The sequence below is a fragment of the Rhamphochromis longiceps genome, linkage group LG10 (assembly GCF_057381845.1).
Source record: "Rhamphochromis longiceps isolate RC_006_pf linkage group LG10, R_longiceps_female_GT1.1, whole genome shotgun sequence".
NCBI classification, from domain to species: Eukaryota; Metazoa; Chordata; class Actinopteri; order Cichliformes; family Cichlidae; genus Rhamphochromis; species Rhamphochromis longiceps.
Window position 1 is genome coordinate 24043201 of NC_140566.1, and position 67512 is coordinate 24110712.

Genomic DNA, 67512 nt, shown 5'->3' on the forward strand with positions numbered 1-67512 from the left:
CTCTATTCAGTGTGTGTCAGTTTGGCACTTTATAAGATGTAGTCACTCCATTACACTTCTTTAAACAAACACTGATGAGGACCAGTTTACATTGCTACTGACACACTTGGAAACCCTAAAGATGTGAGAAATAGCATATGTATACACTGAAGACAGATTCAGACTACTGGGTGGTAGCTTTGTAACACAACAGGACAACCATTTAATACAAAAGGGAAAGAACTGTAAGAAATATGACATTATCTGGTAAATACATATATTTGTATAACCAGAGATGCTTTATTTATTTCAGATGTCAAGACCAAAGCAAACCAATGAGATGGCTGGAAAAGTGAACGCAATTAATAGTCATTTAGACAAGCAAATGTTCTTCTTCTGGTGGCTTGGGAACTGTTTTTGTATATTTATATATATATTTTTCATTAAATAAAGTCTACTACTCAGAAGATGCACAACAGGTAATGCTGCAAGCCACTAATTTAACAAATATAACAGATTGACAGGCTTTTGTGAGAGTAGTGTACACTGATCACAACAAAACACAAGATAAATAAGCTCAAGCTCCATTGACACACTAAACAAAAATGTATCTTTGATATAAATGACAGCACTCTGCGTTTCTTTTCAGGGGCTATATGAGCATAAAATGCATTTTCTTTCAAGAAATAAATAAATGCCAGCAATGGATAAATAAATAAATACCCCAATTCCCCCAAATATTCTACATGGTTGGTAAAACCATAATATAATAGGTGTGATATACTTTACGTTGATATAATAGCAATGCTGAAATGACAAAATATATACCCTTTACAAAATATCCCAAGGGCTTGACCAGTTTTTTATTCATAATTTATGTACACAATCAGTGAGCTCTCCATTAGTTGCATACTGGTGCCTGCTGTAAGGGATCTGTAAAGTGGATTGTACTGTATCATACATAGCATTTACAGTTCAGAAATGTTTCATTTATTTTCTGCTCTCTATACATTCAGACATTTGATTAATGGAAGAAAAAAAATAAATACTGAAACAATACCAGACTTCTTCTCAGCCTTTTGAATATCTCTTCCCACTACGAATGAGATACATTCTCAATGTGATTCTTCTCAAAGACACAGGAAATGAAATGCTTGATAAAAAAAAAAAGGTTACATCTGTTCTTACGCTTGAATAAAAGCCTCGTTTTCTTCTTGTAATCTTAGCAGAATAACAAAGAGAATGAACCTTTAACTGCAAAGATTGCACAATGCCCTACAGCTGTCTGTAGATTAGTTGAAGTATCCTCAAAAGTAAAACTCAGGCTCTGAATATCCTGCTGCAGTTACCACTCTGACAAACTTCCATAACTAAAAACACAATAGCATGGTGTCATGTTGCAAATATGCACTTTTACAGCAACCGGAGAAAGGGATGAAGTGTAAGCTAGTGGCTGCAAGGTAATTGACTAAACCAGTTTTCTGCCCTGGGATGATCCTCCCACCTGTAATCGTGAGGGATTCCTCAACTTAACATTTTCACTGTGTCACTTTCTGAATTTTCATAAAAAAAGAAGAGTATCCTGAATGATTATTAGTGCTTGTTTTCTTATTTTCCATAGCCAACAGTAGAAGACCATAAAATAAGTTGCTTTTTGGCCCGAAAGGTGCATGCAATAAATGTAAACCACTATGCAATAGTAAAATATATACAGTGTCTGTACAGTAGAAGTCCATAAACAGCATCACCACACTTTGACCACACTAAACAAATAAATTTGAAAAAAAAAAAAGTAATATTCTCATGTCAGTGTCTAACAGCTCTGTTAAAGTGCTTTGGATTTTGTTTTTTAGTAAGTGAACAAAGAAGTATGAACATAATTAAAAGTACAGTCAATGCAAAAGATGTTATGTATTATTACTCACCATAAACTGGTCACACTCTTTTTGTTTTGATTTAGTAATAATCATTTATAAAAACACATCGATATCACTTTGATTTCTGCAAAGCACTCTGATCTTCTTTTTAATTGTCCTCTGAAACCTATTGACTTTTTCTGATGAATACTTGATCTGACATGATCCAAACTGCTGTTATTGAATTACTAATTGGTTCTTGCGAAATGATCTTTTATCTAATAAAACAACTGGTAAACCCCCCATTGAGACGTATCTTTCAAATTTCTAATTCAAAAATAAAGTGGTGAAAATGAAACAAAACTTTGTTTGATCTCTTACACAATCCATAGTTCCTCAACACATCTATAAACCTTTTCACACCAGTTAAATGTAATGCTACAACATTTGCAATGTCTGTCAGAGTTCTTTGATAAAATAAACGAGATTTAATTGGATTAAAACAAAAGAAATAGAAGAAATGCTATAATCAAATCTCTGGGTATTTCAGTGGGTCCCCTCCTCCATAAAGTCACTCGTTGGCGCAGAGCATATGTAGAATGTAATGGACTGTATGATAAGGCTGGATACACACCTGCGCCTAGAGATAGAGATAGGAGACCCAGTAGACCAGGTTGAAGAGAGCAAATGCAGTGGGGAAAAAGATGCGTGCATAAGAGTCTATCTTGGCGATGCGAATGTGCAACCTGCCGTGCCGCCAGGCTCCGGAGCGACAGTCCTCGAAACAACAGAAGAAGCTAGTGCAGTCCTTTCCATCCAGACATTCATAGCCGTACTCCTCGTCTCGCTCCTGCATGTGCGTGGCGTTATTCATCTGAATGGCAGTGGCCGAGCGCGGACGGATGTCCACCGTGGGTGTCTGCATTTAACAGGACAAAATGACGCAATTAGCCACCAGAACCTGAGAAAGCTCTAATGAAGACTTCACTGACATAACAAGGGACCTCATTTGAGCTACCATTTTTTGTCTTCTTCTTCATTTTCAGTCATTAGTCAGCAGAATGTAATTTGCACCTTTAACTTGCCAATGGACCCTTTTAGCGTCAAGAAATACAAATAGACCTATAACTACCACCTGTAGTTGTAATTAGTGAGGCTTAAAATGACAAAGGGTCTATCCCCATGGAACCCATGATGCAAATTACACCTTTGGGCTAGGGTGTAATAGGCAGCTGAAGCAATCAGTTAAATTTTAGTACAGTGGTCCATACTGCTTTACTTGCCAGCTATACAAAGCTAGTGCTGGGCAATGGGCCCTCCATTTCTTATTGTGATGCTCTGCATTCAAAACATTACATTAAATAATCCTACAAAATGTCAACGAAAGCAGATGATTATTCATATTTTGTTCTGTGACATTTTAAAGATCTTTTTAACACTCAGTGATTTTGGAACAGAATGGATGTTTTTCTGAAAATTCATTTAAGAGATATGTTGTAACTGGCTTATGATGCATCATGTAGCTAAGAGAAAGCATGTGCTGGCAATTATGCAGCACAAAGCTCAGTATTTTTCCAACCTACTCTTTCTGTAACTAGATGGGTTAAAATAAACCCTCTTTTCAATCTGTGCTCACCACTGCAGGGCACACGGCTTTCATTTGTTAAGGTTTCTAAAATAGGACAGTGACATCAGTCACTTGTTGGTCCTGTCATTCTAAAGAGAGACAATTAGTATTCAAATAGACCATTTTCATTAGCCTTTATCTTCAAATGCCATGTCACCTTTGCACAAATTGGAAGTCTTGCTGCTTGGCAGATTAAATGCTTTTCTTCCCTTTGACAAAAGTTTCCTTGACCTTGCTGATAAACTAGGGTGTCAGCCTCATGCTTTAAAAGGAGTCTGTTAGTTAAGTGTACTCCAAGAATTTCGTATGCTCTCCCACTGTAAAAACTAAAGATTTAGATTATTTCTCAGATATTGTCTCCATTATGGAGAGACTATAGATAGCTAACAGGGACGATAATCTATAATTTTGCACTCCATATTTGGAGTGCCAGTGTAGTCTATAAGTGACTGCACTTACACTCCAATTATAGTTTACAACACAAATTCATATTCTGTTTTGTGAGAATATAAACACTTTTAATGAGTTAACAACCATCTCAAAACGGCGAATGCTTTTTGTTTTCATCTGCCTCATTATTACTTTTGTTCCTTTTCAATATAGTATATAGAAAAGGCATGTTTACTGCAAAAGAAAAAAGAATAATATAAATGCAGTTTTAGTTTAATACACCTCATTATCTGCTGTAAGCATGCAACCATAAACAAGCTTAAAATACAGCTCAAAATAATGTTCATTCCCTGAAACTGAAATTGCCCAGCACTAGTGCAAAAATCTGCTGACCCTTTGAAAAGGATACATAACCACAACAAAATGACGCACAGGTTAGTTTCAGCATTTTGTCCTCTTAACGGACCATATGTGAAGTTAATGACGGGATTAGCAGAGCAGGTTATGCCTCCATTCTCAAAGGGGGATTGGTTGCACTGAAGAAAGCGCAGTGGAAGCTCAAGCAGAAGGAGCATTAACAGCATCCCGCCGCATGGCCTGGTCAAGCTGGGCAATGCTGAGTCGGTGTTAGCAAAAGATATAAAGAAATAAAAACAAAGAACCAACACAGTGGCATTTGCAGCTTTAACCGACTGAAAGGAGACAACCGCTCTGAGAAGACAAAAGATTCAGAAACACTCAGGATTAATACTGCTTATCTAGCTTAAGCTGATAATTTGTAGTAGTGTTTCCACATTGCAAGTGGTGATTTTTAACAACACATTTAGATTCCTGGAAATCTAACTAATCTTACTTTAAATTATTTAGTCTAGAAAAGTATCAGCAGTTTGTGGTTTAAGCTAAATTTAAATCTTTGCTTGCTTTCGCCTACCCTGGACGCTTGTTAGGTGTTTGTCTCACTGTGTGTTAATCCTTTAAATGGTTTCCAATTTAATTTAGACCTAGCACACTGCATGGGTTGTCTATTTCAGTCTGTTAAGGCTCTGCTGACTCTATAGGAAGCGTCAGGTTGAGAAGCCCAACAAACACACAGGTATAGATTAACTGGCAGAAGAAGGGAAAGAAGAGGAAGCTATTGTAGCAGCTGCTAGTTCGCTGTGGTAACAACAACAACAAAGAGTGAAACAGGACAGAGGGAGCCAGAATTAAGTCCACACTGAGCCTGGAATATTACATTCTTCCTGACATGGGATGTGTGGGATGCTTATTTGAATTTTAAACACTGCAAGTATGTCTGGCTGGCTGCCTCCGCACTGTGCACTGCAGAGCGCCCTTTTTAATGCTATCTGTGATACCTATTTAGTAAATGAGGAAGAGTACAGTAAGAATGCAGGTAGATAAAGAGGGAATATAGAGAGGTGTATCAGCTTTAGAACAGACAGAAAAAAGCAGTGAGGTACTGGGGGCTCAGAGAGCCAAAATGCAGCAGACACATGCAGTCAGACACAGGCAATATACCTTTGAGGAAAAGAGCCGGAGGAGCTTTTGTCCCAACAGGAGAAAAAGAATATGTGGAATTGAAAGAGAGTAACACAACAGGACAAAACAAAACAGAACAAAAACACAGAATACATGTAAACAGAGAATTAAGAAAATAACCATAAAAAATAAAGAGAAACACAAAGAAAATGTGTGATAATTACACATACTGCACTATTTAACTCAAAATGGAAAGAGAGGATATATATTGCAAGGAGACATACATATTATGAACGGACACAGGGGGAGATGTATGGTAGGATACATGTATTTTACATGCTTCTTAGGCCAGCACTGCCTTAGGAAAACATTACATTCACTTTAATTCAAGCTTTACAAACTCCTTGCGACTGTGACTTCATCGTATCTTCAAGTTTTTAATTACACAGTACTTCACTAGCTTTGTAGTCGGTGTCACTATACGTAGTTTATTTAATTGTAATTCCTGAGAATATTTCAAATTCTTCAAAGGGTCATATCACATGTAGCTGAAACAGCAAATAGTAATGAAATACTAAAATGGAAGAAAAAAAGAAAGCCTCTCTTTGCTTGACTTGGTCTTCCCCTCTGAAATAGCAAACTAGCACTACACCTTCCACTTCATTATTCCTTTATTCACCCGCAAGACATTCTGACTATATGCAAAACCTTAGTTACAGAGCCTACAGCTAGATCAGCTCAATTTTCACCACTTTTCATTTGAATGGTTCTCATCAACACATGGTGGTGTACTTGATTTAAGCTCTAATATCTTTCACTGAAAAGCCTTGTTAAAACAATTATTATCCTTCCCCCCCAAAAAATGGCTGGAACTTTGTCTTGCCATAAAGTAAATACCACCAGAGGTATATTTAAACATTTTTTTAATTAAAAATTGTTCCTCTTACACAAATCAACTTTAAATGATTAGAGAAAAATTGCTAGTTTTGCTATATACCATAAACATCCTCCAAAATATTAGGTCAGAGATCATGGTCCTTAAACTGAGCTGGCATGATCTCTTGGGAGCTTAAGACTTGTAAAGTATGAGGCAACTCAACTGTCATGTGACCTGGATCTAAATTACAACTGTAGCAGATGTGTAGAGGATTATGAAAGATTTGACCTGCTTGCATTACTCATTGAGTAATTTGGGGTGGCGGCCATTGGGAAAATACTGTCTTAGGAATTCTAAGCACTGTAGAGCTTTTTTGCACCTTATTCCAGTACTGTAACAGAGTGGGGGAGGGGAAAAAACATGTGAAGTGATAATCTGACCATTTATCTAACTAATAATTTAAAATACACATCTCAGAAATAGTAAACACTTAATTTTAAAACGTTATTTGTGGTCTCATTGTTAATTCGAAGATCCATAGTTGAGAAACTCCTAATGATTAAAAATGAAAAAAAAAAGTTCAGTTTAGTTTTGGAAAGACACCCACCGGATTCTTCTTCTTCTTGTCCTTTTTGGCACTCGGCTTTCTGTTGCTGACAAAGTAGTGCAGTGTGCCGTACTCTATAAGTGCGGCGAAGACGAAAATGAAGCAGACAGACACAAAGAGGTCCATGGCTGTCACATAGGAAACTTTTGGAAGAGATTTCCTGGCAATAGTACTCAATGTGGTCATGGTCAGCACTGTGGTAATGCCTGGTAATAAAATAACAGGAAAAAGGAAAACAATCAGACCAGTTTTAAATAATGACAGATTACAAGTTCGATTATTCTTGCTATGTATAATTTACACATCCCAAGTTCCTATTATATGTTTAAAAATGCTCTCTTCATATGCATGATGTCTATGCACTGTATATTGTATCAGTATAAAAGGCTAAAAAAAAGTGTCTTTTGATTTGTTAGCTCTTAACACTGGAATAGCCATGTGGGAATAGCGAGCAGCTGTTTTACTGTTGCCTTGATCCACATAGCTACTTACTGGATGACATTTCAACTGCAATTGACCACAACAGTGACATACTGCATTGCTATATCCACCATCTGCTAACCCTTTTACTCACTCTGTTGGGCTCTAATGATGATGTAGATGGAGGCAGAGTGATGGCACATGACGAGGAAATGTGTTTGTAAGTACACATACACAGCAGATTACCAACAACACCATCACAATCCCCAAACACCAACAAAAAAGCAACTAACAAGCCCGCCTTCTTCCTCCCTTTTAAATAGACCATACGTGTTAGGGGACTCGCTTCGTATATAAAGAAGATGATTTATGTCTAAATTTAATGTGGCCTGAAGGATATCAGTCTGCGCCAAGATTAACACTGTAGTACTGTGAGTGAATTGATATATTTCTGGATGGCATTGAAGGATTATGAATTATGTCATCTGAATTAATCTGCTTCCTAGCCACCAGGCTCCACGCACCTTCTGCATCATGTTTTAAAAAGGAAATTAAGACATTTCCCTCTTGGTATAATTTTAGCAGGGAATTAACTGTGTTATTACTACAACTGCAAATCACGTCTGGACTCCAGAGGCTGAAAAACAAGAAAACAACCTATTTTTAGAAAGATTAATGACAGACAAAGCAGTGATGGTAGGAAGGTGGAAAGGGGATTTTTGGCCAGAAGGGATTATTTTACATAAAGTTACTCCTTCTAATACTAATAATCACACCACATGGACTTCAGGCCAGGTTTTGGAGCCTCGAGGGTCTAAAAAAAGCTGACAAAAGAATATTTTTTCTTACTCCATCACAAGAAAACCTTTGAGAATGTCCATTAGGGCAAGTTCAAAACCTGAAAAATTCTCTTGAAATTCTCCTTTTTCCCCCTCCCCTTGGTACATGCAGGGTGCCTCTTTGCATTCTGTGAGAAAGCCACCTGCATTATTATTGTGCTGACGAGGCATCTCTGCATCTTCCTTTCTGCATTGCATAATTAATGCCTCATTAAGGCATGCGTGCAAACATATGTGCTAGGACAGGCTCTTCTAATCAAGATGCACTAGATTCCTAAGCAGATGTGTTGCCCCTGACTGGAAACAGCGTATGTGAAAAGAGAAGACAAAATGAAAAGAACAACAAGAAATGGGAAGCTTGAGCAGACTGTTTTACAATATGAGTGTGCTGCCTAATCACCACAGAAGTCAGATGTGTTTTACCAGGGGGAGTAATTAAAGCAAAGATTGTGTCAGGGTTAAGTGGACTGATTGAAAAAAAAAGAATTAAAGCAATTCTGATAAAGCCTTGTGATTTTTACACAAAGGAGACATATCTATAAAAGAACAAAAAAAGCAAAAACATTTAATTCATATTCATTTTTCTTTGCTGATGAACTTGCATACTTTTGCTTTAAACAGTCAGAGGCAGCAATGACATCATGTTTTTTTTCCTTACCTAATGATGTCCTGGCAGGCACTGCATCCTTGTTGATCCAAAATGAGACCCAGGAGAGGACAACAATAAGTGTGCATGGGATGTACGTTTGGATTGTAAAGTAACCCATTCTCCTGCTCAGATCAAAGTACACAGTCAGCACCACATAGTCTCCTGGACAGACATACAATACAAGAAGAGGGTAAAAAGAGTGAGAGCATGGAAATGTATAACAAGGCATCAGGAAGATAACACACGAAGCATACAGTTTACTGTGTGCGTTATTTATGTTATCATGTAGTGTAAAATATGCAGAACTGAGAAGAGTGATTAGTATCAAGAACTGATTCACAGTCCATACAGAAGTACTGTAGGACCAGTGCGAGTTAAGCAATTTCACACTGTCTGCTTATGAAGAAGGCAGCTCAAAGAATGCTGTCAAGACAGAAACACCAAGCATAGATTAGACAAACTGTTAGGTCTTCAATACTTAATGTTGTGTAACCACAGTCTTGACTGCATGTCTGCCCAAGGCAACCTGAGATCTAAAATGGAACAGAGCGATTCAGAGAGCTGAAGCTGGACTTGCTTGGATGCACAAACACAAACGCTTGTCTCCTGCCAGTATTTAGCCGGAACATGAACACCACCGTCCAGCTGATGATGAGCCATCCCTGGGCTGGCTAGCTGACTCAAGCAGATGTTGGGTGTTAAAAGGTTGAGGTTAGCTGAGCCCAGAAAGACCTGACCCCGACAATATGGATGATCTAGCCTGCCTGTTTAAAATGCATGCTAAGCATGCGTGCCAAACATGCGAGGACTCGCAAATGCACAAATGTTCACACACACACTTTTCAAATGTGAATCTAACATCCTGTAATGAGGTTGAATTGATCATGATCATCTAAATAGAAAGACAGTCATGTTGGAACACGCACAAACACACACGTTGCCTCAGCTTTACAACACAGCTTTACTTGCCAATAGCTACTGTCCATTTTTTTTTTTTGCTGTCTACCAATGCACCTGTCTGTTTCTGGGAGTCTAATGACAGTTCGCTGCTGGCCTCCAGCTCAGTCAGATGTCTGCTAATTGATTAACATCACACAATTAACTGTGTCAAGAACCTCCCCTGGCCTCTCGCTATGGCTTGTAACCTGTGGGGCAGGAATATACTCTCTGATATATCTCCGTGCGCGTGTGTGTGTGTTTAAGCACCCATGGCACACCATAGCCTATGCAGCTGGGGAATGAACAGCTGGCTAATAATTTCTCTCATGAGAAAGGGCACACAACACATACTGCAGTGGAAAACAGCCAACATCTGTGTATTTTTCCATTAATGAGAGACAGAGAGAGAAAGCGAGGAGGCTGTCAGTGTTTATTATGTCTGCGGCCATGCGCAGGCTGTATATCGCCACAGACCTCATAGCAACTGCACAAGGGCCAAATCTTCGTGATGTATTCCAGCACACACCCCTTTCATTCACCTGGCCATCGATGGCGTCATCAAATAAGCACTGTGTAATAACCCCAGCAGCACAACTATAACTGTTCATATCGCCATGTGTGTTTTCTATCGATGCAGGCAGGTGCACGAGATATTACAGTGCACTGACTGGATTTGTAAGATTACAGGAGAGACACAAAGGCTGCTCTCAGGGGTCAGGCGGCTCAGTGTTTTGTTTTTATTAATATTACATTAGCAGGGGCCCAAAACCGAGACCCTTGACAGCTGAGAAGCCTCCAGTTTATACGCTTATTTCAGCTTTGTCAGCAGCACAAAGCCTCCTTCAGATTTTCCCAGACTCATAACAATAATGGAGTTTCCACCACAGGGGTGAGGTCGGTTGGTGTAAGACCCTTCTGCTCCATGCTTCTCTTCATCTGTTTGCTGGTTTCATTACAGGCCGCAGCACTTGCCAAAAAGACACTCTGAGGAGGTGTTATCGACCGATGCCCTTTATTCTGGCAGCGCGATGTGTTAGTATCAGAACGTCTGCCATTACAGCCCTGTAGTATTGCAGCAGTTTGTTAATCATGTCTCTAGTCCACTCAAAACAAAATGGCTTCCAGCTCCCTGGCTAGTTTAAGTTCATCACGCCACAACGTACTTTAACTGTAAGTAAATTTAGTCCCTCAGATTTAAAGTCACAACACTCAGGTATATTGTTGTGCAGCGCTTTGTAAGCCTTGTCCCGAACATTGCAAACACAGAGGTGATGCTTGTATTAAATATATGCAAAATCAGTGTTACAGAAATATTTTCAACCCATTGTGACAGAGAATCAAAGTGGGAATAATAGTGTGAGAATTTTAAACTTGATCCCCCATAAAGTGTCATTCAGTGGTGTGAAGAATTATCTGTGGTATGAATCCACACGCTCATTGGCTAACGGCTAATCACACATCAGCAGCCAATGAGTGTGCGGTGTCACATGTTGCATTCCTAAATGTTCACCTCAATGCTTAAATACCAGAAATCCGTGGGTGACATTACAACAGCTAAGACCATCTTTTACACTGTCTATGTTGTTTACGTTTGTAATTACAAATGAGCATCTAATCCAACAGTAATTGAATTAGTATCACAGCATGGAGATTTTTGAAAATCTTGTAGGAGCATTTAAAAAAATCAACAAAGGAGAACCAGACTAATGCTTTAAGTTCAATTATTTCTGATATTTGTACCTTTTTACATTTGTTGCTGTTGGAAGAACAAAAGTTTGGTTTTGCCAGCATTCCTGCATATCTCAGTTTTTGTATACTTGTCCACTTGTGTACTCTCTGATATAGCTCAGTGTTTGTGTGTGTGTGTGTGTGTACATGAGGTTATATTCTACTGCGCTGGAGCTGGAATGTCAATCATCTAAACATCTATGTCCACTCTCCCTCTAACTGAGGTGCTCAAACTAATTTTAACTCAAACACATGAGGTTTTTTCTATCTTCACAGTGTCTCTAGAAAGCGTTCCCTTTCTAACGCTGCTAATGCTACCGATAATAATACAGGTGTGATACTATTTATTAGATCTCACAACTTTCCATGTGCATCTAATAATATCCACATGTTCAGTGATACACTAAGTCTTTGATTCATCTTCATCATTGCGTTCAACGTCATGTTCTAACTTCTCCAGTAACACACAAATCTCACTTTCTCCTTTCTTTGCCACTCTTTCACTGACATTCGTGCCAACCCTTCCAGTCTTATTGCATAATTGCACCACTATCAATTCAGCCCAACCTTTTCTGTTTATAATTTAGGAATGATGAATGGTGATGACAGCTGCGTGGGGAAAAAAAAAAATCAACCACGCAGCAAAAAGCTCAAAACTATTGTTTACATTAAGATATGTTTTCACCTATTTTTATTAGGATCACACGTTTTCTTGGCAAAAGTGAGTTACTTCGAGCTGATGCAATCTACAAAAAGCAATAAAAACTCGGCAGGCACGATCATTCATTAGAAAAGAGTGTTGCTTTATTGTTAAAAGCCGCAGAGACAACACACTAGATACAATTAGACGCACACAAGAAACAAAAAGAGGATCAGTCTTCCAGTATGAACCTTCTACTGTGGTGTAACAGTAGATACATTTTATTATAAACACACATTTGCTCTATCGTTATGTGTTTGATACACGAGTATACACAATCAGTGTGACCATACAATATTATAAAATAGCCCCAGTAGGTCAAAAGAATGAAACATTTTAATTCTGGATTGCTGACCTTAGGGGAAAAAGAATGTCATATGAGAATATCATTCTGCTGGCAGCCAGGCTTTAAATTGGTGTAGATATGGATGGGCAGGGAGGACCTGAGGCACATGCTGGCCATCCAGTGAAAGCAGACAAACCAGACACACTGCAGAGCTGCTGACAGGCTGTCTTACTGAGCTCTTCTCCTGTCAAGGGTCATGTATATCGGAGGTGACAGCAGATGCTATTGTCCGTTTGTGAGAAAGAAAGGAGTTTTGTTAATGACCAGCGTAAAGCCACGGCTGGTTGCCAGGGTCAACAAGACGAACAGGCAATGTTAACGCAGCACTTTCGCTGACATGACTACAGGTTATGTAGAAGTGATTAACTAGTTGCAATCCCTTTGCATTTTGCCTCCATAGCCTACAGAAGCTATTCTTCCCCGACAGTGGGCGGCAAGATGATGTCACAGGAAAAGAAAAGAAAAAAAGAAGAAAAAAAAAAGGATTAAAAAAAGCACCGCATTGTCATGGTGAGTAACTGCGGCAACACAGCAGCATGATTAAACACCAGGCAGGAGTCTACACAGTTTGATTGCCTTGTTGTTAACATTGTGTTTACTGTGACAGGGACAGATGATTATCCCTCTCCCAGACACACTAATAGCTCTCAAATTATTGAGAGCAAGACTGTTTGTAGGATTTATGACAGGTAGTCAGAAGCTGGCGAACCTATTTTCCATATAATTATTTGGCCAGTTTAGCAAAAAAAAAGAAAAAGAAAAGGGAAAGGTAACACAAATTAATAAAACTTAAAACACTAAGCAAGGATTTTCAAGGTATTTACCCAAGGGCCCTATTTAAAATGAGGCCTTAAGCTGAAAATGTAGAGGCTACATTATCGCAGTTTTAATTTTACATTTTCATTTATGCTTCAGTGGCTCGTACGAAACACATTTATAATTAATCAAATCGCCACAGCAGGTCAAGGGACAGCTGCCTATCATGCCAATTTGGTATTCCAGTGTGGGCTGCACATTTTTGTGTAGAAAGTATTTCATCTGAGGCTATGAAGAACATCTTGTTCATGTTTCATCCTTTTTCAAACCCCGTAAAATATTGTATTTCTCTAAAGAATCTTTAAGGCATCTAAAACGTGTGAGTTTATTTCTGTCATATCACATAATTAAAAACAAGGACAAGACATTCCTCACTTATTTCTTGGTCTCCCCTCATTTTATCAGTTTCCCAGCTTACCTTGTCTAAAAATGGCTTCATTATTTCTTATTCACACACTGAGTAGAGATGCGATTCACACTCATTACATAAGCTTGAAGTTCAAACTCTCACTCGTTTTATTCCAGTGTTTAATGCATCGCTTCCCCCCCCACCACCACCACCCCGAGTCTCATTTTCTGTTTTAATCACTTTTGGCTGGGTGACAGGACTTATTCGCACTCAACAGTCACGACACTAGTGGAAAGACTTATTTGTGTTTCTTAAAAAAAAAAACAGTTTGACTACAATTCAAAATAAACAAGTCGTCTGGTAAAAGGTGACAAGAACAGAGACAGCACGGCTAATAATCACAGAGGACTTTTTCAGAAGCCGTAAGTAAGGGGAGCTAATCAGTTTAGCTTCATATTTGTATTTTAAAAAGGAAAGTAAAGTCTAAAAACACACACGAATGAACTGTTGACTTGATACTTCTAGACATGTAGTCAGAAAGAAAAAAAAGCGGAGAATATTTGCAACTGTTCTCAGTAATATAGTAAAGCGCATATTTATGATTTAGCTTTTATGTTTTGCTTTGGTACACACACACACACATACACATATACACACACAGCAAAAATAACAAGTTGTTCAATTTAAATAATTAACAGCAGCTAAACTATTTTTATGTCTGAGTGTCTGAAAGCTTTCCGGCTAAATCTAAAATTCAAGGACATGGTGGCAGAGCATATATTTGCATAAGTAAGAAACAATCAAGTGTAAAAACATCAGAGCATTAAGATTTTGTCATCAAATATTCAACTGAAGAGAAATCTATAGGTACCTCCCGATCCCTTTTAGAAATGCCAGCAATAATGGCACAATATACTGGTCCACAGTATATGGATGTTTAAATGTATATTGGATGGATAAGCTCAGAGAAATACTCTGTGAGACAAGACAATCAGTGCTCATTGTACTGCCAATAGCTTTGGGCTATTACAGATAAGAGCTTTAGATAACTGGTTTTAAGCTTTCAGTATTATTAATTATATCTGGCTTATGAACTTTATTGCCCAAAACTATAACACTAATTTATGCTTATGTATACTCAGTCTAAGTGGTGCTGTCTTAAATACCTTAACAATCTAAAAATCTTGCATGAAAAAACTTTCTTAAAAACAGCATTTTTATTGGAATATATCTATTTGGCAAATGTGCTCCGGGTGCTTAGATTTGCACATTATTCCAGTTATCTTGCATGTACATTGCGCCTCTTGGATAGTTTCACTGAAGCTAAAATATTCATGTAAAGGAAGGTTAATCCTCTTTGTAAACAGAGTCCAAGCTGGGGTGACTTGAGATTTAATTTCACTGCAACCTATGTTAACCTTACCAGTAATAGGTCTGCTTGTGTGTATTAGCCTTATTAGCATAACATGCTCCTTCCAAGGATGTGTATTGTAATATCTTATGCCACATATGACATATTGATACTAAAGAGTTTTGATACAGTAACAGAAAAAAAAAACTGTTAAGTGGGTGCTTAGAGTTTGGGTGAGGTGCCATGCGGTGTCACTATGATTATTATTCATGGGAGTCTGCTTACTCTGTTTAATGGCAACTGTAAGTTTTATCCTCTTATGGTGTATATTAACTGGCCAGACACTGAGTATTTCACAAAAAATCTAGCCTTGTGGCTAATTACTTTGAAACACTAAGTTGCAGATTATTACCCAAGGCTAATAAGCTGACTGGGAAGAATAACTAGGGCTCTGGCACGAAACTTTATAACAGTTTATTGAGCAATGAGGGGCTTGCCCTAGGAACAATTGCTCCACAGAGCAGAACTGCTTTGAGCTGCTTTTAGCCTCCAGACCATCTGCATCCATCTAAACCGGGTCACAAGAAGAGATCCCAGAAGTTCATTTGCATTTTTACATTTAGGATTTAGTAATAGCTGCAAAATAGCTAAAAATCCCTCCTTCTCCACAATTCTTTGTGATGACCCAGGACATGAAATTTAAAGCAAGTTTCTGGCCATCCATACCACTACATTACACATAACGATCGATTAAAAATATCACTTTGTATTGCCCTGGCCTTAAAACTGTAGAAGGTAGAAATATATAGCCCTTTTTCCCATAAAAGCACTCTCTGAGAGACAAACTGGAAGGGTGCCTGCATGCACATCCATTTGTGTGTGCACACGCACATGTACACATGCATGTGCATTCTACCCCCCAGTCTCTCCATCCACCACATAAGAAAAATGAGCACAATAACGGTGCATGAATGTTGAGATTAATGCTCCAAAGGTGAAAGTATTGTGTTTAATGCTTAATCCATTATCTATGCTACATCTTCTCTTACAATGGACTTTTTTTTATAATTTATACTAATAGTTTTCTTTTGGTATTGGCTCAATCTTTTAAATAGAAAAAATAATAATGAATAACACTAGTGTTGTAGCATCGTTTGGCATCACTAGACGCAGTTAAAAATGTGAGAGGGCAGTGACACTCAAGTATTAATGTTAAGATGTTAAGACTTTGTCAGGCTGCATAGACGAAGCAATGTGCTGCCTTTGATAACATTATTCTGTCTGCCAGCTACTATCACTCACTGTCTTCAGTTCTTCTCCCTGTGTTCTGTATGGTCTGTCCACCACAAAATAACAAATATCTAACACAGATTGGACTGACAATATAAAATCTCAGACAGATTTAAAAACAGAAAAATCTATTTTTCTAAATCTGCGTTCCTTTCATGTCCCCACAGGCAGCCTTTTACATGCAGGTGATCAATGAGGAGGGAAACAAGAGTCTTATTTTCTCAACGCAATCTCTTCTCCTATGGCCTATCCCCATTCCCTGTTTTTTCATCTTTTTTTCCAGGTGTTAATTACTGGCTTATTAGACTGTTGACTGAGAAAGGCAGAAAGAAAGAGAGCGATAAACAGAGGGGGAGGGGAGGATGCATACAAAGTAGGACACAGGAATACGCCAGGTCCAAAATAAAAATCATCTCTTTGTATGAGTGCACAAGGGAGAAGGGCTGGAGGCGGAGGGACTCTATAGAGCCAACACTCGTAAATATGAATACTGTTAGTGTATGGGGCAGGTGTATGGAATGTGTATATGGAGCATGGGGGAGGGGATGGGGGGAGTCTGAACTCGTATTTGACTTCACAAAAGGAGAATTCTGGCTGAGTCAGAGCATTTTCACTCCCACTCCTGCCCATCACACCCATCAACCAGAAGCAAGAGGGAGAACTCACAGTGAGAGGGGGTGGGGTAGGAGAGGATTAGGGAGAGTCGTTAGTACTGCAACAGAGTCACAGCATGGATAATAGATTGTTTCAGTGCTTCTTAACCCTTTAGAAACTATAAACCTCTAAGCCTTCAGTCACACACGCTCTAGACTGGCCAGTGACCACATGTTATCAGGTTCTGGTTTGTGTTGTATTTTTGCAAGTTCAAAGCTGCTCAATGAGGAGTTGGCAAATGTTTGCAGACAAGTAGGTATCTTGCATGCGAACTGTGGGTGACTGCTGCTATCTGGTAGTGACCAAAGCAATCACAATGAGATTATCGGAGCAGCACTCTACACTTCTTTCCAATCAATTTCACCTACAAACCAGCAACTACTTGCCAACCTGTCGAGGAACACACATCTTTCCTAGCAAACTGTTGTCACTTCACTGACTTATGTGACTGTTGCTTTGGCAACCCATTTTCACACCAACTGCCACCATCCTCCAGCAGCCACTTGCTGACTGAGGCCATATATATATATATATATATATATATATATATATATATATGATGCTGATTTGCTTTTCATCACCAACTTATCCACTAGAAAGTAAAATAAAGTGAAATAATTTCATACAGCATTCTGGATCATATTGTGTGTTATTTGATCAGGGATTCAAAGTCCCAATTTAGTTAGTTTTATTGCCTTTTGTCTCATTCCATGTTTTCTTTAATTAACCCTGGCAGGCAGTGACAGGCATTCTTGTCTCAACTGTACAAGCTTCTATGAAACTTGGTCATTTTTCATCTTTACATTGCCTTGAATTTCTGCAGTTGAACCTATATGTGACATAAGAATAACCTTGCCTGATCTGGAATAGCAAGACATCAATGCAACATCTTCACATCTTTGTCATGTTTCTTTAAAATATATTTAAAAAATAATTTTATCTATATTTAAAAATAAAACCCTGTTGAATGTGATTTACCCCTGACACAGAACTAAAATATTAATAACTTCTAAAAAAAAAAAACCTTTTGGGGGTTCTGTATGTAAGATGACTCAAATGTAATATGGAGAGAAGGGTGGAGAAAAAAGTCCAGATGACGTGGGAAAACAACAAATTTAGCATAAAATATTTTACAGTTCGGATCTGTTTCGGTGAACCTGTATTTTCGAGTTGTCAAGTTGTGGGTGCCTGAGGAATCGATGTTGAATGCCTTTTACAGAGCTACAGGGCTAAAGATGCAAGACTGATTTTCTTTGTCATGCTATTAGCGGAAACCCTTATCACTTTAAAGCAACTGTCTGTATATGAATGTATATATGTGTTCTTGTGCATGTGTGTTTTCATGCATTTTCATTGCTGACTGCTTCCTCTTTCTAAGTCACTTCCTCTCGACCACAATGCCTCCAGATTTGCCCCATCAAAGAATCATCTTCAAACTGAGGAGCTCTGTAAGCTGGAGAAGGCCACTGATGTGTCCCTGGGCTTTCTCCACTCAACCTAAATCACACAGGCGGACGCACACAGACAACAGCACTGCACTGCACGGCATGGCTTTTGGAAGGTCACTCTAAGAATAGCTTCCAATACATAAAAAAAAGGCTCATATCCAGTTGGGAGCACATGCTGAAATGTGCATGCAAGCAAATGGACACAAAAAAACATGCAATAATTCATGGACAAAGGCACGGACCAAAGCACTCATACTGTCAAACACACACAGATATGTTCCACTGGCTGATGCACAAAGGATATATTTGTGCTCAGCTAAAAGGACAGGAAATTAACCACCTCATGTCCGGCCCAGAACGTCTCACATTCACTACTAAGGAAAGTAAAGTTAGCTGCAAAAAGGAAAGACGGCTAATGGCATTGATTTCCTTTATGCTTGGAAGGAAAAACACCTTGCCCATCTAAGAGACTTTATATGCTCATTTCTCTGACTATGGTTATAAATATTATTGTGGTGATATTTCACAGTTAAAGTAAATGCAACACACAGGTGATGTGATTTAGCAGAACTGGAATAAAAATCATTTCTTGATTAAAAGAAAAAAATCTTTACTCATAACGCAACATTTATCTCTGTTCTCTCGCTCTCTTCTCACACACTTGCTTCCCTAATGTATCAACACTGCCACACCCCTCTTGTTTAGCCACTCCCTGCACGCGCACTGCATATAACAATTAATCACGATACGACAATATATCTTTATCTTGTTATGTTTTAAATAAGACACAAGCTTCCAAACTACAGTAAAGCCTCGCATCCCTGTGCACCTGATCTTTGCAAATGTGCGAATCATTGATTCTTTGCAATAATGTTTTACTGCAGACAGATAAATGCTACAACCACCACTCCGTTCCACCCTTCACTGCTCTCTATTTTGTTGTCTTCTCCTTCCCCCATTCAACAACCTTCAGCATCCTTACTTGCTGTTTTTATCTGCGCTTCTGATTATCACTGAACTCCAGCATGGCAGATGGGTGAATAGAGCTTCTGGAACCATGCTTAACCAGGTCACTGAGGGGTTAACTGTAAGGTTAGCTTTGCCCGTAGTGCCTCGGCTGTCTGACATTCAAATCCTCTGCATCTATCTTTTCCCTATCCTGCCCACTGGTCTACTTTTAAGCCTTCATGCTTGTCACAATAAAATATTTTTTCCTTGTATCCCTTCGAGTGTGTGCATGAATGTAAATGCATGTGTCTTTGTGTTTGAACATGCAGGTATAGGCTTGCAGGCGATACAGAGAGCCCTGATGTGACGTGACAAGTTGAGAGACCAAGCCTTTGGACACTGGCTGAGGGACAGAAGAGAAACCAAATAAAAACAGACATAGCCTTTATAAAATGATACAATGCAACTGCAGATGTCATGTGCCCCCAGCCCCTGCACTTACAATATCACTCAATCATTCTTTAATAATGCACTTTTTTATGATCTATTCATATATTTTTTAAATAATACTCAGGAAAAAAGCAAATACATTAGTGTGGGAGAACAGTGCTGTGACAAGTTGAGCCTGGGAGAGATTGGATTGTCCCACAAAATGAGAGGCAATCTCTTCCTCTGGCTATTTGCTACAGTCATCATTGTCTGGAATGGGCCAATTCACCTGAATGCCTGTCTGCTTAGCTTACCATTATGTGTCCCTCTGTTTCCTTACCTGACCTGTTTCGACTCAGTTCAACTGATTCAACACAGAGCTTGAAATGAAATTAAAATAAGGTTTTAAAAGAATAACTGTAACTAACTATAACCCACCGGGGAGGGCAAAGACACATAATCTTTTTAGCTGGCGGCGATCCAACTGAAGGGCAGTCATCCTGTTCACTACACTTTAGTCTGCAGTCCACTGCTGCAATTAGAAAATGCAGCAATCGCCAGAGAAACAACGTCATGACATAAAAACGACATAAAAAAGGCAAAATATATCATTTGTAGGATATCTTTCAACCATAAGAAGGATTACACTAGTATAGTTATATTTATATATAATACATAAATGTCACATTCTACATGTATAATTATATATATGTGACATTTTAATGCATTTTTGGATAAAATAAAAAAGAGAAAATTAAAAACGAAATGCTATATAATGAAATTCAAAAGTCAGAATAAAATCACGCATTACTGTGCAAAGGCTTTTAGGCACTTGACATGTACAATCAGGAAGGTGTGCAAGTTTCATGTTGCTGCGTGACAGTGATCCCAAACATACAACCAGAGTCATAAAGGCTCTACCGACCCTACCTTGAAAAGCTGCGCCTCGGTGAACTGAACCTGAATGAACTCGTGCTGTTTTAAAGTCAATGGGTGGCTACATCATATTTATTCAAGACATTACTTTAGAGAGACTTCACTTTTAGTGTCTAGCGAAAAAGTAATGCACTGCATTGAACATCAAACGACTTCTCTATTGAATTTACTGCAGTGGAATTAAAAAGCAGACTCTCTACTTTCTAAAATCTACTTTCAAAGATGTGGATTTAGAACTGCAACGATCAAGGGAATGATGCAGAAACAACTAGATCACCAGCTTTGGAGATTTCTAGAATCATTGTTATTATTATTATTATTTTCAAACCTAAGCAGAAAGCTTAATAGGGCTGAATATGATGCAGCATATAAAGTATTAGTCCCGCGCTATGCATTGCGTGACAGTTGAGATGAGTGGGTAATAATGCCCTAACTGACTGCTTTTTGAGACAGATGTTGTGTTCACGAATCTTGAAGCAGGTCAGATACCCAAACTGACTGCAAAATGAGACAAGAGGTCTCTCAGCCACAGTCAAGGTTCTCTGCTCTGACAAGAGAGCAGATGGCGGTTTGTGGAAATAACAACCCAGATCAAAAGGAGAGAGAGGCAGAGGACTCTGAAAATTCTCCACTACAGCTCATCCTCTTACATAGATTGCCTTTTCATGTTGTCACTTTAAACATTCATTCATTAAAAACGAAAAAAAATAAATAAATCCAAAGACTTTTCTTTCTTTTTTTTTAAATTATCTTACACAAATACAGTTTAAGCATTTGGCATTGTGATGCACATCCTCTACTTACACCAGAATACTCTTTATGCTGCTTTGTGTGTCAGAGAGTGTGCATGCACATAACACTTGGTGACATTCTGCTAAACTGTGGCAAATTATACAATGGCTGGGTGAATTCAGTAACTCCTGTGGGTACTTTGTATATGAGTGCATGCAAGTATGTATATGTCACAGAACAAGCTGAAAATAAAGATTTACAACAGCAGTGTGCATGCCGTTAGATAATTAAATGATTCTTATTTTATGAAAGTAATTTTATTTTGTTCAAAAGGAATGTGGCAAAAGGAAAGACAAAAAAAACATTTAAAAGATCTGATGCTTCACGGTGTTTTGTCACAGTTTCTATTTGTCACATTTAGAAAATAATGGATTACCTAACAGCAGTAACAGCTTTTTACTCCCCCAGCAAGCACTTCAAAAACAATACACAATATATAACCTCCAAATTAACTGTTTGTCAGAGGAGAGCATTCCACCTCCACCATCTGGCATTATAAACTGTTCTAATGTTAGCTCTATAACTTTTAAAATGAACACTATAAACTGCACCTACCCTACAAAAAGAAAGAAAAAATAAATAAAAACAGAACAACAAAAGGTAAAGAACAATAAACCACATTTTAAGGGCATTTAAAACCAGCCATACTAGGTGTTTCACTTTACAACTTTTCTTTTTTTACTGCTGGACTCTAAAAACTGTAAAGCTGTACGCCTACTGAGTATACCAAACTAGATGTCCTATCTGCAAGCGATGATAAAGACAAGCAGACTTCAATTAAATGAATATAACAGGAGTTAAAGCTAAAAACTACTTGTACATCCATGTTTTTAAATAACTCTTTCAGAAACATATATTTAAAAGTTGACAGTTGGGGCAAATAGACGCTGCAATTGCTGCCCTTCCTTCCAAGCAATTTAACATTAGAGATTACAAGAGAATGTTTTAATTGCATTTACAAAACAGACATTTACTGTAACTTTCAGTCCCTCTGGATAAAGCAGCTAATCTAATGAGAAGGAACTTTTCTCTGGTCTAAAGTTAATCTCTGTGGCAGGCATTAATGCATTCACAAGGATCGCATTTCCCTGCCAACCATTAAATACATCAGTCTCTCACTGGCATCTTATGAATATAAATATAGCCATAGATATTTCCAATCTTATATCTAAAATATGCAAGCAGGATGAAAATGTTGAATGGTGAAAAATGCTGAGAACTGACAGAAAACTTGAGTGAGCGATATTCCCTGAGATGAATGAGATGCCATCTTTGAATACTGTTATCCAGTTCGTGTAAAACTGAAAAGTGCCATCCCACTCTGCAGCAAAAAAATTCTATTGAACGTCTGTCTATCGATCTTGAAGGGGAAGCGAGCCATAGGTAGCCCTTATGGAGTTTACTTGAAGCAGTGGGCTCTAAAAATGAATAAAATCCACGATGGATCATCCCTCTGTCTCTCTAAATGTTCACGCTGTACCCGACAGCAACAGCTACCAACACATGTGCTGTAACTAGTTAAAGATCAGTCAAGGACAAAGAGTGGTGGTTCTGTGGGAATGATTAACTTTCTATGGTAATACGATGTATAGATGTGTCCGCCAAATAAAAACACTGATGCATTCAAAGGTTTTTATGTATGAAATTCTACTGCACGTCACATGAGAGATTACCTATGCTGGGTAAAGACTGATCATGATTTATGATGGGTGCTTGACTTGCAGTCCTCACATGCTAGAGAAACCCTGACTGTCCTAACTGAATAAAAGAGAGTTTTAATTAGAATTTTTCAGCAGCTTATTTTCTTACCAGACACAGTCCTGACAATCTCAGAGGTGTTCCTCAGGCCCACAAAGGAGAACTGGTAGAGCCTCCAGGAGCGAATGTCCCCAACCTCCACTGAGCTCCTTTTCCACTTGTACACAATCTCCTCCCTGGGGTAGCCATCTGAAAAAGGGAGGACATGGAGATTACTTCAAACTCATTAAAGGCAGGAGAGAAGCTCAAGACTCGACTGCATAGCTATGCTGTCTTTTATTTTAGAGTAATCCGTGTCCACCAAGTCGGCAAGCTTGCAAATAAAATGTTTCATGAAAGAAACATTATATAACAGACTCCAGCACAACATGTTGACAAAATATCCAGTCCATCTGTGGGGCGAAAACGTCTTTGTCACTAACATCACTTAAAAGCAAAGATTACAACACAGCTCTGTAGCTGGCGATAAGTTGGATTTCTATAATTTTATTACTTCCAGCACATCCTCTTTTATACAAATCATAACAACAATCTTAATAGAGTACAGCTGAGTCACTTAGACAAACAGATGCATTTTCATAATTAAATCATGTATGTGAGTATCGAATTTGTGTTCTTACCATCTCACAGTAAGAGTCTGTCCCTCAGTATGGGTGTTAAAGTTGGGTGTTCTTTCAGCTCTATTTAAATTTCAGTCTAGTACAGTCTTCAGTCTAGTGATGAGCTGTGTGTAGCAGATGAGGGAGTAGTCTGAATAATGCACATGAACTGCTTTCAGAGCAAACTTGCGATGATTTTATCACTAAAGTGCTCTCAGACATCCAGTAATGTCTGACCTTAGAGGAGCAGGGGGATGAAAGGTGCTGCCCATTTCCCACATTACAGCCACAGAGGCTGGCAGACTTCATCTTTACTGGTAATGCATTCAGGACACATTATTGATTCAGACTTCTTTTGATAAGCTGGAACAATAATGCTCCTATGAATTCACTTTGGGCCTAGTTGTGCTGTCATAAAAGCCGCTGTAATCCAAATACTAAAATGCAATATACAGCAAACTGAAACAATATACTCTGCTCTGTGTGTCTGAAAAGTCCTGAAGCAAAAAAGTTTGGCCTGATCTCGGCTGACTACAGTCAAAATCGCCGCAAAAGAGGTTGCGCTGGAAAATCGACCATGCTTTGTTGCTTTGTGGCACATAAAATGTTCATAAAATGTGAATGCAAAGTGCGGCACACTAATCCATCTGCTGCTTCTGAGATTGAGCTCATACTGTACATCAAAGTTCTGAAAAACATCCATAGCTTTCATCAAATTTAAATGAAGGCTTGTGTTCCGTTTTTAGGTCTGCTTTCTTGTGAAGTGGAGCTATTTAGGAATCATTTTCTCTGGAGAGTATCCCCTGGTGTGTCTCTCCATATATCCACTGTGACTTCAGCAGATAACTTACCCCTGTCCAGTCCTAACATGGAATGACTAACTCGTTTGGACTTGTGTTACTTTTTAAAATGTCTTTTAGAACAATACTGACAGGTTTCAGGAAAATAAATGAATAGTGCCTTTGGCTTGAATAAATAAATGCCTGAATGGTTTTTTGAATCTTGTTGTTCATTTATTCCACATTCTAACACATTCATAAGGTTTCACTTGCTTTCAATTGAAAGGCTGTTGTTGCTTTTTACCAATCTTAGACCTAACCAGTTACATTAAAGCATACTTTACATATTCTACATCCATAATTCCTTTCCTATTTACATAAATACACACATGACTCATGTGCCTTCTTTTAGGTAACTGGAGTGCTCCCAATGAAAATCTTAAATGGTTCTAGCGTTAATTCCTTGATTTGGTCTGTTGGATAATCACTGCTTAAATTTAGTCTTTGCTCACATGTGACGTGTTTAGGGCCTTGCTGCGTTTGTGTGTGTTTGTTTGAGAAGACGAAGACAGGGAGGGGTAAATCAGTAGGGTTTCAGCATATGGTCAGACTTACAGCTTGAAAACTCCAGGGGGCACGAGTGTTCATCCATAGGGAAGTTGTTCAGTTTAAGCTGGCACTCGGCATCGATGGTCAACCTGCAGAGAGATGAAATTTAGCTCCATGAACACAAAAATGAAATATGTTGTACAATACTCTATATAAAACCAAATTTTTCAGTCTAATCACCAGGTCACCAGGGATGGGTTTTGTTTTATGTCATATTGTTCATTTCAGACGAAGTCTGGTACATTTTGGCATTATTGGTTTTATTTTGTTATGTGAAAATTCTACAAAAAGGGTAGCTCACACCAACCGCTAATCCTTATCATAAACGACACAAGAAATTATTAATTACAATTTCAAAATTTTTTATTTTTTTACAGCTACAGTTCTTTTTCACACCTGAGGAAGTTTGAAGGAGAAGTCATTAAACTTCCTCTTAATGAGAGAATAACCTTAAATGACTTTACCCATCCACGCACTCTCTATTGTCTTGTATCATTGTGCACCGAATCACAGCGGCCATCCTAATTAACAACCAGTGGTTAAGTTCTGAGTCCCCTAAATTAATGAAGTGGAGAGGCAGTGTTCTGCATAGGGAAACATCCATCACAGCTCGATTGAGTCCGGAAGACTTCACTTACTCTCTTATTATCACTACTGATGTATCGTGGTGTCAGTGCAAATATTTATTTTTGATCTATCAACCTATTTTACATATAGCATGCGTTAGTTTCATGGTTTTACAGTCAGAAACATTGTGAGTTATATGGTTTGAGACAAATTAAAGCAATTAAACTATTGAACGCTGATGTAAAATTAAAAGGCTTTTTTTAAGCTGCATGCCAAAGCAGGTGTTCCTCCATCTCAAAAGGCAATTTTCTGAATCATTCAACACAATGGATTTTTCTGTACATTAATTAATGTTAACCATAACAAGCAGGAAGCTAAAATTTCCCAAGGCGTGTTCAGGATAATCAGTGTAAAGATTACTTATGTAGAATGTCCTTACATGCAGGTTAAGGCCTCTGTGCATATTAGGAAGCTTAAAGGCAACATATGAAAATGAGAAATGAAAATAACAAAATACTAAGAGAACAAAATCCAAAATGCCAAAGACTCAGAATAATGAAACACTAAGTACAAATGATAAATAAATTATGAAATAATAGAAATAATTCAGTGTGATAAAATTAAGCTGGTGTCAAAGATTCCAAAATTCACTTTAATAAATCTGTCAGTTGTAGATGAATGAGAAACATGCAAATCAGAAGCTCCAGCATCACTGACGTTTTACCTCAGCGTGTAAAGTATTCTGCCGTCATTCCATATCCTGAGCATGCGATTGGGTGTGGTGATCCAGTGGGCATCGGCCTTCTTTGAGTTGCGAAAGAAAGTATCTGGGATCCATATTTTTCCAACCATGTTGCTGTTGAGACGTAGAACCTTCATTGTGCTGTTGAATTTTAATCTTCTGTCGTACCAGGTCTGAGCAAAAAAGATGTCGATGGTGTATTCCTAACGACACAAAACGCAGTTTCACTCAAACTGTCGTGTTCAGTTTTACTTCAGAAAAACTGAACATGCTTCACATTACACAACAGATAAAGGTCTGATAAAAGATTTCATCTAGCGCTGTCAACAACATGCAGCTTCAAACTGTGAGATGCTATAACACCAAATTAAAAATGTGGGCTCAAAGAGAACTTTTTTCTGTCTCGAGGGAACTTTTCTATGCCAGAGGAAACTTAACGCTGAAATGCATTTGCATACAATTTTCTTAAAGGAGATGGTGTCTTTTCAGGCCGGGAAGTGCTTTTGTCGCAGCTAAAGAGCACTGTTGAAAAAAGACCAGCTTGACGCCCTCAACCTGAAAATTAAATGTTCAACGGGGCAATTAATAACCCCATTGTTCGACTGAAGTATTACCCGACCTTATAACCTGCTGCCTCGGTAGCACTTTGTCCTGGGCATTGACAAAACCTTCTGTCTCCTATTCAGTGCGGTGACACTATGCCAGCTGTGTTGGAACATACGCACTATATGGAGGAAAGCATAGGCAATACACCTCTGGGAGAAGAAGAAGAGCAATAGGTGAAACGTGACAGGTGTAGCGTTAGGTGAAACATTAAATAGAGAGAAAGAGAGAGCTATCATTCTGTGTTATTTATTTTGTTATTTGGATAGGCTCAGCGCTGAGGTTCAAAGTGAAGTACAGCAGGAGAGAAAAAAATCTGGGGATTTGTGTGTAAGAGGCCATAGAGGCATTAACTTTCTGACAAAGCTTATCCCAACAATAAAGTCTAAATCCTTGCCAAAGAGTTCCAAATGAGATTTGAAAAACATTTTCACAAGGCAAAATTCCCATCCTTTCAGCAGCCCTTTTTATCACAAGGGACAGACAGACAGTACAAATACAATGATAAGAGAAAGGCTGAATGACTTAGGATCTTCGAGGATCTTCATCTGCGCCCCACTGAGCATGATAAACATAAATAGTCTGGGATCTTTCAAGGCCTGGGAACTTTTTATTCTTCTTAGTATTCAAACAGCTCTAAAAGCAGCTCAGAAATGTTCAGGTGCAGCGGCTACAAAGCAGCAATGTATCATTCATTCTTTTTATTTTTCAGACCTTGACCTCTTTCCATCTGTTATACTGTTATACTGTCCCTTATAACTTGTTACTTAGCCATCTTAGATTCCTACTGCATAAATAAGAAATCAAAACTGTATTCATGCCAAGATTCACACCCCCGTACAATCAGAGTACTCTGTGCTCCTCAGAAAAACTACCAACCTAACAACATTTGTCATGTTATAGTGTGAAATGACTGGCCCAAGCACATGTATTACATATGAATGCGAGGCAATCAGTCAACCTTTCATGTCAAAATGCCCTCTTCATAGAAGCACAGCCAGGCATGGTCGCAGACTTCCTAATGTGAGTATAAGCACACATTTTCTAACTGATACCATCATTGCATCTCTTCTTCCATCACTTTAGCCAGAGCGGAGTGGGTGTTTTAGCTACTTACCAAAATGGAATGGCATCACAGTGTAGAACAGATTGCTCATGTCATGAAATGATAACAAGGAGGATCAATCTCCTCCTTCTAGACCACGCTTCCCTACTTTGTTGTTACTTCTGCATTAAGGGGTCACCAATATGAATCAGTGAACATTCAGCATTTCAAACATTTTTTTTTCCACTCTAACTTCCTTCTAAGAATCCAGCAAAGGGATTTTTGGAAGTTGAGAAGCTCTCCCACACATGTTGGCTGACAGAAATGTGAAATTGTGTAAGAGTAATGCGTCTCATGTTGGACGGACTTGTCTTGGCAAGTAACAAAGTACTTAAAAAAAAACACAATTCTATTCGTTTTATTCTGTATTATCATTAAATTCACATAAGATCATAAGAAAAATATCATTATAACACAAACACACACACACACACACAGTAAACAGTATCAAACTTTAAGGAAAAGCAATATAGCAACCCAGTATTATGACAAAATGTGTAATAGACACACACTGGTCCACCGTGCATTTCACGGTTTGCCTCTCCAAAATGTGAAATGGACACACGTGCACAAGTCGCATTACTGCATGCAGAAACTGCATTACCATCATGGGGAAATAATACATTTAAAGCCACAAAATCTGTAGTGAGTAAAAACATATGAAGTACATTCCAGGGTCCTTTAATCACCAGAATCGATTAAGCTAGGATAATGTCTGTTTAAACACTTTCCTGTGATTATTTTCATGTTGGCTTGAAATAAATTATCTTCTTCAGCTGCAACTTCTGCATGCATGTACATTTCACGTTTTGGAGAGGCAAAGTGTGAAATGGACACGGTGGGCCGACATGTCTATTACACGCTTTATTGTGATATCGGATTAAATAAAGGGCCACTGAAGATTAGTGTGAAGTCAATATCTCACCGAATGTGAAATATAGCCACAATCTTCCCCGCTGTTATAGGATTTATGACACTGAATAATGAACAGATTTTTTTTTTTTGAGAAAACATTATGATGTCCCAGTGTTTTAGAACTTTTGTATATAGCATAACAAACAAACAAACAAAAATACTGAACTGCATTAGAAACATTCATGAACTACTGCTATTGGTTAACAGAAATACATTTAGCAAAGCTACGGTATCATGGTTTTAGCAGCAATTCGTGATTCACAATCATAACAGATATGATAGAAATTTTTTTTAAAAAAGCCCTTGCCTTTAAACCAGACCCAAAGAAAATAACAAATTAAGTATATTTACTTGAACAAAACACAAAAAGCTTTGACAGTTGACTCAGATGCAATTCTTGGCATGTACAAATCCAGAATATGTCAGGATTTGCCAGTGCACACAGTCATATTCAAATATACTGCCGTGAGATCTGGCATGCATGCTGAGCAACACAAAATTGTTACCTGTTATAATGTTTTGTCTTATTTAGACATATGAGGTGTTCAACTGCAATATGTTAACTCTTTTGTATTTGCTTGATTAAATTTAAAATAAAAATCTTTTATAACTCAATATTTCTTTATTTATTAATTTCTTACTATTAGAGATAAATAAAATGTACTTAATTTAATCATAATGCTAGACTACAATGACACTAAAGACTTACGCATACTAAAGCACTCTCTACCAGCTTCACAATAATTAACAATAAAAATGTATTCACTTACCATATTGATGGCATTCACTGGTCCAATGCTGTTGACAAACATGTCTGTGTGGATCACTGTTGGCTTGACTGCAATGAAGAACAGGAAAAAACATTTTAGAGGGTAAAAATTATCTTTCATATGGTAGCACAAAATTTTCCAGAAGGGTTAGATTGTTTTATATGTCACCATCAAAGGGAAAAAGAAGGCGACAATTCCCTTTGCTGTGAAAGTGTGAATAGAAAGTGTTTGGAAAATATCAGTGTTCAGTTAGATGGCAGTGAGAGGAGAAACATGAACATGTTGTTTAATTCACACCTGGAAAACAGGTCATCTACACAGTCAGCACCAAGTTTGTTGAAAATTGAATATTTTGATGTGGATCTTTGTCAGGCTTTGAATTTGCAACATCTTCTTCAAACCAATGGGAAAAAACAAACACCATGAGTACTCAATAATACATTATTTAAGGTAGATGATTCTATCCATCACAGAAGCTATGCAACATGCATCCAACCTTACATCAAAGTCTATGGGAAGAACTCAAAGAACCTATAAAACCTGAAGGTTTTGCAGGTTCCTTAGCTGACAACAAGGAGTTGAACCTAGATTATTTCAGTGTTAGAAATGTTCAGACCTCCTTTCTTTAGACTAAGAATACATGGGCAACTTCCACATCAAACTGGTTTCTGAGAACCACACAATCATTCTCTATGTATTCACTGTTGATATCATTTTTCACAAAACAAATATTTTACATAATTTTACAATGAATGTTCAAAGTCTGATTTTTAATTAAGCATAATGCATTTCAAAGAAAACCTTTGCATGCACATGTTTTGCATGTATCTATCTTCTTTTGCACCTGCAGTTATACCACTTGTCCACCTTTTTATGTTTTACCATTGTGGCCTAATTGCCTTTCCTGGGTTAGCAAGTTAGGCAGCCAGGGACCAGACAAGAACGCTGGTGTCAAATGGACATACATTCTCTGCTAGAGCCTCTGAGGTAGCCTGAATCAACTTGTACATGTTGCTATCTAATCTTCATGGATGACTGGCTGCTATGTCTTAGAGGACAGTCAGGTTAAAACTCAACCACCCTCAAGGTTTGATGTAGGAGCTTTAGTGAGTGTGAGAGAGAGACTGAGGAAGTGAGTGCAGGTTTGCATCCATTTCCCATGTCCCTCAAAGGCAAACATAAATGTGTGTTGCACTCCCACCCTACTGACATTGTTTGCACGCGAATGAACACAAACACATGCATGCAAAACAATGAGACACATATGCAATGGTCTCAAATATTGTTACCTGTAAATAAGTGGGGCGGGATATATCAATGAAATCATAAGGGACATATATAATCATAAATTTAAAAAAAACATCAAATTTTGGGACTAACAAAAAATATATTAGGACTGGGCAATATATCGAGTTTTTAAATATATCGATATATTTTTATACGAGATATGAGATGTGACAATATTGTTCATATCGATATAGTCTATGTCAGGTTATAATTATACTTGTGGAGCCGCGAGTTTGCCTCTCCTTCGTCCACTTTTGTAACTCCCCCTCCCCCATCGCTTCACCTGCAGGCAACAACAAGATCAGCTAATGAGCTAACAGCGCTCACGCGTTGACGCCATTCAGCCCCATGCACGAGGCTGCACGGCCTAAAATCCTTTCATTTTCCCAGAACTCGACAGTGCTCCTTATGTAGGAGTTCTGGTTGTGCTTACTGACTGCGAACCGCTTTTATGTGGTACAAGGCGCTCAGCAATCTGTCAAAAAATGTTTTAGTACGACTTTGGTAAGCTACGAAGCCGCACCGCTTGATGGATTGTTGGAGCATTACAGCTGCCGTAGTCAGGAGCCTCGTGGAGTACTACGTACTGTATTTCAACGTAATATTACCGTATTGTGTGTGTTTAAGGACCACAAATGGCACCTGTTCAGAGACGTGGTTACAAAGAGGATTTCAAACTCCAGGCTGTCAGTCACGCATTAGAAGTTGGGAACAGAGCAGCTGCAAAATCTGTCTTTGTTACTATGCTCAGCATCTTTTAATTTAGATTTTGACTGCACAATTGTGAGCTTTTTGTTATGCACAAAAACAACATTGTTTTATTTAATTTATGGAGCATTATTATTTAATAAATGCTGATAATTTATTTCTGAGTAATTTTTTCATGTACATCTACGCTGTATGTTAATAAAAGTGCCTGTGTGAGATCTGGGACACAGTGTGACTAAGAACTCTCTTTTTGTTTTTACTTTATGGCTTTAAAAAAACATCGTTTGTGTGTTTTGTTTTGTTTTTCTCTTCTTTTTGTTTACTTATGTGAAGAAAAAGAACTTTAAGCAGATGGCGGTCATCCAGACTACTGTATATATGAGTCTAAGAACAAAGGATGCCATCAAATACTGTACATCTCATTTTATTTTTTGCATAACTTCAATAAACATCGAGATATATATCATATATCGCCATCCAGCTAAAGAATATTGAGATATGAATTTTGGGTGATATCGCCCAGTCCTAAAATATATCATTGATATGAAAAGAAATGTTTTATTGTCTTCCTAAAATTCAAACTTCCTCCTAGTAACAATATAAAACAAGCCAATCCATCCACTACTCAGTTAGCTAACAAACTATTAATGGACATCACGAGCCATTTTAAAGCTTAAGCCTAACATCATCTAACTAAGTGTACAACAACTCTAAGTCCTTGCTTCTGTTCTCCATATTAGTGGATCTTTAAAAAACCCTGATCACCTCTAAGAGTCTTACAACATTTTTTCTGTCTCACAGTCCAATTGCTTCAATTCTTTATATACAATACACTCTAGTTCCATTAAAATTAAATCAGCATCACGATGGACTTCCGGTGGAAGCTATGGCACAATCAGCAATTAATCTAAATCCACAACTTTGAGAGCTCTGAGAAGTGGAGTAGAAACTTCACTTTGCCTTGGTATGACTGGTTGGTTGTTGGCTCAGATGACAGTACAGCCAGTTAATTATATCCCCTGTGTAGATGTGTAACTTGGTGGCAGCTGGAAGACTAGCGCTGAGAGAGCAAGATCACAGAACATTTGAAGATGATGGCTAAGACTGTGGCAGTCAGCCGCCCAGCTAAGCAGCGGCTCTCTTGGTTGCAGCTTCACCTCAAAGCACATCTAAGCTGCTCTTCAATTTATAGCACAGACCCACTTTCAAAGTATCAAGAATAATGACCATCCCTCATAAAACCTGTCACTTTATAGGTGGTATTAAATATACTGTAAAATACGTATAATAATGTACATCGTATACAGGAAAACATGAATACAGACTAATGTAAAGGATTTGTTGCTGATGCTACATCAACATTACTCTGCTACATTCATGCGCAGAATAAATTTATCATTTAGGTCAATTCATTAGTCATGCTTAATAAAGTTATGATTGAAATTAGGTCAAAATCTTTCTGGTGCTGTATTCCATCTGTCACAATGGACTATGGCCTTTTGTTGCAACAAAATTGCTTAACGATGGTATAAGCTTTCACAAAGCAGAGAAGTAAGTAGTAAAGGATTTTTATAAACTATCCTTGTCATTTTTTGCCTGAATACAGCACTGGACAGTGCCAAATGTGTATGAATATTATAGTGGGTGAGCAAGCAAATTTTTATAGTACCATGTAGACTGGTGCAGCTTTATTATTTGACACTATGTCACTTAAACACTATTTCTGACTTTAACTGAGTTTCCCAGGAAACCACTGACACATTAATCAAGTATTCAAAGGTACTGAGTATCTCCCTTATCTGGTCTTGCAGATGGACGTGATAGGCTTCTGCAGACAAGGAGTCCTGCTCAGCTGTCTGTCAGACTCCAGAGAGTAAGATAGCTGTCTACAGACTTGCAGGATGGTGACAGTTTCCCTGACCGTACTGCATGCATGTGCATTTTTTACGAGAAGTAAGGGTCTCGGAAAAAAAAGACAGCTGGTATAAAGCTTCAACAGTGTTTTTTCACAATTTCTAAAGACTACTGAAATTTTAAGACTATGGCGAGGAAGTTTTACTTTCATTATCTATTTATTATGTTTGAAATGGCTGTGCTTTTTATGAGTGAACCAGAAAATGAATGCTTTGTTTTACTGAAAATTGACTTAATAATTATAACTACATCTAAATCTATTTTTTTTATTATGAATTATGTATTCAATGATTCATAAGGCTAATTCTGTTGTTAAACAGAGGTTATAAGTGTGTTTGTCTGGTTTGTGTTTAGTACACTGCCAGCTGCTTCATTTAAAGGTCTTTGTTTCTGGATTGTTAATGAAACTTTGTGCAACCACTCTTACAAATCTAGACCTGGTTCAGTAGGTTATACATTTCGGTCTACAGTAACATCAGTGTAACACAAGTCACTTTTATTATAACTCTTAACCCAAAACCTAAGCCTAAGTACTGTTGACTCGTTGTTGAATAGCTCTAATTACAAATTTTGCCAGATATCTTTATGATTCTGTGACTAAACATATTATCTGTGAAAAATCAGCGCCCACCTCCGATGTCAGGTCTGAGTTTGTTGTCATATCCATCTAGTAGGCTGTTTAGGATGTGTGTGACATCACTCTCATACACTTTGGGAGTCAGCACCCACGTCTTGTTAGACACCTCATCATCGTCATCACTCTGGACGGAGCTGCAAGGGAGAGAGTAAAAAAATGCATATAATCAGCAAATTCTTTTGAAGGGATACAAAGTAGATTCTTTCCCAGTGGTTTCCCATGTGGGTTTTTTTTTAAAGCAGAAATCTTTAGGTGAGAAAGACAGAAAGAGAAAGGTATTTTAATGATTAAAGGATTGATTTAATATTTTTTTTTTCGTTCCTGGTATTTTTTGTGTAACAAAGTACTTGCATAGTTAAATAAAAGAACAAATACAAGGCGTGTCCTCCGTGTAGGCAAATGCCTCATTTCTTAAACTTTCATGACATTCAGTTTCATTTGTTCTCACTGTAAAATCTGTTAGCTCACTTACTATTTGGAAAAACATATTTCTATAGACATATATTTTCAATACCCTTATGAGATATTTTGAATATATTTGATATTTTAAGGCAGTTTTTGATGAGCAGCCTGCCGGTATTTACAGTTCAATCATTTGATGCATTTAGATCAGATAACTCGGAGTACAAACAGACTGCTTGCTTTCTGATATCTGATGTGAAAAGAATTGAATTTGTATGAACGCATTCATAAATGCAGATCTGCTTTTGCCATAATTTTGCTGTTCTCAGTCTTGTTGGAAAAAAATATTAATTGTGACCTCAAGATGAAGCGAGGGTCATACAGATATGTGCAGCTAAGATAATATATAAAAGTATATGACAGCTACAATCCCGTGTGGCACTGGCTTTAATCATTTATTTAGTCTTCCTGGAAGCCTTGTTCACACTCTGTCCCTATCAAGACATGATGTTCATGTTTAAAATATTGCAGTTTGATAGTTAGCAACCTTGTTAGTATTAGTAATACCAACTCACCATAGTTCAGACAGTTGTAACCTAAATAAATAATAATCAATTAAGTAATGATGACTCACTTATATAACATTTTGTTTTCTTCCAATCAGGAAAAAACAAAATCTGTGTGACAGATTCTTAAGGGATGAAAGTAAATTTCTATTGAAATTTGACCATTAAGTCAGTTACACTAAACCTCAAATGACTTTATTTTTTCTTTTTAGCAATGGATACAACTATGCATTGAGTATGTGATGAAGGACAAAAACAAACTAAAGCCAACAACTGTCTAACAACGATAATACCATCTGCAAAATATTTTCTTTTTAAATGTAAGTACGTGTAAGATTTGTGTGTGCTTTTGCTGTATTTTTTTTCCAGTAACAGCTAAAACTCTCCTTTAATTTTCAGGTCAGTGATTCTATAGAAACAATGAATAAATTCAAACAAGGGAATCTGTCAGAAAAGCTGGTTTTAAGGAGCCCAAATATATGTGAGGACAGGACATTTTTCCAGAGTTTACTTTCTCACCTCAGACTTATCACATATATCACATATACCACCACACTTGAGCTGTAAATGCTTTCCCTTCTATCCAACACCAAAGTATGATCCTGGTAAATTATATTACTAAAACAAAAGCAGTCTTAATGTAATATAAAAGGGACAATTAATCAGCTTACAACATCCTATACTTCAAAAGACCTTCCATTAACACGCATTTTTAAAATAAAAGATAAGATTTTTACTGCCAGTGGGCAAGATGAAGATATGTAAGTAACATACAGAGAAGAACAGAGAAGAACAGAGAAGAGGCATGTTGGTGAAAGAGATCACAGGGCAGATTTATAGGCATACAAGCACAAGCTAAATTTGCACTACATCTTTTCATTCAATTTGTGTGAGCACAATCTGTATGTAATTAGTGTGTGATTTACCAAGACAGCAGTTCATTATACAATCAGTGGTTGGACTGCCCTCCAGAAGGTTTTTGTTCATGAAGGAAAAGAATACATAAAGAAATGCAGTTTGGTGGTCAGGTTTTCCTGAGATTAGCAGGCCAATAAGAATGTCAATGAAGATCTGTGTAAATACTGCAGCAAAACTATACAAAAACCTTTTAGCTTCTCTACAAATACATACTTGACCTATATCATATTAGGTGTTCAAAAGGGTCCCAAAGAAACATATATAATCTGCTTTAAAGCCGAGTGCTTTGAAAATAAGCACACAAAAACATTTTGGTCTAAAATTGATTTCAGACAATTTTTTTGCCTTCAGCCTATTCTGTTTTTATGTGTGTCTTTTAATGATGTTTTACTGGTCTTATGTCTAAATAATTTATTTTTATGTCTGAATATTTATCAACACTTCCTTTTATATATACATACTGATTTAGTAAAAAAAAAAAAAACAGGGAGTTTCAGATAAGAAAGTAGATGAGAAGATACCTAAATGGTTGGACACTTCCTCTCTTGGCTCTAATCCTCATACCATCACAGATCAGGATCACTTGGGCACCTCTAGCAACAGCTGGATTAGATCAAGGAGATGGCCAACAGACCAGAAAAGCAACCTTGAAATATTTGTGAGCTTTCAACGAGGCTTTAGATGGGGAGATGTCAGAATAAAATAGTAAAGAATGAGAAAGAATGAAAAAAACATGGTAAAACACAAGGGTAGAAGCACTGATAGCTTTCTTGTGTTCTTCAGTTGGGTGTGACTAATGTTTTGAACAGCAGTCCTCCTACATTAGATACCATTAAGAGCCATATATTACCAAAACAAAAGAATGGGATATCTACCATAGATAGATAGATAGATAGATAGATAGATAGATAGATAGATAGATAGATAGATAGATAGATAGATAGATAGAGTATGCAGTTTTTCAGATTGCTGCAATTTAATCATCTGTATTCATCTCACAGAATATCTCTGTGTATATGGAAATGTTCCAAATATGAGTAGATCAAAGGAAGAGCCATGTGTTCCTCACTACAGGCAGATCTAAGGGTTTGCCTATTAATTCTGTACCTGAAGGTCCACAGAGAGCCCCGTGTTAGTGCCTGCACATGCATGCTGCATGTGTATATCTGGGTTCATACTTATGCATGTGCACTTCAATAATTGTGCTGGTATTGACTGTGGTAACGACAGTATTGGAATTTCAATTAAATTCTCATCTCAAGTTTCATGCAAAGCAATAGTGAAGTATCCTCTGCTGCAGTTTCACATATTCACAAGAGGGTCCAAGAACAATAATATCAGTAATATCAGCAGTATAAGCAGCTTTCGACCTCATCCAGTTTATCACTCTACCACATATGTTCCAAACTGCAGCCAATAAAGCAGCATGATCTAATGAACCTTCATGATCCTTATTACTCAACATGAAATTTATCTTGCACCTTTGGCAACAACACAACAAACTCTTCTGTACATGATGTTGTTGATGCAACACTTTTCACAGACTCTACCTTTAATGAAAGAAAAAATATACAGTTGTATTTTGTTAGTAATGATATTTTACTGACAAATCATATGGCTCTAAACGTTTCAAATATTATATTTTGTTTTTCCTTTAATCAACCTGGAAATTTAAATAAATGAACAACTGAAGTTGTGTTACTCACATGCTGTAATATTAACATCCAATTACCAGGATTTAACTGCTCTACTTAACTGCATTCTGGGATCCTAATACAACCAATCTATTTACAGACCAATCCACTGTAAACCACATTACAAAGATTAGAGCATATTAATAGATTTTGATCAGTGGGCGAATATAATGAGCCGTTTCTGTAATAATTTCACTTACATTAAGTTAAATCCCAGTCACACAGGCCTAGAAACCAGTTGTTGGCTCCATGGCAAACACAAGTACAGCGGGAAAAATTTGTATTCTGTGACTGTGATTGTTGCTGTCTGTCTGTGAAACCAACAGCTAAGGCCTGAGTCACGCTGGCCAAGACACTAAATGTTTATTTTTCTAGTCCACTGAGGTATATCACGCTACACTGAAAACCACGACGCAATTGCATTTTTGTTACTCAAACGATAAATAGAATTAATCTTCCAAATAAAAGCTGCTCATTTTTTCAACTTGTGTTGCAGCTGAATGCAAACTACAGGTGACCACACTAATTACAAGAAGCTTTTTGGTACAGCACCCTCTTTGTGTCTTTGAGACCAATTTCACTTAGCAACCTCCAGCAACCACTTGCCAAGACACATTTTTCCCTAGCAACCAGAGGTTGTCACATGGTCTCTAGGCCTGTATGACTGAGACTTAAAGCGCCAAAATCTATTAATTTAGACTCTTTAAAAGTGAGTATATATATATATATATATATATATATATATATATATATATATATATATATATATATATATGTAAATACATATGTGTGTCTATAACAACAGGAGGCCAAAGTGCTTCAACTTAAGCCCTCCCACCTTTATTCCAAAATTTCTTTGACTTCAATATCTACCAGAGTTTCTCAGTTGTAGAAAGGTAACCATGAGTGTTGCCTGTTTCTTTTACTGACCTGTCAAACTGTCTTCACTATAGGCAGAAAAAATAAAATAAAATAAAAATGACAACATGTCTTTGCTATGAACTGACTTTTAGGAATTCTAAGACACAAATTCACATGATGTTAATTATGGAATACATGGCAGTTTGTCAAAACTCCTGACCCTTTCCAAGTGACAAGAAGCAGATGATGTATGGCAGTTTGGCAGACCATTTAATTCACTGTAGGTTTCCAATTCGATGGAATTCTGTCTAAAAATACCGACAAATTGATGAGAATCGGTGGCAGATAGGGATAATTGCAATGGGCATACTAACATACTAACAGCTACTTTATACAATTAGCATAAAATGTGTAGTGAAATGTTTCCCATATTATTAATACTTAACAGCAGCTCAAAAATTGAATGGACATAGATTACATCCTATGTACAGAAAATACGTCTGCCTGAGAGATTTTTGTAGTCAGAAATTGAACTCTACAAAGGCGCTAGTTGAATAAACAGACAGCATCAATATATCTTTCAACTTACAGTTTAATTTGCTTTTGTTGCCTTAGAAATCACAGTGCTGAATAAATGGCACTAGCTTTTTATGTTTGTCCCACAATGAAACACAGAAAGCCTTTAGAAATTACCACAGTGTGCGTTATAAATGTTATCTTATATATTCTTTCCATTTTTCTAAAATGTAACTGAAAGCTATAAGGTCATTTTGACTATGCTAGCAACATGTTTAAAGAAAGTTAAGACAGGACCGTGTTTACCATTTCCTTCTATTAAATCTTCTTTTGTTACCAAGTGTTTGGGAACTGAAGCATTCAAGTTCAGCATAGTCAGGGTTTCTTTAGATTAGCTGGCTAGACAACACCTAGTCCAAGAATTAGATCAACGTAACATCTTAATCAACTTTCTTTGTTAATCCAAGCATTCTTCTTCTTCAGGCCTTAAGTGCACTCACACAAAATGGATTGAGTGAGATATAATGTTACATTTGTTCTGTACAAAATGGATCAATTAAGTCCCACCAACTTCAGTGGGAGGTCAGGAAGTTAATAAATACTGATGCTAGAAGGTTAAAAATATAAAGCAAATAAATAAATTAGACTTATGTAACGAATTTCATCTGCTACCTAACATGCTTGAGTTTGCAAAATCATCATCTGGGATGGCACATAATGTAAGTACCACCAGACTTTGCTCATTCTGACATCACTCCATCATGTCGAGGCCCTCTTCCCATGATCCCTCGCCTGAAAATCTTCTAGTGGATCCTGGTTATAGATCTGACACCTACCTACCCACACATAGAAGAAAATACCAAAGAATCTGCAACCAAATTCCCCCTTCTTCTGCTTGAGGGTGTTCTGCAAAATTTGATCTGTGACAGTAATTGACTGCACTACCTGAGTAACTGACTGGGTTAACGTATTGTGATGCAGTCTGACATCACTACACATAGTAAATGTCAATGAGTCACAAAGTAGCACAAAATACTGAATGCATGCAAAGACCTTGATGTCTTATAAAAGAGCTTTCATACATGAATCATAAATTACTTCCTGTCAGTGGATGCATTTTAATCATTATGCCATACATAGGACCGAAACTTCTAAAATAGTTTGAGTCATACTTTAAGTGTGACCTCCGCACAGGTGTCTGCATATGGTCACATATTGATTAGCAGCATTTACTCAAGTGCATTGTATACACCACTTTACTTTTCCAGACAATTAGAAATACACAGGCCTAACAATGTAGATCTGGGCAAGGAGCCCCAAGGTTTTGACCAGCATGACGGTGATTGAACGTCGGTTGATTTATCTGCCTCCATTTTTCACCCTCCAGCAGCACAAGAGGAAACCGATGCGAGGAGCCTAACCATCCCCTTGCTCTCCAGTATTCTTATCTCACTATACAGGGATGAAGTCGTCACAGGAGCAGCCACACAGCTTTCTTTCTTCTCTTTCATTGTCTTTGTAACAAACACAATTTCGGCCCACAGTTAAAGCAGAAATGTCAGGTGTTTTTGGTTGTGTGCCTGTGTTGGGCAAGGATCAGTGCATATGTGCTGTCCATTTCCTTATTGTGCCTTCATATTTATATTCTCTGTGTGATTGTCTGCCATTTTGAAATGCTTATTTTTTTATTTCAAATACGTGGGAGGAAAGGTTCCCTCTTTATCCTCAAGTTTGCCTTTATAACAACCGATTGTTTTCATGTGGCCTCTATTCCATTTCGACCTCCTCCGGCCAGTGCGTTCATAACAAGGCTTTGACTCTTAGAATATACTTGAAGACAGCTTAACAGACTAAATGTAGCCTTAGCTTCACTCAACTTAGCCTGCCACTATGCTACATCTAACGCGGGGCAGATTGGGAGGGAGACACTGGTATCGTCGTATAAATGTGTATCACTGTTATTCGCTTTTCAAAGCCAAATATTCAATCTGTAGATCTTTGTGAGAATTTTTTTTTAAATTAAAAACACCAACAACACATTGATACACAGGGTGTAGCACACATACAATGTGCATGCGTGTATCGCTGAGGCAATTTTAATATTATTAACAATATTCCACTTCAACTGGAACCGCAATTAAACGTGCCACATGTACACCGAAAGCTCCGGTTTTTCCCCCTAAATACAAAACGACATCCTCTCAGCTACCCAACGGCTCAGGATCCCCTTAATAGCACGCCAGTGTTGGAATGGAGGCACTGCTATATTTGCTGTTAAAAATCTGAAACATGCTGACCAACGGGCCGAAACACAGTCGTGGTTTTGAGAAAAAATACGCGTTAATATCTTACCTTGTAGAGTGATTCACGACAATAAACACCCAGAAAAGCAGCTTCAGCGGGAGGGAAGGCATCGGTATCGAGCATTTGAAGGCTGATTTTGGCGAAGCCATCATCACCATCTTCGTCTCCTCTTTCTTGCAGATGGACGTGTCCGTCTATTTACTTTGTTTCCTCTCTGCGATACATTACGCACGCTAGCAGTAGCCGTTCTGCAAATCGAGACTGGAGGCGAGCGCGCGGCGGTGTGAAATCAGCCAAAACAAAATCGACGCGAGTCGAAAAGCTTCGTTTCGTATCGCCCGTCTTCGTGCGTGTGTGTTGCCGTTTCGACAGCACTGGCAGGGGCCTACAAGACTGGTACAAAACAGCGAAGCCCCAAGAAATAAGCTGCTCCACTATCGAGAAGCCAAGAAAGGCAGCGAAGCCTCAGTCTGAATGCAGATTAACACTGGGGTCAGAGAGGAACTGATGCACGTTGCTGCAGCACGGATCAACACATGCGTGGTTTCACTAAGCGGAAGCACCAAGTTAAGGTTTTGAATATATATATATATATATATATATATATATATATATATATATATATATATATATATATATATATATATATATGTATGTATGTATGTATGTGTGTGTGTGTGTGTGTGTGTGTGTGTTAGACTGTTATAATTACAATTACACTAATGTATTAATATATTGAGATGAGATATGATTGTGTGTTTCTTGGTGTCTTACACATCTGCTTGGAATGGTTTAATATGCTACAGGCATGAGCCCAGGCAAATCACTCTATCAGAACCTCGGACAGCTCTATCAGTTGCGTCTGCGTTACATACAGAACAACCAATCAGCACTAAGGACAAATCCAGTCAGTTCGTTGCTGCTTAAAGTCAGATGAATACTGGCTGCATGGCCCAGATAACAGAAAACATAACAGAGAGAAAAAAGGTAAACACAGGTAAATTAATATCTTACACTTATTTATTATTTCCAAAATGATTGCTTTGCGTTGTTGCATGTTTGTACATAAATTGATTATATGACATGCAGCAGGTTATATTTGTATTCAGTTAGCAAGCTGACATGTCTAATAAACATGTTTATTATATCTTTCTTTATCTTAATCCAGTCTGGGAAGGTTTTTTTAGGTGAGATATGTATAATGCTTTGGTATCCATTTCAGTATCTTCGTGTAAGTATGCTAATGCAATATCTTTGCTAACTACAGTTCAGTGAATTCTTGAAAAGAAGCTTAAGAAGAAAAATATCATAATTCTAAATACAAAAACTGTAGCCTTTCCCTTCCTGACTCATAAATCAATGATTCCGCTGCAGTACAGCTCTTTTCTTCTCCCTGTGCCATATCCCAACCATCTACAGAAATAGACCAGAACAGCCATTTCGAGAAAATGTTTGAATTATTTTTAAATGTTAATCCAGAAGAGCAAAGATAGAGGAACTCAAAAAATAAAACACAACAACATAGAGAATTAAACTGGTTCTTGGGAAACTGACAGAAATGGTGGCAGGAAGATGAAGCCACATGTTCTCATCACCGATGTTTTGTATTCTGGTTTTACTGAAACTTTTATTTGTATGCATCTTTAACCTGAGTTTTTTTTTCTGCAGTAGTTTACTGCATGTTTGTACAGTCAAATAAGTAAAAATATTTTTATCCTCACATTCTTTTGTCTCTATTCATCTGGAGTCTGGTACTCCAAATTCCACTCTTTATATTAATTCCAGAGGTATTCAGGCATTCAATATCACTTTTTTTCTGCCCTAGTTTACAGTCATGGTCAACTATGGTCATTTTTGTTGTTCTTTTTGCCATACACTCATTGACCCAGAATGTTAATCACCTAAAGTCTGATTCTAGTTTTTAAGTATTAGTTATTAAAATTGGATTCCAGCAATCAGCACTGATTGCAGCTGGCAAGTGTGACCTGCATGGAGTGTACCTGATTTGAAAACATTATTATGTGTTTATTTGTGGCAAGAGGAGTTCCATGTAGACTAATCACCTTAAATAAATTGGCAGATGCTTCATCAACCCTGCAACATTTCTCAAAGTGGAATAAATTGGCAATCACCTAGATTCTTCTATGATCAGTTGGATGAACACTTGTTTGACCATACTCAACTGTACTGAAGAAATCCCCCGAAGCCAAACAGGGATTTTTATTTTATTTATTTATTTATTTTTATTAATTTTTTATTTAATTGTTTGTTTGCCAAAGGCAGATTGGAAACCTTTCCAGGGTGTACCCTGGCTCTCTCCTTATGATAGCTGGGATATCCTCCTGAAAGAAAAGGGTTTAAGGTTATTTGTTATCAGCTCATGTGCACGCGTACGCGCGCGCACACACACACACACACACACACACACACACACACACACACACACACACACACACACACACACACACACACACAGAGCATCTCTAGGGACCAGTATCCCTCTTTCCTCTGCAGTCATATTAATGCAGTTCTCCAGCTGTCATAGGCTCTGGCCTAGCGGGCCTTGGCCCAAACGTCACCATCAGATAATCTGTTCAGCACAAGGAGGTATTGATCTAGTTTAGATGGAAGTAGTAATTTAGATAAATGCTGATACACCCAACTGCCACTAAAGTTAAACAGTCAATTAAGTCAAAGGCAGACGGATATTTATTTCACTACTGGAAGACATTAAACTAGATTTTTTTTAAGTGCACACAAAATAGACATATTGACTAACTTATTTCAAACATTTATTGTGGTGATGCAAGGAAGCCAGCTAAAATCCCAATATCTCTTTTTTTATACTGTCTCTCACATAGGCAGAGATGTCAGGTTAGATCCACTTGGTTCAGTAGTCACAGCAGAAATTTGAGCCAAACTGGTGCATCCTCGTGTCAGTGATGCACCTGGTCTCCACTGCAGTGACCTACCTCAAAAAATCCTATTCATCTGGGTGTGTTTGTCCTGTTATGATTTAGTAACCTCATACTGGCAAGTATGTGGACCCTGATTAACACATAAAGTAAGTGTTAAACAGCTACAGCTACACACATCTTCCACAACATGAAACATAGCTACCTAACATTGTTTAGGTCCCCCTTGTGCAATTAAAATACCTCTGACCTGTCAACACTTGGACAATGAAATGCCTGGAGAAATGCATGGTGTCTGTGTTGAAATCAGGTGTGAACAGTAAACTAGACCCTCTGCGGTTTACTCATAGACAGAGGTGGGGTACAGATGCTGTTTCTGCTATTATCCATTTGGTTTTACAACATCTTGAGGACAGTGCAGCTTATGCTCAGTTGCTTTTATTGCCTTCCACACCATTTTTAACACTCTCCAGCCCCATCATTCAGAAGCTTAAACAGTCTGATGTCAACTCTATGATTATCCGGTGGCAAATAGGACTCAGTGGGTTAAGGTCTATCTCAGCCTTAAGTTAGCACTGGAGCTCCACACACCCATGTTAGCAAGCCTGTTCTTTTTACTCCACATGCTAACAAAAATGGCTAGTCTTCCAGCCATGCACAGAATTACTCAGATGATTGTGATTGCAATACAGACATTCAAAAATGAGTAAGTTATCAGATGGTGTACTAACCACCTCATTTTAAAGGTGAGCAAGACGGAGATAATCATTTTTTGACAAAAAAAAATGCTGTTGATCATAGTCATGTGGTTATTCATAACCAACCAAATCTAGAAGCCTACTCGTAAAATTATCTTGGTGCCCACACCTTAACCTTACATGTCCTTGTTGACTGGGTATTTTCTCAACTCCTCTAGAGACAGCATATCCTTTGCAGACTGCACCTGCATGAAGTTGAACAAGAAGTTTGTTTATGCTTTAGAAAGTCAATGATTTGGTAACATTCATTGAAATCTGAGTTAACACACTTGGTTTAGACTGAAATGGAAATTATTGGTCAAAACAATGTAGGTTGCAGTACAGGACATCTGTCTATCTATCTGGGATCTGAAACTGTGAGGGTTTCTGGCATCGGCACATTGGCAGCAGATCCTTTGTTTACTGTGGGTTGCAAAATAAGGCCTCCGTGGATCAGGCTTATTCTGGCGCACCTCACAGACACTCAATCCGATTGTGATCTGTGGAGTTTGTAGGCTGGGTTAACGCCTTGGACTTTTTGTCATTTAATGAAGCCTTTCATGGGCACATTGTCCAGCTGGGCATTGCCATTGCCAATAGGGGGTGTGCTTGGTCTGCAACAAAAGTTGGTAGACCTTTTTCATAACACAGCATAACTGTCACCGCAGTTATGCTGTATTATAATATACACATTTCATTATTTCTATAATAAAACGGGTACATTAGGACAGTGACAGCACTGGCATGTGAAGGCTTAGTTTAGTTACATGTCTGCTTGAAAAATTTCAGTAATGATCTCATCTTTAATGGCATCCATTCTCTATCCAGACAGGGTGACATGTGTGAGTCTGGCTGTGATAATATGTTGTGTCATCTTTAGATAAGAGCTGGGGGAGGTATAGTCTTCTATAATGGCAACACTGAACACACAGATGCCCAGTTCCACTATCATTCCAGTTTTACAACCCACACATATGCTGTCACAGCCCCACTTGGTTAACATCAAGCTGTGAGAACAGAATGATCTACTGTAACCACTATTGTATATTAGAAACAACCTGGCAATTAAGACAAAACGATGTAACATCAAAAGCAAAAAATCCAAACACAGTAGAAGTCAATTTCACGTAACAAAATCTGAAACTTATTCTAGTTAAAATAAAGTGAGAGCCACCACCCTCACCACAAACAGCCAGAGTAAAAGGCCAGATAGGTATTCTGTTTATTAAGCCTAGAAAATGTGCAAACACATCCATCCATACTGAGCACTTTCGGACATGAACACGAGAAAGCACTCTCTGTGGTCTGACAATACTAAAAATTTAAACCACATCTGAATTGGGGCCAGACTGGAGACCACTCAAACTAACATTCACTCTTTATTTTGCTTGTGTTTTATAAGGCAACGTCCAATATTCTTTCAAATATGTCTTTACTAAAACTCAACAGGAAATTGCTCCTTCATCTATCAGCGTGCCATGCTGTTTCATTTAGTGATCCCTGCTGATATAATGAGGGCCCCCCTTAAGAGGAACATCTCCAGGCCTCTTGATTTTCTGCAGTTTGCTTTTACCTTCTTGCTGATGTTTTTTTCTTAACACATAAATTGTGTCATGCCTGTATTTTCTGGATGAAAGAAACGTGACTTTAATAAATTGACTTTCTTGGAACTTTAAAGGCACCTGTGAGTAGGTGACCTGTCCAGGTTGTATCCTACCTCTCACTAAGTGACAACTGAATTAGCCTGCAGCTCACAGACTGACACTCCTCATTAAGGAAATGTTCAAGGAGCCCGATGTTGAAACTTGAGGACTATTGCACACTGCAAAAGGCATGACTGAATTAGCTATGCATTTTTCCATTATTTTATTCTTTCAGCCTTCATATATTCGTGGTAGCTCCTTTGGGCTAATGATAAAGACACTGCGAGCATTCAATACTGCGAGCATTCAATACTGCGAGCATTGAATACATCTCAAACCACATACAGGTGCAGCTGCAAAATTAGTGCTAAAAAAAATGCCTTTTTGTTGTTTTTCTTCCAAAAAAGAAAATATGAAAGGCTACACCATCTGAGTTTGGCAAATGATCTTGAAATCAAAAGGGGATGAGAGGCAGTGAATAAAATATAAACAATATCTTTTATTGAAGTTTTCAGGGGTTTTTTTTTTGCCACCTTGAAAAAAGTTCAAATACACAACTTATTTTGTTCTGTCTCAATTGTTCTGATCCAGACTAAACAAACAATAATAGTTATTTAGAAATTCAGTTTGCTATGTATCCCTAATGGGCAGATTCGATGATCTGCTGCCCATGAGCCTTACAAATGTCCCAGAAATGTGATTTATGACGTTCATGCCAGCATCTAACCTCTCCACTGTGATTCGGGGCAAATTCAGCTGGCTGAAATCATAGCCTCTTTGTATGGTATTTGGTTAGTTTGACGTTAAGCAGGTATAATCTCCACTCCCAAAGGTAGATCACATTGAGTTCCTGCTTTCAGTTCTCGTATTATTTCGGAGGCTTTTTTGTTCTCTTCTCGTCAAAGCTTTATCAAACACAAACTGTATATGAACCCAAAATCACTGATGCAGACACTACGGATGCATATAAGGGGAAAAAAACAGGGATGCCAGAATGGAAGTGTTGCAAGTTGCTTACATAGCACTGCCAAGTAAGTGAAAACAGGAGGATATTGGGATATGTGGAGAGGTTTTAGAACATTTTTGTGTTCATCCATTAGGAATTTGTCTCTTCATTCTAAACCCAGAGAGAGAAAGAGGAGAGAGAGAGAGCGGAAGTGTTAGAAAGCTGTAATACACAAATGTTCCCTCCCCCCATACACACACACACACACACACACACACACACACACACACACACACACACACACACACACACACACACACACACAGATGTGGAGCTGCCAGCGTATTTATCTGCTTTGAGATGTACTTACAGTGTGATGCATTTTTCTATCAAAAGTAAATCTCCCTATCATTACACAACAGTTGCCATCAAGATTAGCTGTTCCTCTGGCAGAATGTTAATGCACTGGGAATTCAAGCACTACTTTCATTGCTACAGAGAACAACTTTATAGAGGAATTCCTTTCTTCCCGTGGCTGCCGTCACATCACGATGTTCACCACTTAAAGAATTGCAGGAGTGTTCACTTCCAAATGGTCTTCTCTGCTTTACTAAAATTTATACTTCATGTGCCAACAAAAGATGTTACTGCAAATCAATGTATGTTATCTTGAGTCCTTTTTATAAAATAGCTAAAAAAAGCTATGTTTTCTATAGAAAAAAGCCCCAGTGGAGCCTACTGAGTGTCCTTGCACTTGGAAAGCGCAAGGACACTCGTTGTAACTAAATGGAAAGTCCCTAGGAATCACTTCACCATCACATCAACCATCAGCCATAAACTCTTTTGTCTCAATGACATCCAAAGCACCACACCAGGAAAAGAGCCATTTTTCCTATTTACTTCCTCTGTACTACTATACATTCTGCATCCTTCTAGACACAGAACTCATCACCTAAGCCGTTAAGAAAACAGCAGGGAAACAGGTTCTCAAGGAAATTGTTTATGTCGCATTCTGATAGTATTAGGGTTTCCCAATGATGTCCAAAGGCTATGACTCAGAGCACAGAACTACATCTTCAGTTATTTCTGGCCAACATGGTTCTTTTGAAGAGTCCCAACCTAACTGGAATTTAAAATTCTTTCACACATAGAGTATAAATGTTATTTTAGCCAAAGATATGAGTGCCTAACATATATTGCAATGATTAATCATACATTATTACCTGTAAGAAATGCTCAGTATAACACCTGGTTTGACTGGAAACGTTATTACTAGTGTAAAACAATCCCTTTTGGAGAATAAAAAAGAGCCAGAGAATAAAAGAATGAGCCCAGTTCAGAACTACAGATTTACTTTTATGAATCTTGGTCCTACCTTGTCTAGTCAGTGTGGTACGTCTTTGCATACCTCAGTGTTTTACAATGCCATCTATGCATCCTCTTCCACTTATCCTATTATCCAAAACTCAACACAGACAGGCCCCAGCCACGTGGTGAAGACGAACTGTTGCATCTGCTCCTGTGTTTTTTAATATCTTTAATTTCAATTCATTGTGCAGGAGAAGGCCTTGTCCAAAGGTCATCACTCTTTTCTGCATCTCCATTGGGATGCTTACATAACACGTTGTTCAGCCAAAGGACATAAAACTTTGACCCATTGTGCACAGCCGGCAGGACTCAAAGTAACTCACAACAACCACTGATAATTACCTTCCTGCAACTGTCAAAAAAAATGAATTGCACTTAGCAGGTAGTCTGCTAACAACCAAACATTTCATGTAAAAATCTGCCAATAAATGGCTGAGCTATAAAACCCAGAATACCAAAATGCAATAAAATGCTGGAGGAACTTTAGTTGTGGCCCATATGTTTTTACGGGTTTGTCATTCTTATTACACATACTCTGTGACTAATTTTGTGGTAGTTACTTTTTCTTTTTAAATAATTATAATACAGCCTTGAAAATAATAAATGTTTTTGTTTAATGTTCAGGTGTCTTTAAACAACGCGCAGACCCTCAAGGATTTATACAACCTGTAGTGTCATGGATACCAACTTGTATATGTCAACACCACCCTTAAGATTCTGGCGTTAAATCTAGCAAATGCAGGTCTTTGTATCTTTACTCTACCAAGCAGTGAGAAGTCTATGAAAAACGATCTCTCTGCTCAGCAGACTTAAAAGAGCCTGGCGGGAGCCCTGATCTCAACCCTGCTTAGTGTATGAACTCAGACAGAAAAGCTGTAACCATATATTTTTTTGGGTTTTTTTTCTCTTTGACTTCAGATCCTTGGCTTCCTCACACAGAAATATCACCAATTTTAACAGAAGTAAAGTGTGCTGGAGAAGTTTTATTTAGAAATGCACCAAGAACAAAACTGGTTTTTGTAATATGAAAGGCATATCTGTCAGCGGTTAGTCATGATAAAAACATGGAAATGAGAAAAGGGATAATATTAAAAATGATGGGTAAAACTGGAATAAAACAATATGAAGTGAAAACAAATTAGACTTGTTATTGATTTCTGGATGATACCTGGAATTACTGCAGCTGTCATACTTTGACTTCTGTGTCAAAGAGTTTAAACTCTAGGCCATCTGCTTTTATCTGGGAAGCTGAAGCATACTTATATAATTATAATTTAGAGAGGAAATAAAGTACGAATAATTTTTGTTTTAAAAAAATATTATTCTTAAATTACATGTTATTCTTTTACAGTGTGTAAAATTTTCCCTGCTAGATGTCAGTAGAATTGAGTTCTGTTTTCCTACCCCTCTAAATGTAAGCATAATCCTTGCTGCTGTAGGACAAACATATTTATTTAGCCAAGAGAGTTCAAAAACAAATACATTTAGACTCAGCTGTAGCTACTACTGTTTGGACCAGTCCATGAGTTTTTCCTTTTCTGTGTACGGCTGTGTTTGCTGTGAGAAGCATCCACATTTAATTACTCTGGAAGAGGTTGTAAAATTTTGTGAAAGGAGTCCATATGAGTCAACGAGTCAGAGAAGTTCACTTCTGACCGATGACAGCCATACTGAGGTGAGTTGTTGATGCTGTGGTTAACTGGCAGTAAGCTCTGCTATTTTTGCCATTGTAAGCTGTTGTTCGCCTGGCATTTGCTTATTTCTTTTTTTCAGGTGGATGTAAGATTGTTGTAGGCTGATGCTTAGTGAATAAACTCTCAAGCTGTGTGAGTGTAATCAAACTGTTTATCACAGGGAAAGTGTGATTTTTACAACAGGCAAGTTTAACATTAGCTTGCTTAACGTTAGCTTATAACCAGCTAATGTTGCCTATTTAGCAACTACATCGCTACATTTAGCGAGTTTTCAGACCCCCTTAGCCACTTTTTTTTTCTAAAAAGGGACTAGCGACAAATCTGGCGACTTTTGCTAGTGTTATTGGAGACTTATGACGACTTTTTGATGTGAAAGCACATATCCCTCTTACTCTCAACAAGCAGCGGGTGCTGCCGTGGGCACTTCGCCCGTTCCAAAGCACTTACAGGCGGCAGATAGTCCTTGCAGCAGTTGCCCCCAGCTGCTGTCAGAGCAGGAGATGTTCACACCTACAGTCCAAACTGCAAATGAATCGTGCATGAGTGAAGCCGCTCCTGCCCTGAGCAGTCAGTTCTGCTTTTACTGTTACTTTTTGTGGATGACAATGTTTTAAATTACTTAAGAACACACACACACACACAAGTAAGTCTGCCAGAGTGCCTGTTTCAGTTCTCTTTTGCCGGTCCCAACCCCCGATAAAGGAGGAAGGTTGGAATTGTGGCATTAAAAAAAAACACAATAATTGCTAAAATAAATTTCATTTGTAGTTCTAAATATTTTCTAAATGCATTTAGGGTGTTTTTTACTTACTTTATGTCAGGTTACAATTACATAAGCATGACCAATTATGCAAATTGGGCGATGACATTGACTTCTAGACTTTTAGGACAGCCAATAGTGATTTGGCAACACTGTAACCAGCTAATGTTGTTGTTAAGCTGGGTTTTGTCAGGAGGGTCACATATCTAATCTGCAAACAATAAGTACGTGTGAAAATATTAAGAATAAATAAGCATTTTTATGCACATTTTTGTTTGTTCAGGAGACTTTAAGAGATTGAAGCTTGATTTGAAGAGGAAGATGATGACATTTTATTAAGATGCCGGTTGCTTTACCTGTTTCCTTTGCGTTTTAATTTTGCTGATCAGGGGGACTCTTTCTCCACTGATAAAACTTAGGTATGAACCTTCATATCTTGATTCTGATGGCGCAAGCACAAATTTAAATGTCCCTCCACAGCAAGCAAGCACATATGTTCTCTCCTCTGCCTTTGGGTACTACTTATTTGGTCTCTAGCCACATATGTAAGACCCCATTAGTTGGAAGAAAGATGTCCTTCCTGGCCACTGTATTCAAATATGGTGAGGGAACTTGGTGGCTTTCACAAACCACAAACCCGCTCTTATGTATTTTTAATAACGTAATTATAAGTTTATGGGAATGCATCTGTTTTTTTTTTTTGGAAGATGTTATTACATGCTATTATATGTTTACTTATGAGCACAGTATTCTTGTTTCTATTAAATAACCTGAAAAAAATACTAACTGTACCGTTAAAAAATCCAGGCAGAACACTGACTGTTCAAATCAGTGCTACTTTGCACAAATATATAGACAGTCCAGCATAATAGACTGTCACATTATTGTAATAAACACCTCTTAAACTTATATTGCTTTCTAAATTACACATAATACACTGTATTAACTGTACCTTGCGTGAAAGCATCCACAGAGCCATGCCGTGTAATGACACTGAATATTGATTTCACCATAAAATCATTAAATGTGACAAGTAATACCTTGTCTGAAATACATTTCTAATAGTTATTAACCTTAAGAAATATGCCCTAAAATTAGGCCAGTGACAATGATGTCATCACGGTTATAGTTCCTCATATTTGAGATTGGGGGACTGACTTTGTAGTCTCTGTAGAGAAAACAAACAAACAGTGTTTTATACCCACATTTGTTTCTGTGATAAAAATGTTGAGCGATCCAAACCCAAAGAATTACCAGTTTCCCAAGAAAGTCCCACTGAGAGCTGTCACATTATTGACAAATTTGTTCCATCCAAGCAAATGGAACAGCTCCAGGAGGTATTCTGTGATGACATCAAAAGTCTTCACTTTCTTTTGTGAGCCTTTCACATTTTTTAATATTTGCAGAGATGGGTTTAAAGAACCAAGGTCATAGAGACAGTGTACACTTAAACAATATTTGATTTAATCCACGAGTGCTTTCAAAGTTTGTCAAAGAAACCACAGTGTTCATGGTTTAGGCTAATTCAGAGGAGAGATATAGAAGACATAGTGAGAAAGATGAAGTTATATTTTAGCTGTACACTCGCTTTGCTGGGTAACAAAAATATCTAATATCCCGGTTGCATGGCAGTAACTCAACATCCTGCAAAAGTTCAATCCCAGCATCAGAATGCGGAAGAAAGGTGATTTAAATGACTTTGAACATGGCATGGTTGTTGGTGCCAGAAGGGCTGGTCTGAGTATTTTAGAAACTGCAGATCTGCTGAGATTTTTCCACACACAGAATGGTCTGAAAAGAGAAAAAGAAGAAAGAGAAGTCAGCAGCACTTCACCGGGCAAAAAAGCCTCATAGTTGTTGATGCCAGAGATCAGAGAAGAATGGTCAGACTGCTTTGAGCTGACAGGAAGGCAATAGTAGCCCAAATAACCACTTGTTACAACTACGGTATACAGTAGAGAGCCTTTAAATGAACAACATATCAAACCTTAAAGCAGATGGGCTACAACATTAGAAGATCACACATGGAGCCACTGAAGCTATAAGTTCACACAGGTTCACCAAAATTGGACAATCGAAAATTGGAAAGATGTAGCCTACTCAGACAATATCAGATCATCTCACACTAATATCTTGAATATGCCAATGATGTCCCTTGCCTCTAGAGCTCAGTCCAGTAGAAAACCAGATTGAGATCCTGTTAAACACTTGTTGAAGAATTAAAGAAGTTCTGAAAGCAAAAGGTGGTCCAATCTTTTAGCAAAGTGAAGTTGCTGGTGAGTGTTTATAATTGTAGTACGAAACATCTTGATGTAATAATTTACAGTACTAAAAGTAGTACATATAATTTTATAATGATATCCTGACAAAGAGGCTAAATACATGTATAGTTGGGTCCATACATTTTTAGACAATGTCACATTTTGGTCATTTTGCCTTGTAAACCACCACAGTGGATGTAAAATCAAATCATCAAGATGTGACTGACGTGTATTTCAGATTTATTTCAGCTTATCTGATTAGTTGCTTTTGTGCAGCTAGTCTGGTGTGGCAGGAGTAACTAAAATGTTAATTTGTGGGCGAGGAATGAAACTTGATCAAACTGAATACCTGAACACAAATCAAAATGTAGAGACACTTTATGAGTTCACTGCTGTTGATGTTCTACATTGAAGTTGATGAGATTCGGTGTCCATTTATTTTTTAAAGATTTTCAATTATGCAGTGCTCCCCTTTGATAGGCTCCATGTAAAGGTCAATTTGGGCTTCACACATTGAAGGTTTGAGTAATTCATTTGCTATGGCACAGTCATTTTTCTTACTTGTAGCAGAACGAATGAGAACTAATGTGGCCTGCCTGCAGTATGGTGTAAATTATGTTGCATTGTGTTATGTACTATATTTCTTTCAAAACTATAAATTAAGCTGTATTAACTTTAAAAAAAATGTAAATCGTAACTTATAGAAGATTTAGTATTACATTATCACGGTCCAATGGCAAATTCGTCTCCTTTCTAGACACCAGCAGTGATACTCAGTAGATTATTGGCACTGTATTGAATGGCCTACATAAAAGTGTGTAAGTGCAGTGCAGAAACACAGAAGCACAATCAGTAAATTTTGCAATTGTAAATCAAGGTAATCACGTCATCATCATCGCTGTTGCCAATTATGCTGTCCTTGTTGTTTTGGCTTTATTAGAACTCACTTCATCTCAGAAACACAATGCTGGAACCCTCCTCGTGGAGTGTATTGCATTATCAACATTATAAACATCATCATCTCATCAATACTTCATCCCTCGCCTTTCACTTTAACCATCCCCTATCTCAGACAGATGGAACAGGGTGAGCCAGCATTCAAGACATAGAAGACGGAGGTTGTTTTTCTAATGTGAGAACTATTACCTGGATGCATGATTTGATTTAGAGCAAAAAAGCAGCCACATCCTGTGAGGCATAATAGATTTATCGAAGTAACTCCTTAATGCATTTTCTGGAGAGCATTCAAAAGCCCTATTGGATTTTTCACCCTCCCTCTTCTTTTGTGTTGTCTCTAGCATTCCCTACATAATTGCTCATGCTCATCCCTTCCTCTGTCTTGCTGTCCTCTGCTTCCCTTGTTGCTTCCATCTGGCAGTAAGGTTGAATCTAAAAATCATTGGATGACTACACGACAGCAAGGAAGTGTCAGTGGGGTATATGAGATAACAGTGGTCTTACTTTGCCCTGCCAATGATATATCTGATGCTATGTCAATCGAGAGCGTTCTCACTCCCGAGGCGTAACATGTGGACGTTTTGTCACGTCCCACGGCGTTCCTGAGGAACGCGAAAGGAGACCTTCGGCGTTCTTATGGTACGCGGCGGGTTATGGCTGGAATCCAGTGCAATGACGCTCCCGCAGTAGTAGACGTTCCAGCCCTGTATTCCAGCCCTAAACCTAACCTTATCCCTAGCCCTGACCACAACCTTATTCCTGACCTTAACCAGGACTTTAATGATGTTAAATAGCGTGTTTCTAAGCGATTTGAAGAAGAAGAGCGAACATGTGTAGGTTCAGTCCAGACGGTTCTCATATTTCCTCTTTTTCCGAGGTCGTCATTTAGGAACGTGGTGGGTAGCCGAAAACGTAATATGGTGACGATTTGTCACCTAGCGTAAAATGTTACGCTTTGGGAGTGAGAACGGGTTGGTCAATCAGATCTTAACCTACAGTGCACTTGAGATTCAGTGCACAAAATACTGTACCTTCAGAAGAGAATACATTTAAATGTCTTCTTCAGTTTCAGTTTCCTTTTGCTTTTATTCATGTGACCGAATTTGTTGGGGTTTTTTTGTGAAGATAATTTTGATTATTTAACAATTCCATAAAATGATTTTTAGACTGTATTGCTTTTAGTCGGGGAGGTAGTGACAATAGGCAACCAAGTTCAAGGTAGCAAAGCTGACAATCCAAAAAGTCCAATTGTAACAAAATGACAAGTCTGGACTGCCATGGTAATCCATTTTTATTGCCAGAGTGTCAAAATACCACAGTTTTTCAGAGCACAGCTGGTGTCTCAGAGATATGAACAAAGTGCCCTTTAGCAGTTGTTTCTTTGCTCACCTGGTTCAACAATATTGGAATCTGAGAGCAAATTGTCCTGTTTGACAGACTGGAAAAATCCACTTAAAGAGATAGGATGGGTGGCCATGACATAATACACTCAACTGCTTTCATGTAAGGTGAGCAATTCCATATTCAAACTTTTATAATTACTTTTAAGAGTAAAAAAAGTTTTGATTAATTTAAGGCGTCATAAAATTTGCATTAAATGTGATTATATTTGCTGCACTCAATTAAATAAATCTTTGTTACACAGAAACTTAAAATTACCCAAGTTTGTCAGCCACACTATCAGATAACGTCTGGATCTGAACCTGACAGATATATTACGCTGAAGTAAAGAACATATTTTGGTTTCATTTTTTTTTTCATTTTAAAACTTATACCATACTTTTATACCACAAAATATATTCTTCATTTGCTTCTTGCACTCCCTTCCTTTCCTTTTTTGGTGGTTTATTTATTTTGCTGACATTTTCTATGATAACATGGCTTAAGAACTGGTGTCGCTAAATGAAGGATAGGTGATTCTAAGTGACTTGAATGCAGTTACTTCAGGCTGTAAATGCCCTGCCTCATTATCATTACCCTTTCTTCAGGCATTAGACCTTTGTTGATTGCAACTGTTGTTATCTTGACCAGAACAACCTTGCAGAAGGTCTTAAGAGTGATAGTTTCCTAGTCAAATAAAGGTTAAATAAAAAACAAAACAAATAGGGACCATTTTAAACACTTAAAGATAATCTTTAATAAGGTCATTATATATATATTTTTTAACAATTTTTCAAAACACATTATAAACTGTCTTGTGTAACATATCTGTATGACCTTTTTAATGCTTTTACTTTTAGTCTTAGTAACGAACATGAATGTCTTGTTATTTAATCTTGTAATATTAATATTTTCACTAGTGCAAGTCATTACCAAGTATTCGCAGACTTGTTACCACCTTCCATGGAAACTGCTGGTGACTGGAGTAATCTTCTATCTACCGAAGCAATACTATTTTAACAGTAAAAAACACAAAAAACCTTCACCTTTGGAAATGTCACTGCATTCATGCTGAAGGTGGATTTGTCAAAGAATATTACATTTAAAGATATGTATATGAAATGCTAGGTGATGGTATTAATCTCAGGTTGAAGTAAACATAATGAATGAAATCCATGCAGGCTCTAACATATGATATAGTTGTAGAATGAGGGATATGTATAAAGATAAGAAATTACCTGTATAAAGCTGCTGTATTTGTGGATCTATTGACTGCATACAGAGTATAAGAAAAACATCTGGTATTGTTTTTGTTTTGTTTTTTTTAAACCCAGACACAGTAACACTATAAGCATTTAAGATCACTGGCTTTCCTTTAAGTTAAAACTGAAAATAGTGTTTTATGTTGCATATTTGTCCATATAAAAATCAATATTAAACTTTCATGCATAAATTATGACAACCTCAATCAGTATTTTTATTCATCTTTAGGCATGAAAAAAAGATTTTTTTACATTTTGAAACATTTTTTGTGTACTTACACTGGCTGAAAAGTGGGTGGCAGGGTATGGAGTGACACATCAGTGTCCAATGTAGTGTTTTATGTGCAAGTATACCATCAACACTGACACAAATACAAGAAAACAGCCTTTGAATAGCTGTCCACTGGGGTGACCACTACGCGTGAAAGGGTTAAGCAAGAACGAAAGAAATCTAATGAAAGTTATTGACTGGTTGAAAATATTAAAAATAGGTTTATACATGTGTTTACCATCATATTAAAAAAGTAAATAAACAAATTACACTTAAAAGCAGAATTTTAGGATTCACTTTGAAATCTGATTTGGAACCGCAAAGCAGCAGAGATGGAGAGAGGGAGAGAGGCTTGATAGTGGTGAATGTTTTGGAATGCAACAATAATTCATTAAGTGCTAAAAAAAAATCATGTGGCCAGCCACAAAATGAATAATAGCTGTTACCCAAGACACACTATGGCCTGCAAGTGCCTTGGCTATGTGTTAATAATTTAATAAAGAAATGAGACTTCATATCAGCCTTCAAAATGCCCACCCGTGAGAAATGAGATGCTTCTTGTTTGTTGTGATTTTGATGTAATGGCAAAAGTTCTTTTTTTGTGTATCACATCATAATCTTCATAACGGACTATGTATTTGTTTGTGTAGGTGTGTGAACTAATTCTTATATTATATAATAGCCTCAACAGATGTAAAAGGGAAGACTAAAAAAATAAACAGGGAACTAAAATGTCACCTTTACTCCAAATGAAACAAATCATAACTTCTAAACTAATTTCATTTACTGTAGCAACAGCATGTCTGCTTTGAAATTTTAGAAAGGGTAGAACAACAATTTGTAATAGCTGGAAAATGAATAATCATTTACTAATTTGTTAATTAATTTAACTGTAAACTTGCAAGTGGCTTTCTTTTAACTCAAGAAAAATATTTGCAATAAACACTTGAATGAATGTAGAAGTTAGTGTACATACAACAAAAGGTTAATGAGACATTGACTTGTTTTATCTGTTTCGAATATTTAGGAATTCCAAAGATACAGATACAAATGTGTTTTATACGCGAACCACATATTTTCTGCTTTTTAATTTGTGTCGTATTTCATCCCAAGATGGTTCATATCCAGCCAAATCAGGCAAGTGATTCAAGCTACAAATCCCAAGAGTGCACAAAAGTGAACTTCAGGGTCAGTGGGTCAGTTAGCTTGTAGTAATTTCATTAAACTGCTGTATTTGTATGTGTGATATTTCATGCATAGCTGAATCACAATAAATAGAAAAAGGCCTAAAAATATTTTATCAGTACCTTAGATGATTCTTTTTTTTCTGTGATAGTGGTTGCCCATTTGACACAACAATCACACTCTGTTTGATAAAGATATACAGTTCTGTCTTTGTTTTGTTTCATCCTGACATCCGTGTCCCTCACTTCCTGCTTTCATTCAGGCAAAATGTCAGAACCTCCCGGGTGAGGGGAGACATTTCATGGTTTTGAACAGGTCTTTTTGCCATTCTGCTCCACATTTGCCTTTCCTCCAGCCAAGTGAGTCAGATTTGCACACTAAAGAAAGAAGACAGAGTGATATATTTTTCTGGCCTATAGAGAGACAGAACAGACACATAAGCTCTCTATTCAGTATCAGATTACTCTATTAGGTATGTCATGCAGGCTTTGTATTCCTTTGTTTGAGGAACGCTTCTCAGGTGTGAAGAAAAAGTTGTACACATTTGTTTGTAAGTGTGAATGAGATTATGTAGTTGACTGGCTTCTTTCAACAGACAGGCAGAAAACCAACCATATATCGCAACACCTCCCCCTGCTGGATCTACTGCAGTGAAATGAGCAGATGAATAATGAAGGGGCTGTCTCTCTGTTTCTGCATATCTCACAGCTTCTCTCGCTGTCTTATCGACTGAACTTTTCCCTCGTTTTCATAGCCCGATATTGTATATGTATGTGTGTATGTATCTATTTATCTACTTGGTGGGTGGGATCAAATGAACACAATGAAGTGCAACATCATTAGCAGCATCTCTGTGATACAAACACACACAAGCATGCACACACACACACACACACACCCTCAAATGAATGATTTCAAAAATGATTCATTAAAGATTATAAAATATGTGGAAGACTGACCACAAGTCTGGACAGCATGCCCACATGAAGTGCAGCCTGCAAGGTTTTTTTTGCATGAACGCACTCATGTAATATGGAATTGTTGCTCCAAAACAACAGTATTACATCTGGATTGATTAATCTTGAGGTTTTCTCTATGGTGGTTTAAAAAAGAAATTAGATGCAGTAATGACATAGCACCGTATTGCTTATATCTTAAGTCTGCTATCTTTACCATTGTGATGAATTGAATATGGTAAATTATTTCATTTACAATGCACACTATTAGATTGGTTTATTTCATTTTCATGGCTTTAATAGACAGACCAAATACTATTTCAGTTCATTCAATTCTATTCAGTTTTATTTATAAAGTGCCAAATAACAATAACAGTTGCCTCAAGGCACTTTATATTGTAACATAAACCCCAAAATAATACAGAGACTAAAACTGTACAACTCCCTATGAACAAGCACTTTGGTGACAGTGGGAAGGAAAACTCCCTTTTAACAGGAAGAATCAGGCTCAGGGAGGGGCATCCATCTGCCACAACCAGTTAGGGGTGAGGGAAGGGAGACAGGACCAACACGTGCTGTGGAAGAGAGCCAGAGATTAATAATAATACTGCACTGAATGTACTGAACATTTAGTACTAAAATATTGGTCTTGGACTGCACTGGACTCCACAGATTCAAGTTAGATTTACATTATAACCGTATGAGCACTATTATGAAATGAAAACAAGGGATATGCTGACAAATGCCATACAAACAGTAATCCCTGATTTTATTGAAATATAAGATGACCTTGTGTTAATTGTTTGGAGAGAAGGATTTAACCAAAATAGGTGGTGTTACATTCGTACCCTATGACTAAAGTATTTTCCTTATCAAATCTCATGTTAAGTTGTGTCAAGTAATGCCCGATTCAATCAGACAATATTTTTGTTTGGTAAGAGAGTGTCAGTGTAGCTTACTGTACACCCTAAATGTGGCCATTACTTTACAGAGACACATGAAAGATTATACATCATCTACCAATCAGACCAACCTGGTAACTTCTGATGGATGCTTTAGAATTCCATTAGGAGGTTATGTGAGTTATATGTCGATTCAGTCTGTGCTGTCAATCAAATCGTGATTTATAGTTACACAAACAGCAGTATGTGTTGCCTATAATAAACAAGAAAATCTTACAAGTGAAATGGAAGAGGTGCAATTTGTCTTTTTCAAGTATTTTCCCTTTTTCCCCCCTCACCACTGCATGATATAGCTTAACTATAAAGTATCTCACAATGCGCTTCCTTGGTAACACATTAGCTTGTAGGTTCGTCATCCTGTAGGTTCTTTATTAATTTATGTTTAAAGGCTGAAAGGCTAATAGAAGGCTAACAAACGACTGCCCTGCAGAGGAAGTTAAATGTTTTACTTCTACTCCAATATATTTAATGTTACATCTGTATTATGCAATAACTTTCATAGTGCACAAAAATATTTATAAGAAGAAACTGTGATGAGAGGGAAAAAAAGAACATTTAAGTTGCTAGTTTTCTTTCAAACATAGCATGTCATTGTACAATGCTGTGATTCAACTGCAATGTTTGGTCGAAGGAAAGTCAGAGTCACTGCCTTAAGAACTACAGAGCTTCTCAGAGATAAACATGGTAACAGCTGCTTTTGACAATGAACATCCAGAAGGCTTTGAAGTTAGTGGGGAAATTGGGAAGGATAGGAGGAGACAGAAAGAAAGAACAAGGGAAAGGGAGGTTAAAAGAACATGGCAAGAGAAGAAGGAATACAAGTGATTCCTTCAGAATCCCCAAAGGGTGAAGAAGTGGTCAAGCTGAACAGGGTACAAGACAAAGAAGAACTGAAACAAGGTGATACTGCTGACCATAAATATGGGTTTGCTCTGTGATTTATAGGAGTAAACAGGATATCAGCACAGCTTTATGCTGGACACACACAAACACATGAATATGAACACTAGCATATGCACATAAAGCACATCTTTACCAGTCTGAAACAGAGAAATATCATACCTTTAAACTGACCAAGGTGAAGCTAAAAATTTATAGGTTGAGTTTGTTGGCAGTGTGAATGGGAGTATTAATAGGTGTCTGTCTCTCTGTGCACTGTGATAGACTGACAGCCTAGCCAGGGTGCACCTTTCCTCTTTCCACATGAAAGCTGGGTAAGTCGTAGCCCCTCGCAGGCCTGGATAAACAGTTAAGTAATGAATGGATGGATGCATGGATGGATGGATGGATGGATGATTAGTCAGCTTTATGTACCTTTGAGCAAGTGTGCATACAGCCAGTGCTCAACAAGCCTTCTGGGTGTGGTGCTTCAGCTGCATTGTATCTATATTGCCAAATAGAGGTTACATTATTACAGCTTTACATTATGACAGCTGGCAGCATATACATTCTGATAAAACCCTGTAAAGAAAGTAATTTCCAAGCAAAAGTACTTCCAAATTGCCCATATTGTCCACACTGGATCCAAGGATATTTATGCTATGACCTTCAAGAATTAGGCAGTGTTCATCGACTGTGTACCCTACTAGCTTACAGCAGCAAAACTGAAGCCAGAGCCATTGTTTGGAAGAAAAGAATTTAATAACCGCAAACAGGCTGAATTTGCTCCACATAAATCCAGTTGTATTGCTATAAACAATGGATTATATCCTGCTGATATGGTGACTGAATACTGAAGTATCACCTTCTTGCTGTACAAACTCAGAAGAGAATAGCAAGTAGAATGTCTACAGATAACTTGTCATGAGTGTTTCTCATTACTTGCTGCGAAAAATGTCTTTTCATGAAAACAAAACTAAATACGGTTTAACTGGGTTGAAAATAAACAAACAAAAAACAAACAAGGGCGCTCTATGTGCCTCTGCATGTCTGTGACTCTTATGAATGGGTGAGTTTGAAATAGCATTTCCAGAAGTAGTCGGGAAATAATTCCACATGAAAGCCCTCACTAGCAATTTAATAGAATAGGATGCATTTGATGATGTAAGCCAAATAAATTAGTCTTCTGTTGTCTGGAATTAAATATAACCATGAATTGCAACAAGCTTAAGACCTCTCTTGATTTAGGATGCTTGGCCGGCAAGTGAAAAGCCCATAAATGTAATCGAATGATGGTAAAACAGCAACTTTTAATTATATTACATAACTGCCATTATATAAGGCAACACTGCAGATAAATTGAATGTATATACGACATAAAAAGGAAAGTGTTTTTTGACATTTTAAAGACTAGTAAACGTATTTAGGTTTGGCAGAAAAGGTGTTATTTATGATTAGGAAAAAGCATGTCTCCACCCCAGCAGATTTCAATAAGTCAATAAAGAAATCAAAGAATAAAGAGGTAACGTTTTCGGGAGACAGGCTTAATATCATTGTAGCCACTGGCTAGAATTATACAATACTTTATACAAGAAAATCCCATTTTTTATTCAGATTTATATTTCCCTATAGTTTTGTATTCAATACTGTACAAGTGGTTTTATATTCTGCATACTTTCTGTACACTGCATCCCTGCTGCATCTGTTCCTATTCCTGCAGAAGCTCCAAGTTCTTATGTGCCCTTCTATCAGCTCAATGTCATTTTCCCCCTCTTTTATGCACATCTTTTTCTGTCTGTTGCCTTCTTTCATATCACTGTAGTCCCTTCCACAAATTCCCAACTTTTTCCACTTCGATTTTCTCAGTAATTACTCTTGTTTTTTTCATTTGTCTTCCATCTATTTTTTCCCCCTTTCTCTCATATCCTATATTTTTCTCTGACTTACTCTGTCTCTTGACCCTCACTTACTCTTGTTGATCATCTCTTCCTTTTAATCTATCTTTTTAAATGCCCTTCTGCAACCTCTCCTTCTCCCATGCTACACCGCTCCTCCTCTTATTTCAGTTACTTGTGCTGTCTGCCCACTGTACCTCATTTCAGTCTTGGCAAAAGTTGACTTCTTCTGCAGAGGAACAAGCAAAAAGCCTTCAAAACAATAAGGAACACGATGAGAGGGAAAATAAACATATAAACAGAATCCACGGCTTCGTATCTAGTTTATCAAAGTACATTTAAATGTGAATGAGATAAAGGACAAAGGCCTTTGTGCTGTGATGCAAGTTGGAAAAAAAATGACAGTATGATGATGACATAATAATTGCCTGAAGAATAGTCCCATTCTTATCCCTACCATCAACCAGTCTGTCTTCTGGGCTGACAAGTCTTGCCTTCAGCTGCTTCCATGATCATTATCTGATGCCCAGTGTACTGCAGCATTCAACCAAGACTTAAAAGCTCATTCACAAAGGTGGCTGTGCAAATCTTACATGACTAACATTATTCGCTTTTCAAAAGAACAGCTTGTAGGCTAAGGTCTGCATTGCGCCGCTTCCACAAGTAGGTATGGTCAAGGGCAGTTGTTTTTGGGCAACATTATAACTGTAAATGTTAATATCTCCCAACAGGAGCTTATTTTATAATACTGAAATATGATCCTAAAACTTGTCTGTGGGGTTGTTTTGTGTTTTCAGAATTTTATGGAAATCTCATACAGATCAATAGTATTCACCTGAAAACAGTGCTACCGTCTACGGAGGCTAAAATGAAAAAGCACAGTTCTTGTGCTTAATTTGAGGTTGAATATCACTGGCGCAGTCCGTAGTTCTGAAAGTTAAAAAAGTATTTCATACATGTATTATGCTTATGTCATACATTTTACATTTCCTCACGGAAATAAGAAAGCCTCTATTGATCAAGCTTGACTATGGATGATTTATTCTAGTTGTCCAAAACAATTGTTTTGGGACTATAGAACCCAGTCCAGCAAGGATACATTTGTATTTGGTGGCCATTCCAAATGAATTTCACTTATTTCTGCACCTGATTCTCTGCTGATGCATTCATCAATTTCTTTCTTAGTCTTTAGGTTGTCAGTCAGAGTACTATTCCACATTGTGCAAACAGTGGCAATGACTTCAAGTTGATGTTGAACACATACAGACATCTTTGTAGCACATTTTGAGGTGACCAATGACTCTCCACCATGATGCTGGCTCTTCATTTATGACACCTCAGCCTGAGAGCATATTCACTGCCTTCCCAGTGAATATGCTAGGAAGGGAAGACCGGCCCTCTTTTTGCTGATGGCCAGCCCAAAGTGATTGGAGGCCTTCAAGAAGTAGTTTAGCGACCCGAGGTTTTGGCTGGATGTGTTACAGCTGCTAACAGTAGGGACTCCACGCCACATGTGCTTGTCCTGACTCTGTGATGGGCAGTTTGGGTGATTGAAAAACATGCTGCTCTCAGTCAGGTAGAGCTCTGTTGCAGTGCCAAAGAGTTGCCTTAGGGTAGAGTGAAGAGTGTTTGAGCAAGCACACATTCTTGTTTGAAGCCTCTGCTGACAGTGAAGGGCCACGAGGAGCTGACAGCTAATTGCACTGAATTAATAAATCATGAAAATCATATGACTTAATGAGGAAGATGAAAGGAATGTATAGGGTCATCTGCTGCTCTCTACACAGCTTCAGAAGTTGGCAAAGTGCACTTAGACTAGTGTAAACACATTCATCCAGCTGTTGCAAATGGGTCAAAAGAAACCAGCAAAAAGTGGCTGAGGTACCAAAATTATCCTAATTTTTGCACTTTTATGGTGCACTGCTTGATCATGCCTGGTAGAATATTGGCAGCTCATGACAAATGCATGGTGTGGTGTGGCAGACAGTTAAAGCATGAACACTTGCAGAAGTAACGATGCACTCAGTAGTAGTGCTTCATAAGCCATGTTGTTGCTGTCTTGTTTACCGTGCTCACCAGGCTGTTCCTCGCAGCAAAGTCTATTCAGTGATCTCACAGGTCTTTCCACATTTAACACAGCTGTTTTTCTGAAATCCATGCCGAAGCCTTGGTGGGCAACTTTCAAATATTTTTTTAAAAACAAAATACACAAAATTGCAATTTCTAGGCAAAAAGGGAGGTTCAAGCACTTTTTATCCAAAATATAATATTCTTAACTAAATCAATCCATAGTGTGTGATGTGAAAGGGGTTTTACACTATCCCATTAAGAGATAATAATCATGTCTGATTATAAAACCAAAACTTTGGTTTACTGATACCACTTAGAGCAAGAGTCAAAAGTTTAGACATACTCACCCATTCATGGGAATAAAGGGCGTGTGGAAACTGGTGTTTGCAGTATAAAGAATCTATGAACACAAAGCAAATTATCAAGCAGCATTCACTGTCCATTTGCTAGTCATATTTTGTGGAACTTTGTTAGAATTCTTTATTTTGGATTATGACAACCATAATTGGCCACAATGGGGGATGGAAAAGTAAAAAAAAGAAAAAGAAAAAGTTAGCAACAGAAGGACAGGGAGAGAAAAATAGAGAAGAGAGGAAGGATCGAGAGAGCATCCAGTATACTTTAGACAGTAATTTGGGGGTTTGGAGATTAAGGAATTGCACCAAACCACACTTTTGTAAGATGTCAGGGTTGTTCCAGATGGGTGTACATTTGCATGGGATTAGTGAAGACTTGGTCATTTTTAGAAACATCCACCATGCTGTCAGAGATGAGCTTATATTAGTGCTTTTAAAGCATACATGTCATCTGAGCTAATGAATAATAGGTCCAAAATCTCAATATATAGTCTACGTCTATCCAGGGCTCATGTAAGAGGTTTTAACTATATTGAGATGTATTTTAGCCTGTTGGCTCTGAAGTAATGGTAAAAGTTAGGCAGATCTAGTCCTCCTCTATCCTTGGTCCTCTGTAGCTTTTTTAAACTTATACCAGGGTTTTATATTTCCAAAGAAATTTAGAGATAAAATTCCGAGTCTAGAGATCGGAAATGAAATTAAATGAATGAAAAAAAATTTTCATGAAGAACCTTTTGCAATTAATGAAACTCACAAAAGAAACCATATGGTAAATGGCCTGTATTTGTATAGCGCTTTACTAGTCCCTAAAGCACTTTACACATCCAGTCATCCACACACACATTCACACATGGTGATGGCAGCTACATTGTAGCCACAGCCACCCTGGGGCGCACTGACAGAGGCGAGGCTGCCGGACACTGGCGCCACCGGGCCCTCTGACCACCACCAGTAGGCAACGGGTCAAGTGTAGGGGTGGGTTTTGATAATCGATTTATCGATTAAAATCGATTCTGGCTTGGATAACATGACATTGATTCATTAAAATCCTGAATCGATTTTTTAAATATTCATTTATTTTGCCCGAAACGCCAGAATCTCAGGTTAAACCTCACAAGATTTCAACAACCACCAAACAGCTAAAACAGTAAATGAGAGCAGGAACACAGATTCTGCACAGAGACGTAAACACACAGTAAACACACCCGTGGATCAGACTCAGTGAGATGTGGCTTTCTCACCCAACGGCACAGACACGGTCGGGGCTGAAAGCCGACAGCTCGCTGATTCCGATGTTTCGGCAGGTCCGCGC

General features: G+C 37.8%; 1 protein-coding gene across 2 annotated transcripts; it reads right to left on the reverse strand.

Moving 5' to 3' along the window:
* Positions 1-822: 822 nt before the first annotated feature.
* Positions 823-42207, reverse strand: gabrg2 (gamma-aminobutyric acid type A receptor subunit gamma2). 2 transcript variants are annotated; one of them, XM_085421054.1, is made up of 10 exons: positions 41752-42207; positions 34437-34576; positions 29897-29964; positions 26486-26706; positions 25201-25283; positions 23259-23396; positions 8733-8885; positions 6816-7021; positions 5371-5394; positions 823-2754 (listed from the first exon to the last, which is right to left on the reverse strand). In XM_085421054.1, the coding sequence occupies exons 1-10, from the start codon at positions 41859-41861 to the stop codon at positions 2476-2478; spliced, it is 1422 nt and encodes a 473-aa protein (XP_085277180.1). In that variant the 5' UTR covers positions 41862-42207; the 3' UTR covers positions 823-2475. The 2 variants fall into 2 exon arrangements, with proteins under 2 accessions (XP_085277180.1, XP_085277181.1); XM_085421055.1 differs by lacking the exon at positions 5371-5394 and having other exon boundaries at positions 41752-42206.
* Positions 42208-67512: the final 25305 nt, after the last annotated feature.

Bases quoted from the DNA above. Each gene is read 5' to 3' on its own strand.
- gabrg2 (XM_085421054.1), bottom strand. From the start codon at position 41,861: ATGGTGATGATGGCTTCGCCAAAATCAGCCTTCAAATGCTCGATACCG. The intron at 25,284-26,485 runs GTAAAACGTCAG...ATCTCTCTGCAG, and splicing joins AGAATACTTTACACGCTGAG to GTTGACCATCGATGCCGAGT. The intron at 2,755-5,370 runs GTATATTGCCTG...TGTTAAATGCAG, and splicing joins TCCGGCTCTTTTCCTCAAAG to ACACCCACGGTGGACATCCG.